The sequence below is a fragment of the Hippoglossus stenolepis genome, chromosome 17 (assembly GCF_022539355.2).
Source record: "Hippoglossus stenolepis isolate QCI-W04-F060 chromosome 17, HSTE1.2, whole genome shotgun sequence".
In the NCBI taxonomy this organism is placed as follows: domain Eukaryota; kingdom Metazoa; phylum Chordata; class Actinopteri; order Pleuronectiformes; family Pleuronectidae; genus Hippoglossus; species Hippoglossus stenolepis.
Window position 1 is genome coordinate 4,153,434 of NC_061499.1, and position 72,089 is coordinate 4,225,522.

At 42.4% G+C, this 72,089-nt stretch overlaps 2 protein-coding genes across 4 annotated transcripts; both read right to left on the reverse strand.

Annotated features, from left to right (window-relative positions):
* Positions 1-5,018: 5,018 nt before the first annotated feature.
* Positions 5,019-37,652, reverse strand: atp9b (ATPase phospholipid transporting 9B). Of its 3 annotated transcripts, none has more exons than XM_035182802.2 (30): positions 37,550-37,652; positions 36,045-36,218; positions 33,152-33,302; positions 31,530-31,643; positions 31,122-31,230; positions 30,468-30,526; positions 29,979-30,030; positions 28,275-28,369; positions 26,906-26,986; positions 25,216-25,291; positions 23,479-23,555; positions 20,532-20,692; positions 19,955-20,097; positions 18,714-18,826; positions 16,887-17,138; positions 13,854-14,015; positions 13,405-13,497; positions 12,103-12,186; positions 11,840-12,010; positions 11,654-11,752; positions 11,447-11,536; positions 10,953-11,097; positions 10,546-10,610; positions 10,102-10,257; positions 9,820-9,884; positions 9,620-9,728; positions 9,475-9,532; positions 7,876-8,079; positions 7,350-7,382; positions 5,019-6,743 (listed from the first exon to the last, which is right to left on the reverse strand). In XM_035182802.2, the coding sequence occupies exons 1-30, from the start codon at positions 37,627-37,629 to the stop codon at positions 6,607-6,609; spliced, it is 3,408 nt and encodes a 1,135-aa protein (XP_035038693.1). In that variant the 5' UTR covers positions 37,630-37,652; the 3' UTR covers positions 5,019-6,606. The 3 variants fall into 3 exon arrangements, with proteins under 3 accessions (XP_035038693.1, XP_035038695.1, XP_035038694.1); XM_035182804.2 differs by lacking the exon at positions 37,550-37,652 and adding an exon at positions 37,088-37,173; XM_035182803.2 differs by lacking the exon at positions 7,350-7,382 and having other exon boundaries at positions 37,550-37,650.
* Positions 37,653-39,234: 1,582 nt separating this feature from the next.
* On the reverse strand, positions 39,235-49,274 carry sall3b (spalt-like transcription factor 3b). Its single transcript, XM_035181952.2, has 4 exons — positions 48,330-49,274; positions 40,930-43,866; positions 40,492-40,829; positions 39,235-40,083 (listed from the first exon to the last, which is right to left on the reverse strand). Exons 1-4 carry the CDS (start codon positions 48,409-48,411, stop codon positions 39,703-39,705), a joined length of 3,738 nt encoding a protein of 1,245 aa, XP_035037843.2. The 5' UTR covers positions 48,412-49,274; the 3' UTR covers positions 39,235-39,702.
* Between the last annotated feature and the right edge of the window lie 22,815 nt (positions 49,275-72,089).

A 72,089-nucleotide genomic window follows, 5' to 3' on the forward strand; every position in this document is an offset into this window, starting at 1 on the left:
CGACCAACTGTCTCAGAGTTGTCACTTTAATCCCACAGGAAAATCTCGTAACTAGGGAAGAAGTGATCAGAGCCTGTGGCACACTTTTACTTTTCGGGCCCAGCAGCATTTATTTAGCTAAAAGATTCAAGATGTCTCACATGTGACATTATGTTTCAATCCCTGAAGTCAGAGTGTGTTTACAGTGAGACTCTCCGCCTTGTGCCAATGTGTGACCTTCGCTGTGAGCTAACGCTGCAGCTTGGTGAGGACAACACAAACACAAAGCAACGCAACGAACACACAACAACGTCGTGGTGCCATCTCTCTGGCCGACGGCAAATTGAATCAGACCGCAGCTCATCGGGAAACATTTACAAACGATTTGACCCCCGCGCCTCAACGAGATCCCCGTTGCCGGGAGCGATGCCCAACTGCGTTTCCCAAAGTTTTGCCTGGTGCATCATCGTTTTCAGTCTGGGAGGGGTACAGTTTCTGGGGTGGGGGTGGGGGGTGACTGCCGCTGTCACAAACCCACACAATCTGTCATCTGCCATGTGGCCACGTAGGGGACGGTGAAATTCTCTGCCCGGTATGACGTGGTTTGGCGGCAGCGAGGTGGAAAAGGCCTCGACTCGCGCTTCTTTCCACAGCTCGAACCCCTCGGAATCCGGAGCCTGGCTTTATTTGTGTCTGAACAAAAACACGACGGAACATTGGAACGCCGGGCGCAAGTTGTTCACACACCGAGAAACAACCGGCACCAACACTCTGGCGCTGCCGCTGCTGAATCACCTGTTTGTTTTGGAAAAATGAACTGGACGAAAAAGTTGACTGCGCTTCGTTGTGTTTCTGGAGCCTCCCTGACATGTGTGCTCTCAGAACTGGTGTTTTATTGGGTGTCTCTCGATACGGAGAAATGGAAGAATTAAAAATAGCCTCAGTGAACCACAAACTGAGTCCAGACCAAACCTGAGCGATCTGCTACCAGCGAGAAAAACCTCCGAAGGGTTTGGCCGAGTTCACAGAAATGAGACACCTGAGAACAGGTGAAATGTGCCGGCGGTGAAATATCATGTCACACGAATGAAGCGTCTTTTGTCCCGATGAGTCACTGCAGGAACAACCCAGTGGTTTATTATTTTGGTCACTTTGAGGTTTTGACGGAGTAAATAGGATTTTTTGTGTGTTGGGGTTTGTTGGTTGTTTTGTGGTTATTCGGCCTGTTGGAGGAGCCCCCCCCCTCCCTACAAGCACACACTGCCACACACTGCCACACCCCACCGCCTTCCCGCCTGCTCTTACAGTCAGACTTCCTGTCTCCCATCAATGTTCTCCTTTTTGCTCCGGTGCTGTGACGGAATCCCCTGCTCTGTTTCCTGTTGTGAGGGCCCGTTGCTTGGCTGCGGCCGGGGGAGGAGTCTCCAGAGCCGGGGGAGCGTTTTTCACACGAGGCCAGGAGGTTCATTTTCTCTCCCAGAGCCGGCGTGGAGCTCCGGCATGACACCGAGCAACAGCTCCCCGGGGGCCCACACAGCGCTGCACTGTCTCGGAGCCGTTGGTCGTGGCTGCACAGGCTCCACGTGCCCAAGGTCGTTTACATAAATCCAGAATGGAGCCAGTGTGAGAGCAGGGAAGTGTGTTCACCGTGGACTGTAGTACACACACAGAGGCACAGCTGGGAAGTGGCCCGGTGACACCGGGAAGTTTTCTGTCCACGTCACTCTAATCTTCAAAAAAAACATCCTCAACACAAAGAGTCATGATTACTTCATCAATCAGGTTGAAAGAACTCGTTTATATTAGTGATAAGAACAAAATAGATGACAAACACTGGGGACGTTGTTATGTATTCCTCCACCACAGAGGTTCTCACAACACTTGGTGGAAGGACGTGGGTTTAGAAAAGAGGCTGGTTAATATTCCTGTGGATCCAATAAATTCTTTATTACTTTCTTTGACATCACAGGATGGGACACTGACTCCACGGGGAATCGTTCAAATCAGGCAAATGTTTTGGGAACCGATATCTAAGAGTGTGTGAAACATGGGGCAGCTTGATTCTGTCTCTTACGCAGATATGAAATTGGAAAGTATTGTAAAGTAAAGTATCCTGAAATGTGAATTGTTTGCATGAGATAAATTTTTTAAAAAACAGCGCAACCTCTAATATGCAGTGAAATCAAACTACAAACTATTCTGCAAACTAACAGCAAACAAATTTATTATAACTATATTTATTAAAGAAATCAGAGAGTGGTTTTGTGGAAACTACTCAAATTAAAGACGAGGATCTACAGGTTCTCTCCTGTGATGCGTTCAAAAAGATCCTCAAGTCCAAATACGTTTTGTGGCATTTATTTAAATACAGAAACACGTCTCTATGAGCTTTAATCCATAGATTGAGTTGTTGTGTATTTTGCGTATGAATAAATAATGAAATGTTGGAAAGATTTTTCCTTGAGGACGGAGGAGCTGTCTCGTCGTCCTTAAGATTTCTAACCTCTCCTCCCTCGTCGAGCCAGTCGGGGAATATCATTACCGGTAACCTAATCTCTGCGGGTCGATGTTTCTTAATTCAAACAGGGTGCTGTGGAATTTTATAACAAGCCCAGTCAGATGGAATATGGCTGCAGAAGCCACTTAGCCGCTTAGTAACAAGATAGCATAATGGCATAATGGTAGGTCTCCCTCCAGAAGACACATATATATATAAAAAAGCCGAAGAAAATGTGAAAAAAATGTACTAATTTGACAAAATGCTCCCTGCATCTGAACATTTCTGCTGCGTAAGTGTTTTGCATCCCACTTACGGCTCCGATCAAATCCAGTTTGGTCGAGAGGTGTTTTGCTTTTATGCTTCAAATTAAGTTACGGACGACGGGAAGAGAAGTTGTTTATTAACCTCTGGACCGGACTCTGCACGGTTAAATCACTGATGGGCTGCATATGTGTGGATTTATCTGAAAACAGAGAATGTGAATGAGATATAAGATCTGTACTTTTCATTGATCTTTGTGTCTGGAGGTCAGAGTTCGTGGGGCTTTAGGCCATGAAATTAAAGGTCCTGGTTCGATCCCCAGCTCCTCTCCAGAGTGCTGAAGTGTCCTCGAGCAAAGACACTGAACCTCTAACTGATCCTGATGCAGCGTCATCAGTGTGAAGACAATATTGTAGATCTGAATAATGTGAAGAATGTGTAAATTGAAACAGAGGCTACATGAAATCATTAAGTTCATCTTATCTCTTAGTTCTGTGGATGTTTGCTATTCAACGCCACTAGATGTCTCACTAGTACTGAGCCAAACAAGTGTAGCCTTCATACTCTTTCTTTAAGTGTCTCCTGAACACACAATCACAAGTACAACTGAATAAAAACACAATCACACACTCAACAACAACCAGCTGCTGTGCAGACTGATACAAATGATCCAGTCTCATCCATTTAATTTATAATAGTTCTTTATAACACTGCAGCTTCTAGATGGACTGGATATTATTATATTATAATTATAATCATTTATGTATTGACATCCTCTAATAAATTTGTTCTGGTTAATATTTATTTATCTTTTAATGTTAGTTAATATTTTTGACCCGTGTGGCAAACTGCTAAATTATAGAATCCGAAGATGTGAAATGTGCTGAACCTGTATTAGATTGTAAGTCCTTTATAAACCATTAAAACTTTTATAAAAGGTTAATTAATCTCTCTTATTTTGTTGAATTCTTACTATTTTAAGTTTCTCCTATTTTAAATTAATCACTTTTGCTTGAAATCCTGGACTGATTAAGTTTAAATAATCAAAACAACATAAATAAATGTTCGAGCTCAACATGAAAAAACAAAAGTTCCGACCAAGACAAAGTTTTCTGTGTTTGCACAATAACTCATCAGTCACGTGAACATGATCCGCTCCATCACTGCTGCTGCTGCGGTCGTGGAAAACACAGCAGATCTTCCACAGACACAGACGCAGTGGAGGAACAGTTAAATACAACCAGTGGTTCATCTCTTCTCCACAGTGAAAAGGAGCAGAGAGAGAGAGAGAGAGAGAGAGAGAGAGAGAGAGAACATCTCTTAACATGTTGGAGCCATCGGACCATCACATTCATCACTGGGTCACAAACGACTTCCTGCTCCGAGGGGAGAGATTGATAACACATTGTGCGTTTGCTTGCGTTAGATTACATAGTAAAAGATGTTGTGTGTTTTTTACAGTATCCTCTGCACTGCTTACATTTGAAGACACAACCTGTAATTACTATCACTATGTGCTTATTTAAAGAAATGATTCTCTGAACTGTGGTTCTCTCTACAAACAGCTGAGGCTTCTTTATAGAATGTGTAACTCAAATAATGAACAGTTTGATTTAAACAGTTAAGAGACAGTTATAAATGTGAACAAGTCATTTTTGTGTGTGTTGTCGGTCTCGTGCAATTTGTCTGTAACACATTGTTAACGTTGTGAATCTTATTCTGGCTCCACGTGCTTGAAAAAGAGATTTCTCATCATATGGCTTAAATAAAAGTATAAAAAATTAATATTAAACTTCTGTTGTTTTACTTTCTCAAATTAACTCTTTACTTGCATCTTTCACATTTCAGTCCACAGCAATGAGAACTTGCCTTCGCCATGTTTGTGTCTGTTTGATTGGTAGTTATTTATTATTATTTTGCAGGATTGTGCAGCAACAACTGGAACGTGGTGGGAGGATGTGGTGTGAGCCGGGGAACTACTGATGTTGAATCTGGGCAGATCCAGGTTGTTTTCCTGTCTTTAACGTTGCTACATCGGGCGTTTTTCAACAATTTCCTTGATTTCTCACAGAATAATTCAGGGATCTTGAGGGGAAAAAACATTTAGAGGCTGATGATGCACAAAGACGCAGTGTACACATGAGGAGACACACGTTTGTTGTACTCTGCAGTAAACTTCATGTTTTCTCATCCACTAAACCCGGAGTATCTGGTCTCTCCCTCCACCTAGTGGCCGTGTGAAGACTTTCAAGAGTGAGGAAACAGGAAGTGAAAACCATTTCAAATCTGTAGCTTCATTTTTTAATTACCCTTTAATCAATAACAACATTATAAATAACAGACACTGTTAGAAATCGGAGTGCGGGACATGAAAAGCAAGTTCACGTGAAAGAAAAGTTTGTACAACGACATACACGCAACAACATGTCGACAAAAACACACAGAGCAGGAGTGAACACGTGGAATTTCTTCTCGTAAAAATCTAAAGTCAAGTTGTATTAAAGTGAGCGACTCATTCTTTAATAACCACGTCCGCTTTTTGTCTTTTGTCTCTTTTGTAGAGCTTCATGTTACAGTGACTATGTTTAGGAATGATCCGCCCGAGTTCAACTCAAATAAGGATTCAGGGAAACAAAAGACAACCTGACTGAACTACAAACAGGAAACACGTCACATTGAAACTCTCTCCCAGCTGGTTTTCCCTGCTGTGCTTCAGAGAACATGGAGTGAATGATAAAACTCATTCCCCCTGAATGTCGACGGCCGAACAAAGTCACACAGACGCCCAGGAGGAGGGGGGGGGGGGCTCGTATTAGCAATAAAGGCCTAAAAATATCCAGCCATCAGTGTTTCAGGCTCCTTCTTGTGACTTTAACTTGACCCTCAGAAGAAACACACGTCAGAGAAGAGCAGCGAGTTCGTTGCTGAATCAGCAGATAAAAACAAACACGGACCAAAAGTCTGATTGTTTGACACCCGGTGCTGTGAAATGTGGCTTCAGCACGTCGACATATAATGAGGCACAGAGCGAGCGGCCGCGTCGGAGTGGTGGCCAGCGACAGACGACATCAAGGCCCGGATACGCAGACGACACAACGCTTAATGTTGCTTTGGAGTGTGCTGGTTGTGTTCTGCAGAGGTGAGAGCCCGACGAGGTCGTTCGGCGTCTTTTTACGACAACAGCAGCGAATGCACAGAAAACGCCGTTTGGCGCCCGGGAGGTTGATACCCGGGACAAACGCTCAGCGGTTTCTCTTAATGATCGTATTTGGTTGGTGAAGATTCAACGCAGCGAGCTTTACATCGACGGCAGTGGTAATCAAAAGCTATTTACAGATACACAGGAAAACCTTTCGTCCCCTTATACAGCAACTCGACATTGTTCAAAGATGCAGGCAAACAACTGCAATCATAGTAAAAAATAATACTTAAAAAAATCCGAACGCCACGTATAAAAAGTCAAACATCCTTGGTAATGCATCCGAAGTGTTTGAAGTGACACTTGAAGCTGATTTTATTTGAAATGCTTTAAAACAAAAGGAAGGCAGGTTGACCCTCTTTGTCCATAACGGGTCGAGTGATTCAGGCCTTTTAAGTGATTCAACATCTCTTCTGTGGCAAAACTCCTTCCTCCTGTCCTCTTTAATCATGTGCTCCAACTTTTCAAGTAGTCCCACGTCTCAGGTAAGAAAGAAAATCCAAAAGAGCAAGTTCCAGTGGTTCCTCGACCACCTCGGGTCACACGTCCCCCACTGAGGATCCGCGAGTGTTAAAACAAAGTGCTGGAGATAGAAAGCTTGGGGAAGCACTGAACTGCAACAGGAACGCAGCTGATCCCAGTTGATCCCAGTTGATCCCAGTTGGCCTCATGAGGAGAGCTTGGAGTAGCTTGGCGGTGAAAACTTGCGCTTCAGGTACTTGATGATGTAGAGAGGAAGACAGCTGACCAGCGTGATGGCAGACACCTTCCACAGGAAAGGCCAAGTGGTGATGAACGACAAGTCTGGAAGAAGAAGAAGAGAGAGAGAGACAGACACGATCGCTCAGTGACACATGTCGCAGGATTGTAGTTTCATCCCTGAAGCTGCTTTCAGACGAAGCACTGGCTGTTTGTGACAGTGACGTCCCCGAAAATATGAGCACGTTTGAGAATACAGCCGGAAAATGTCCAGGAAAATTCCCCTAGAGCGCTTGATGACGTTTCTACGACTCTACAGAAGCGAAACACCAACTTTTCAGGATCAAAAGCCGGTGATTTCTAAAACTGAATTTCTACGCCATCTCCACCCCAACACTCCGGAGCGTTTTTCTGTTGTTCTGGACAATCCTGGAAAATGTCCGGACCCAATTTTTATTTGCCAGAGTTCATGTCTGAAAACAGCTTCGATTACAAGAGATAATAAAAAACACATGAACATTCAGGATGTGTTGAAGTTTGTGTTTTTATCACGGCACAAAAATGAGATGACACAACTAACAGGAGACAACACAGACGAGCAGTGCGTGTGACTTTAAAAACTGAAAAAAAAACTGTGATGACACATGAAGTCAAACCACGACAGACAGATGGATCAGGGGGTGAATTTAATTTACAGGCTTGCGCACCTACCAAGAAAAGCTCCAAAGGAAACCCTGCCTATGCCTGTTAGCGACATACAGAAGCAAGAGAAGTGCAGCAGAAACAGTGAGTGACACATCAGCAGTGAACAGAGGAACACGGGGGCAGAGGAGGAGGAAGGAGAGCAGCAACAGAAGAGCTGGAGGCTGAACTGCTGACATCATCACGTCACAGGTAACAGGAAGCTGAGGGGGGGGGGACTGAGGCGCCAGGAAGTGCTCAGTGCGTTTAATTCTGAACTTAACAAAACGATTTCCTTCCACTGCACAGGAAGATCAGTCGGAAGTAAAATACGAGATTAAGTCTGAAACTATGAAATATGCAATGTTTTCATGATTCGGTCAAATTAAAATAAAAAGTATATTTCATAGTTTCAGCTTCTTTTTCTTTATCACGATAGTAAAACAAATTTCTTTGGGTTTCGGGCGATTGTTTGGTCGAAATAAGCAACGAGAAGAAACACAAACACCGGGAGAAGTACTCAGTACAAACACCGGGAGAAGTACTCAGTACTCACCGAAGTACTCGTTGAGGAAGGCGAGGGACGCGAGGTAACAGCCGAGACTGGAGAACTCGGCCACGACCATGAGCCAGTGCCACGTTCGAATGGTGAGCGCCACCATCAGCAGCTCCGTCAGGATGAGCGCCGTGAAGGAGATGGCGACCACGTGCACGAACTCCGACTCGAACAGCACCAGAGCGCCATACATGAGGATGCCACCTGATGGCGCCAAAGGAAACACATTTAGACAGTGGAAATGTCTGATTTAGATCAATGTTCACAGGTCGTGTTCCAGTATTTTCAGGATCTTTGTCCTGATGGCTGTGCACCAAAGTGTTACCGACGCCAAGGTCGTGATTTCATCCATGTCTGTTTGTTTGTTCCTTTATTTGTCGGCAGGATTAAACAGAATTACTGAACCGATTTGTGCCAAACTCATCGGAGGAGTGGAGCCTGGGCCGGGGAAGAACCCGGAACATTTTGGTTTGGATCCAAGAAATGTTTATTACATTTCCTCAACGTTTCAAAATAAGGCTAATTTTGTTCGTTTTCAGGATATATGGATTTTTAAATGTTTATGATATTGAGATTTATGGGATTATACAACTTGATGCATTTACACATTTATTTTTTAATCCAAGGAACTAGAATTGTGGGGATTGTGCCGCTCTAGTTGGTGTTTTTATCTGTTCAACCCTCATAAATGCAATAAAACCACATTTATATTCACTACATCCAGTTTTTTCTTTGTAAATTACACACTCTTCTTCAAAATACTCTATTCTGACAGTTGAGTTTTGCTGGTTATCGTCCTTGGCCTTCACTCAAGTAGCTTCTGAGAAATCCCACAAACTTCCTTTATACAATTTGGTTCCAATCAGTTCCACTCTGAACATTTGAGTCGGCCTGTTTGACGGAGACACGGAGTGAAGGATTGTGTGTCTGGAGCTCAGGTCTGATATCATCTTCTGTGAGAGGAGAAGCAGCTCAGTGTGTTTCAGTCTTTAAATGTCCAGTCGCTCACTCATCTCTTGGTGCCGACTGTATCTTGGCAGCTTTTCATTTTAACATTAAACTACATAAATTGAGCTTAATGGCCCATAAGTGATCACATAATTACTCTCACACACAGTTTCTCTACAGCGCATTCCAGCGAGTCAAACGCTGTAATAAATTAGGTTGAGATTGGGGCCCTAATATTTCCCTCCTGTGTCTGTTGTCCTCTCATATCGTCCACACAGTTTCCCCCCCCCCCAACAGACCTGGTATTGGCCTTTAATTAAAAACCTCGAGCTGTCAGGAAGTCACGCTCCAGCAGGAACATAGATCTTTCTCACACGCTGCATGGCTTAGCGATTACAGAAATATCGATTTACTGGACGGACAAAAGCCTGCATGTAAAAGTGGATGCTGGGTGGAAACCTAAGATACTGAGAAACGGACTATCTGAGAGTTCTGAGAGGCCCAGGGACCGCGGCATTAGACACAGGAGAAATGATGAGATGGTGGATGAGGAGTTTCTCTGACAGTCGGCCAAGACAGAGTGGCTGTGCCTTAAAGACAGAGTCATGATGTAACCGCATTACAGTGTAATTCAGAGTGTGTGCACCTTACCCTGATAAACGCTGATCAAAACCCAGATGAGGAAAGTCTTGAACGACAACGAACGCCCCTGAAAGAGAGAAACACAAACAACTGTAATTTCACATTTTACTGAGGAAGGAAATGAGGATAAAAGAGTTTGAGAAGGTTATTTTACCTTGGTGAGGTCTTTGTAAAGCTCCGGGTAGAGCAGAGCCATCTCCGGCTTCACATCCTGGTCCAGAACCAGAGAGAACACCGGGAACATGGTGTAAATAGTGGCATACCTGTGGAGAGGGATCCTCACATATCAGGGGTTGTGTCACTGTGACAATACTAGGACACAAGTTTAAGTGATTTTTGGCAAAAGGCACCTACCCAACCATGAGGAAGCCCTGGTACAAGGGCACGGAGGCAAAGAAGAATACTGAGGAGAAAACGGCCTGAGGACAGAAAACATAAAAATAATGTCATAAAGTTTGTGGGTTAGGAAAATTACACAATGTGGAAAAAATGTGTTTAGCGTCACCACATTGCAAAAAGTACAAAAAGACACTTAATCAAGATCAGATATCAAGAACAAAACATCAAACAAGTACGACTTAAGAAGTATTAGAGATAAATCAATAATATAACTCTGTGTGGTGATGCTTCCTGTACCTGCATGGCGGAGATGATCATCCCTCTGTGCATGACAAACTGACCCAGCGCCGCAGAACGCTTGTAGCTGTTCCTGCCGTGAACCATGAGCAGGCGGCCGATGTGCTTGAACTGAGTGATGGAGAAGTCAGCGGCCAGAGACGCTTGTTTTCCTTCCTGTTGGGAGAAACAACAAGTGGAGTGACATGCTGCTTCTGACTGGTTATAACAGCGCCACCTTGTAAAAACAACAGAATAAAAGGTGTAAATTGAGTTTTAAAAGGAAGTGTGGACAGTTTGTGGCTGTTAAATACGGCTTTCTTTGTATTAAGGGTTTATTATGTGTATTTAAAATAGATTAGAGTTGCTCTGACGGGATCAGGTGACAGGTTCTAATCCAGGAAAACATCTGAGGTCAAACTGAAAAGGCTCTTTGGTCATTTGTGTGTTTGGGGAAGTGGTTACCTTTCCCTCAATCCCAATCCCACAGTGTGCAGCCTGGATCATGCTCACATCATTTCCTCCGTCACCTGTTAGGAAACAGAAAAATTCAACATTTAAAAAAAGCTACACATGGTTTTACAACGTATGTTTAATGGCTTTTCATACTGAGCTTTGGCTGCCATCTTGTGGATGAAGAAGGTAATAAAAGTAATATAAGACGTGCAGTACATGTTGTTTTATTATGTGTGTGTCTGTGCATGTGTGTTAAATACACAGCTGGAGTTTTTAGCATCTGACTAAACATTCGTTGATTCATTCATCTGTCCAGTGGACTCTTTAACACAGTGTCTAATGATGTCCTCCCTTGTAGACTGAGCTGTATCCACACACACATATTTCCCAGGACAACAACCATCATCAGCTCTCACCTATGGCGCAGGTCCTGTTGGCCGTGTGCTGCGCGAGGAGCCGGACGATCTGGGCTTTCTGGGTCGGGGAGCAGCGGCAGCAGACGACGGCTGGACACTGACACGCCAGCTCCACAAACTCATGCTCGTAATAACTCAAACACACCTGCAGTGACACAAAACACATTGTTTACATGAAAGAACGAGCTACTGATGCATCTGCATAGTTTCTTACTACATATATTGATCACTTGGACTTGTAAACCATATTCTAGGTAATTAGAAATGAAAAAACTGATCAGTTTCCCTTTAAACACAAACTTAAAACTCCTGTAAACTCCTATAAAAGAAATAATTGTTTCTTAACTTGCTCCTAGAGGCTTTCATTGAACTCTGAAGTATTAGTTTTGGCTGAGAAATGCTTTCTATTCTCTCCTCGCCTATTTGGCTGCATCCTTAGCATCATCTGTTGCACAGAGAAATGTCGCTGTGTGTGCTGTGTTGTGTTGTAGCACCTCTAAGGAGTCCCCAGAGATGACCAGAGCACAGTCATGTTTCCTTCTGAAGGCGTTGAGCTCCAGATGGGCCTCTCCTCTGCTCGAGATCTGCTCGAGGGCCACACAATACAATTAGCCACGAGAATATTAACGGGTCTCCTCGTCTCCTGTATCTCCAGAACCGGCACGAGGGAAAGAGGGAAAGAGAAAAGTAAAGCTGCGTACTGGTCTGAAGACGTGGATGTCTTGGCTCCTGGAGACCAAATGGGAGCTTTTGGCGATGCATGTAGCCGTCTCGAGCTTGTCCCCTGTCAACATCCAGATCTAAGCAGGAAACAAGATCAGTATGCAGGACAGAAGAAGTGGCCTTCCCAGTCTTTCTCCATCATCATTATTATCGTCCTTGCTAACCTTGATGCCAGCGTTTCTGAGCAGCTCCAGCGTGGGCCTGACGTCCGCCTGCAGCTGGTCTTCCACACCCGTCAGACACAGAAGCTCCATCTCCCTCTCCAGGCTCTCCACCACCGCTGCGACCTTCAGACTTCGGTCGTGGATGCTGAGCTTCGCCTGGTTGTAGCGATTCTGCACAAAGAAAAGTGGAGACACAACTAGTGCAAAAGAATCGGTCGGACAATACAGAGAGAACAGGAAGTACATCGGGGTTCCTTCCATACCTCAAAGTCCTGATACTGCTCCTCAGAAAGAGATTTCTTGGCCACCACCAGCGTCCTCAGGCCTTCTCTGGCCATGTTCCCACACTGATGGAGACAAGAGGAGGAAGTTAGACGTTCAACTTCAAGCACTTTTGGAAACACTTGACTGAATCTGAGGATTTGGGTTATTTAAAATAAATGTTTTTGTGTGTTTAATTATGTCCTTTCCCCCCAAGACAAACTTAAATCAAATATAGGGCAAATCATGTATTCCATCAGAGCAGCTGCTGTATAAGTACACCATGTACAGTAAAGTCAATAGCAGCATATTGTTACCAACACCAAAAGAAATCAATATTGAATAACATAGCCCGTGGTGAGATTCAGAGGACACAGTAAAACAAAAGGATGGCGGTTTATTTTTGATATGAAACACCGATGGGGCGAGTCCGTCCTGTTGATTGGTTATTGACAAGCGGAGTCACCGCAGCGCCGGCTGATTTGACAGTGGGATATTACAGCCAACACACATCGTTAGCGCCATTGTTCGAGAATATGACAAACTGTAATTACCTCAACTTTATCTAGGTCACTAATTAAATCAAAAGCCGCCCCCGGTGCTAAATGACTCAATAATGCCAATATAATTATGAACATATGCGCACAAGACCTTCGACCACTAAACTGGTGCAGACTCGGCCTGTTGATCGCCTCGATGGATGTCCTCATTAAAAGAGGTTATTGAATCAAACATCAACGCGGTGGACGTCTATTCACTGATTTATACCTTATCCATGTTATGATACGTTAAATATTTTGTTGTTTTGTTGACAGCTTCCTCCGCAGTGGCTCGTTTTATGTGAGAAAAATGTTGATTCAAAATTACGAATTATGAACAGCAAATACATATTTCCACAACGGCCATTCCCTGTATTTACATTGTGTGATTATGTCTATGTCGTGGTTCTCATAGTTCCACGTGATTCCTCCCGTGGGTATCGATGTGCTCGAGGGATTCCTGTTTCCATTTCTGAATTAATTTTCATAATTTTCTGTTCTCTCCCTCTCCCCCCCCTCGCAGCTGTGAAGTCACTGCTCGTGCAAACCAAACACTTCCTGCTGTTGCTTCACATTAAAAGCATTCATCTGGAAAACAAACACGGTGCCTTTTATTGTGAAGCTATTAAATGAGTTTGTTCTGCTGCGCTGCTTTTCCATCGTGTTTTCTGACGTATTAAATCACACAAAACACGACCAACAATGGATGTCCACAAATCAACCAGTCTTAAAAAAATCGGACTGGTTTCAAAGTGGAGCCGTTACCTCTTCTTCCAACCAGTCGTTATACTGGACGATGCTCGCCATGGCAACATCAGCTCCCTTCATGTAGAACGTGATGTCTCCTGTTGACTCCTCCTAAATCAAATCAGAAATGACAATTTACAACATTTCCTGTCCCATTGATTTAATGATTTAAACAGTCGCACAGATTCGTCTGTGGCCTTTTTGAAAGAGAGTCAATTCTGAGCCACTGGTAATGTGACTTAAAAAAGTATTTTGTAGTTTAAATTATCTTCCACGGCTTCAGGGTTCGATTAAGTCAAAAATAAAATCAACATTAAAACCAGTTAAAACCATTAAAACCTTATTCAAAGGACAAAAGGTTTGGTAAATGAAATTACAATCAGACAATACTGAGGTCTGATCAAAATGGTCACTACGAAGACCACACACAAATCCACACATAATAATATAATACATAATGTCCACACCCTGAGGATGATACCCATCCTTTTACTCTCCGAGGTGAAGGGGAAGATCTGCAGGATGTAGAAGGAGAGGATCTGTCCTGACGGAGTCCTCAGCTGCAGCGAGGCCAGGTCCCTGTTGACCAGGGTCAGGCCGACGCTCTCCGTCCACCGAACCAGCGCCACCTGAAGAACACAGACAGACTAAAGGCTCACGTGACCGGAGACGACCAGAAACTAGGACATGTTGACTCCAGGTTGGACATTTTCAATCATTTTTCTAGGAATGTGGGAAATAAGCTGCAGATTCGAGTGGAAATCTGGATCTAGTGGATTTAAATATGATTCTGATTTCATATTAACAAAAAGGGCTAAAAATCTATAACTACCATCAATGTGTAGCTGATGGATTCAAACGAGACTCAACAGCTTATACACATATTTAATAGTTTTAGAACAACGTCTAAATGCCATTTTAGTCACTTTAGCATTGTAACGACAGAGATTACAGTTCTTGTGGTTTGGTTTTAGAAAATACAAACAAAATAACGTCTAAAAATGAAGTGTACTTCTTAATGAATGATGCAGAAATTAGTCTCCTCCAAATAACAAAAAGATGAATGAAACAGAGAACATGTATTGTGATCTAAGTAGTGATACAATAAACCGATTGAATCAGATTTCACGAGACGCGGGAGTTTCGTTACATCTCCAGAGCTGCTGCGCTCGTCTCATTCAGCTCCAGATAAAGTGTTTTTCTGTTTCTCTTTCCTCCTTCTCTCCTCAGCAGGAACTGCGGCCCCCAAGTGAGCGTTCAGCTGCACACGACTCAATCCTCAATGGGTTCATTTTCAATTTGCTCACTCAAAGGTTGTTATTATACTCTGACCTACAAATTGGAACTTCCTGGTAATACCCTATCATTTCTCCCGCTCCCCCTTTGAGCTCCATAAAGGGCTGCCTATATTTACTTAACACACATCTGCGTGTCATTATCCTGGTGGGTGTGCGTAGGTACGTAGGTACACACACACACACACACAGACACACAGACACACACACACACGGCATGTGCTGAGGATCCTAAACCGAGCTCTTTCATCTACTTTATCAGCTCCACTGAAACTATTTAAAGCCTTGTCAACTTTGATACAAGCTGCACATGAATCACGTGTCACGGCCGTAATAGAAAAGACTGCAGTGGACTACTTTACGACAACGTCCGAGTGGCTTAAACAACACAATCAATCACTTCAACTGTGTTCACAGCGTTCTAGTGTTCATGTAAATCACATCGGCAGCACCGCCTTGAAAAACAGCAGCTAGAGCTCGTCAGAATGGAGCCTTAACAGTTATAATAAAAATCTACACACTCAATAATTGTAGTTAAACATCATTCTACAGTAGATTTTGAAGCGGTAACATTATACCTGATACTATAATCTTTGTATTGCATTGCTGCTTGAAGCTCAGGGATTGATGGTGACATATCTGGAACGGTCTATAGTCCGACGGCTCTGATTGGCACTGAGCAGAGTTCATTCCACCACAGTCCCCTTATGAAACCACATTCAAATTAACTAGAACCATATCTTTATTTGGATCTGCACCAAATTTCACACACTCATAAATATCAGTCCCCTGAATGTGCCTGGTTTTTTCATCAAGATCCATGAATTATTCCCTGGGAAATTGGTGAAAATGTAAAATAAAAAAGCCAAATCAAAAGGAAAATTTCAGGAAAATGTCCAGATTTCAATGCATGAACGCAGCCGGTTCTGTCCAATTGGATTTGATGAAGCACCCGCTCATTAAACGCCACAGTGAAGCGCTCTCGTCTGATATTACGAGGGTCAAAGGTCACAGTAGGACTCTGCTGTCAGATGACCCCTGTTCTGACCTCAGCGGCCGGCCCACTTCATCTCCTTAACGACGGCTCATTACATTAGAGAGGCTGAGGAGAGAGAGCCAGGGCCAAAGCAAACGATCACCGACAGAGGCGCGGTGTCCAAGATCTGATGCAGCAGTCGATTAGACTGAGGAGAGCGAGTGATGAGGAGGGAAATGAGAGGAGAGAGAAACAACAAAGAATATAGTAGAAGGGAAGAGGAGCGCTTCGACAACAATCGCAGACCTCCACCTCTCATTGTCTCGGGGAGAAAATTAAATATTGATCAATCCGAGCAGTGTGAGACAATGGAGAGAGAGAGAGAGGAGAGATGGAGCCGGGCGAGCAGAGATATAAATAAATATATACATCAACCCCAGACAGGCAAAATGGAGAAAAAAAAAAACGCAGATTTATCTTTCAACATCTTTTTATCTTTGGTTTTGACGGCTCCACTTGGCTGGAGTTTGACAAAAAGTCTGCAATTCCCACCGGGGCTTCATGGTGCCTCACACGTAATGGGTGATAAACATGTCAACGCTCTATAGAACTGGGTGTGTATGAGACGCTGGACTCTCCTTCAATATACATTTAACCAATCTTTTAAAAAAAAAAAAAAAAAAACTTTCGCTGATTAAAATCTATCCCTTTGTCCACAGCTTACAATTATAAGCATTCTCCTTGGATTTCTTTATTGATTCTTTAGATCCGTTAGAAACAGAAAGTCTTGGGGACCCTCAGTCATAAAAGACCTTTTGTGCTGAATTCTTCCCCTCAGCCGATGCAGTGAATTAACAAGAGGCAAACACGGACGATTAAATACGTTCACCTCCGCGAGGAATTCATGACCTCTGACATTGTGCCCGTGAAATGAGCATAATGACAAACCAGGGTTATTTAGGATCAACAATAAAAACACCAAGACAGAGAGGAAGCGGCAGCGTCTGCTCCTGATAAACCTCCGTGTTTCTTCTCAAGATTTGATTCGAGGCAAAAGCTAAAATCGTTGGTCAACATTTTACAGCCCACGTGGAAAAATGTGAGCTCCACATAAATCCTGGTCGTTTCTGGTTTGATAAGAACTTTATAGCAAGAAATCGATGGCAAAAAAAGAAGATCTTAGTCCACAAATTCGTCACAAAAATCGAGTCTGTGTCTCATACATCTACCTCATCGGGGCTGGAGGCTTGGTAGGTGCGGTTATCATCACTGAAGTCCTGGTCTGCCTCAGCGGACTCAGGCTCTCCGTTCACGCTGGCGTGCGTCTCGTAGACGGGCGTGACATTGTGGCACAGGGCGATGGCCTTCACAGCCTCGTGGACTCGACTGCTGACGCTCTTGCGGACCTTCGGGCCGGACTGCTGGGTCTTTCTCGAAGGAGTCGAGCCACTGGTGGCACTGGTGGACGTCTGGGAAGTCACCTGAAATATCAAGAGAGTGAGCACTGGGTTCTCTAGATATCGACCTACACCTTGAGTGCAGTGAAAGGAGCGGGATTTGGGACGTATACAATCTACAAGCAGCGAGATTTATTACAGATCTTAACCCAAACTCACTCCGACGCAGCGAGGTGGAAGTTTTGCATCGCCACCTTTATCGTGTCATATCTGGTTCGAGGGCCTTTTCTGTGTTCCGCCGTTTTGACATCAACCATCAATTTGACTGGGTGGTGATCAGCGAGCGGGCAGACTGCCCACTGTGCCAGCTGCATTTGACCGGGGCGATGCGCTCTACTGGTGCATTTTATTTTGGCTTATGATTAACCTTCAGATCCTGCCAGGCAGAGAAGGAACGGCGATGTAGAACGCAGCGAGGACACAAGATGACAACCTTCACGGAGAGCGATTTATAGAGAGATCGTCAAGTTATTTTTGGGAGAGAAATTTAGTTCATACCCACGAGGAGAGGAAGGTAAAATTATACAAAAAGAGGGTCTTACAGGGACAGGAGCTAAAAAACACGTGTTTCAGACAGTGGCTGAAAAGAGGAGCTGCAGCAATATGAGGAAAGTGAACATTTTCAACTAAAACATGAATTTAGTAATCATCTTTAAATCAAATATAAATATCTAAATAAATCCTCAAGGTTCGCTCCAATATCCAACTTCTAATCTTACATTTCCCCGTGACGGTACAATTCAGAAAAAACCTGCGTATGTCTGTGCAGTATTAAAAGGGACTAGTCATTTTTAATTTGCTGAGCTCACACATCAGGGTGTGAGGCAGATGGTTTCGGTGTCGACCAGCTGTTCCGGAGCTGGCCGAGAGCGAACAATATCATTCTGTCAAGACTCCAACCAGATCTGAGCCACCCAGTCAGGAAAACACTCACAGTACAGGCAGCCGCTCGGGGACGCTGCGTGATGAATGAACAATATGGTTCTTTTCCTGGAAAACTCGTCCTTAGCTAAATATAAAAATTGATTTAACTGATCTACGGGGAGAGACGGGAACAAACAGGGGAAACAGGGGAGTGATGGATCATGCATGTTTTCATTTCAACAGATCCGCTCCTGCGTAGAATCCAGTTTTATGTGCTGGATGATCAACATTTTGAACTATTAATGCGGATTTATTTAAGTTTGTATTATTAAAGGATTGAAAAAATGCATTTTCGCGTTTTTAATCCTGTGTCCCTGCTTTCGTTATGTGATTATTCTTTGCTATGTGTCAAATATATGTCAAAAAACTATATTATAGTATTTTCATTTCTCAATCCATGTCCTTCCTTTTTCCCGTTTTCCCATTTTAACTGTTTGATGACTCCTGCTGCACTCAGGGGCGTTCAGTTTAGTAGTTTAATTTTGTGTCTTAACAATAATGTTTAATTTCCCTCCCTGTGACTGTAAATCCTGCCAGTTACCGACTGGTGCACAGGAACCTGATCTGTCATATTCATCAGTTAATTCCCCCCGTGGAGGTGAAAGTGGTGGCAGGAGGGCTTCAACCACAGAAAGCAGCCTGTCACTTGTTATACTGGATCATGAGACAACTCACCAGTGCATACGACTGGACTATCAGGCTCTGTATCTCATCCATGGTGTCCGTGCCGTAGGAAACTGTTCCCAGGTGCAGCCGCTTGAAGATCATTTCATTCTGTGTCAGAGTTCCTGCAATCAGAAAAAAAACTATTTATCCTTTAGAAACCAAAATCAAAAAGTGAAGAAAAGGCAACACCTGTATTCTACTGTTGGAATATTTACAGCTTTATATTTAAAACCCATCAAAAGTAAAGCCTCGGTAAATACTGGCTGGTAAAATTGAGAAAATTACTATTTCAGTTCCTCTTAAAGACTCTTTGAATAAATCGACTGTTTAATATTGTTCACATCCGATTTGTTTTCAAAATACTGCTACTACTTCATAGTAAAAGATTAAAAAAAAATACTCATTTATCTCTGGCAGCACACCCGGGCACATATGCACACACAGAAAGCCCAGCATTTGTCCCCAGAGGACTGGCCACAATGCATCATGGGACCTGCAGGGTGGTGCGACTGCCTTCTCACTGACCTAATCTCATTACCAGTATGGACTGCGTGTCCCCTGTAATTAACAGACAAGACACAACATCGCATCCATAAAGGCTGAGTGAATGTTTAGACACTATGAAAAAAGAACACGTTGAAAATTAGGGCAATGGCTTTTGTTTAATGGATGCCAGTTGCCAGAATGTGTGCTGATAGAGCGTAAAGCTGATTAGAGGGCATCTAACTTCCAAAAACATCAGAGCCACGGGGTTAAACCAATTCTAATGGATTGATTGTTTGTTCTTCTTTCCATGTGCTTTAACTATCAACCTGGATGAATTGGCTGTATGGCTAATCTATTCCTACCTCAGATCAGTGAAGTAAGACAAAGAAGCATGTCGGGGCCACCACAGGAGTTTATCACGCTGACACACCGGCGAGCATTAGTGAAGAGCAGCTATTTGTTATTGGAGAATCAGGCCCTGATAGTGAAGTGATATTTAAAGAGGCCTAAATAGAACCTGGAGAATGAAGTCCTTTGTTTGTTTGTTTTTTTCAGAATTATGCTTATTATGCATCTAAATGTGAGATAATAATGTGTCTTTATATAAAACTTTGTACAGAGTAACATGTTGTGAATGAATGCTCAACAAAAGGGCAACATCTGATGGAGCATTGAAGTGGTTTTGTCATTTGTATAAATTATACAGTTTATTTAAGAACCAACAATATTGCGTGAATGTTTCTTCACTGTGTTTGGACTCTTACCCGTCTTGTCCGTCAGCAGATAGACCAGTCGGCCCAGTTCTTCAGGGATGGTGCTGGTCCTCACGACGGTGCCGGGGATGTTTTCGTCTTTCATGATCATCCAGCCGTAGGCCGACTTTCCCATGTCCAGATTCACACGCAAGCTGCGAACGAGGGGAGAGAAAAAAGCTTTAACACTTAACAGAAAACACATTTCTATTTTTTTTAAATGCTATGTTGAGCATTTAAGTCTGAAATCATGTCGTCATTAACGCAAACCAACTTGAACCTTTGCATTTTTCTTCTCTTTTATGTGTTTTATAGGAGGTAGGCCCCCACAATGGCTCTTGAAATGGGCCCCCAGATGCTTAAGGCTGCCTCTGACAATATGTTCACATAAAAGAGCTCATTGTACAATTTAATAGACTGAAAACAAAGACAGCCGACTTTTATCCCAAAGCTGGAATAGTAGATTTTCAAATGAATTTGTTGCATTTAATCATTTCCAATAACATTACAGCCTAGCCTAACTTTTTGTTTGTGTTCACAGAAAAACAGAAGAAAATCCAGCTCCATCTCAAAGAAAGAGAACTTGTACCTGATGGGGATGATGTAAGAGAAAAGCACGATGAATCGGAAGAGGTTGCGGAACCAAGGACCCACAAACCCCTGCAGCGCGATCATGACCACTGACAGAACCACCTGGGCCAGGAACAGGGCCTTGGTGAGGCGGTTCAGCTCCAGGTCCAGCAGGCCGACCTTTGGGGACGAGAGGTCAGAGGTCACAGCAAGAAGATATTACAGAGTAAAAGTCCTACAAACTGTTTAGAGATTTTAGATTCATTCTTTAATTGTAAGTAACAAAATCTGAGGGGGGCGTTTATTATAAGTGAGACACTCTGTAGCTCACATACAACTGTCTTCATGTAAAACCACTTCAACAATAAATAAACTTAACAAATTAAGTCCAGACTGGAGAGCAAGTGCAAACATTTAATTTCTCTTTTGACAACCTTTTCTAGTCTTTTTGTAACTTTCCCATCTGCTCCAAAAACCTTGCCACATGCTACACAGGGAGAAAAACACAAAGCCAATGAAAGACATTCTTAGCTGCAGGCTCTTATCATGCAAACTGTGTGTGTTCAGCATAAAAGAAGTGTATTTGTTGCACTATTGTGTGGAAAACTACAAACATGTCAGGCTGAAGTATTATTCTTGAATGCAACAGACAGTCAAAGGGCCTCAGAAATAGAGAAAGTTCCCATATTGAGCTGTTCTCTGGAAAAGCAAAAAAGGGGTCAGAGTTGTCTTATTTTTTCGAGTGTATCTTCCAGCCAATGGAGCATGTGGGAAAAAGATGTCAAATAAAGAAGCGCCCTTCCCCTTTCTGGCAGCGCTCACAGCAAAGCCCTGTACACAGAGGGCTTTCATCTGACGCACCACGCTTACAAAAACAGCAGAACATAACATCTCTCCTCCCTCAAATAAAGGAACCTCGCTGAAAAGGAGGGGAGGGGAAAAGCACATATAAAAAAAAGCAGCAAAATTCCTCCACTGCCTAAACCCCCACCAAGCCCATTCCCCTGAGGACTGGGAGAGCTGGGAGCCCAGTGTGACTGATTTATCAGTTGCTGTTAATGTCCCAGTAGCGGAGTGCGGAAAAAGGGAAGGGTGAGGAGAAGGAGAGGGTGGTATCTCCCCGCCCCAGTGCCTCACTACATGGTTCATGGTTGAGCAATTGAGAAAAATAGGGGGTCTGGGTGGATTAAAACCAAGAAAAATTAAGACAGTGCATGCCTGAAAAGCAAGAGATCCCCTTCTGCTTGAACAATGGCTAGTCTAAATTTTCCAGGCTTTGCCCGGGATCAGATGAAGTCATTACTCATTCAGTCAAGGAGGGGTGGGGGTGGGGGGGGGGAGGACTCAATTACCTCAACCTAAAGATGCTATCAATGAATAAAAAGTGCATATTTTACTCCATTCATCTCTTGAAAGGAATGATTCAATCTGCCTGTGTGGCTTGTATTTTATCAAGTGTGTGAAATCTGATGAAGAGTTGCAGTGAACATGAATAATCATGAGTAAAAACCTAAAGAGAATATCAGGCAGCAGTCCGGCAGCAGTTTGTTGTTCAGAGCTTGTGACGCTGGCAAATGGAGGAAGTCAAGAAAATAAACTGAAATTGATTTTGGTCGTAAACAGCTTTAAGTTTCCACGTTTTCCCCGAGAAGGACAGTTTGAGAGAGAGATGTGAAGTGGAGCGGAGCGCCGGGACTCGGATACGCACAAACAAAACAATCTTTTTGAAGAGCAGCCGCTTGTCCGACGCCGTCGTTCCGTCTCTTTACTCCGAGAGAGATCTGTCAAACGACACTGAGACAAAGAGTGAGTCTGTCCCGTGTCCTGTCAGATTGATCAAGTACAGGCATTGTCCTGGCCGGTGTCACAACAGATTATATGAGGCCAAAACGTTCTTGGGACTTCAGCCGCACTGTATCGACTTTCTCCCGCAATCTCCAGTCTCCATATTGGCACTTCTGACATCATCTCCTTGAAATATTGAATTCCTCTCAGCTGGCGAGCTTACACAAAACAGAGGCCCCTGCGGTTCGACCGGCCACATCAGCGTTCCTTATAGAAGACGCTGGTGTCAAAACAGCGCTGCAGCAGGAAGGGCTGTGTGTTGTTGTGCCAGGAGCGATGTAGGTGTTAACTTTGTGTGTTAAAGTCATGCACTGCCTCCGAGATGCTTCAAAACCCGCTTCTTTTAACTGAGCTGCGTCTATTCCGGGCAAAATCTTATATTCAGAGTCAAATTTTCATCAATCTCCTCAATCTGGAGGACAAAAACACTCGATGGGGATTCAGTGGGATTAACTTCCTGCTGCAAAATGTCATTTAAATCCTCGGTTAGTTAATTTGCCTTTTGGTTAATTAGCAACCGGCTCTGACCTTTAGCACTGACAGGTCCAACTTTATCTGGAAAGTCAAGGTTAAAAAAGCACCTTGCCACAGTGATTGATTAGTGATTAGAGGCGGGGGAACGAAGATGGCATGAGGGGAACTTGGAGCAGATGTTACTTTGTGTGTTCAATGACTCGCTGCAGCTTTGACAAAACATTTGTGTTCACGCTGGCCTCACCTCACAGGGCTTTAGTACTTTTATCATTTGTTAGAACTTTAAGTAACACATGAAAATGGTTTTAATTTCCCAGGTTTGTCTAGGATGTGTAAGCAAGATATCCCACTAAAGTTGTTAAGGACTGTTATCCCCAAAATCAAGGAAAATCTTTCAAAGTGCTGTCACCACAGGCTGGCAGGGAAAACTCTGGTCTCAGTTGTTTTGGTCCTTTCTGCAATTTAATGATATTTTATAAACCAAACTATTTAATAAAGCAGATAAACTCGAAATGAAAATAATCATAGCATATAATCACATTATCCTCATAATGCCATTATTTTTTAAGACATCAGCAATTTAAAAACCTCTCAAGCAAATCTTAGAACTTGCTGGTTTTTCCTGCCGAGATCTTAGTGGTGTTCACCTTGTTCTTGGCAAAGGATGTGTTCAGAACGCTTCTGGTCTCTTTGCCGGTGTAGATCACCACCCCTATCACCGTGCCTGCCAAGAGGAGAGAGACAAAGAAAGTAATGCTGCTCATTAACTGAACCTCACCCCCACCATCTCGCTCTCACACACACACACACAAACATACATGCACACACTCATCTTGGTCAAGTAAGATGAACTGCATGAGAGGAAACACAATAAGGCTGAGCTGAGGCAGTTTTGTCTCATTGCCAATCAAGCCAACAGACAGGAGTTTAATACGTTTAGACTCTCGAGGCCTTCAGCCGCCCTATATGGAAGCTCATAAAACCTGATCAATATGCTTCCATCTTTATTTGCCAATTCATTACAGTGGCTTTATTACAAAGGATTAATGGATCATTAATATTAAATGAGCTTAATGGGAGAGCAAAGGCGCTAATAAACCTAAATACTAGCCCGGAAATCCCCGAACTATAATAAATGGGAAGAAAGTAAAAATGAGCAGAAGACAAGAAAGGGAAAGTGAAGTGTAAAGACAACGAGAGGAAGAGAAAAGCAACCAGTGGTTTGAGAGAAAGCTGATGAATTGCGCTCAGATATTAAGCGAGGTGACAAATGGTGAGTGGCTCAGCGTGCGTCCTGGGCTTCAATTTGAATATGCGAGCAACTAATTCCCTCATCACAGCTGGACTGGGGCCTGTGAGAGTGTGAATACAAGGCAGTCTGGGCCAGTTCAAGTGCTCAGAACGCCACTGCAGAGGCAATGGAAGTGTCTGTCAAGGAGACGCTTGTGAGGAACAATGACATTCCCAAGCAGAGATGATGTAAGTCAGGCTTTTTGTGTCTCTGTGTGTGTCTGTGTGTGTGTGTGTCTGTGTGTGTGTGTGTGTGTGTGTGTGTGTGTCTTCTTCCGGTCAAGGTCAGGCCAGAGGAGAGAGCAGCACCGCAAATCAATGGCGTGGCCATCAGCGAGAGCGTCAGAAACACTCTCAACTGACACAACTGTTTCTGTGGGGGATCGCTTTGTTGAGGCGAGGCAGGATTACCTCCACTGTGGGTTCTCTCAGAGTTATTCAAACAAGCGCCTAGCGGAGTAAAACGCCTTCTAAGTTTCATGCCGTGCATCCTTTGTGCAAACTACAAGACCCGGCTACAGCCATACTAACACGTCTGCATTTTAAAACCGCGCTTGGAGACAAAGATTAATAAGAGTCCTAACAGCTTGGTTTTTGTCTGTCCTTAGTACAAAGCAGCCACAGAGTTTTTAAACTACAACAGGGCTGGTATTTTAAAACTAAAATGTATTGGTACAGATGTAGCCCAATTAGAATCACTTAAATTATAAAACACAATGATTTGCATATAAGCGACTGGATTTGTTCCTATTTAAAAAATGTTAAGTCTGAAAATCACAACAAATTAAAATGTGTGACTGTGTGTTTCCACCAACGACCGTGTTTACTCGTCTGTGTGTCACTGGATGAGGGTGATATTCAACCAGGGCCCCGGTCTGGACTTGAATCAGGTTCATTGATACTTCTAGTAACTCCACTCTTCTTAATTAGCATTCACTCTTTTTTTTGGTGAAGTGGTGGCATTGAAGAATTGAACACAGTCGGTGATTCTGCCGTGTGATTGGAAACGTTCTAAATGTGGCTTCAAGGCGTCTTCTGAAAAAAATGTAATATCTTATTTCAAGATTTACTTGATTTGACACATGTTCACTTACCAGATGCGACAACTGTACTCGCCCAGAGAGTGTTTTCAATACTCAGACTTTCGTGGATCTGAGGGTCGGCGTCTTCCTACAACAAAAAAAAATGAAAAACATAAAAAACAAATAAAACTTGTGACCAGTTGATTTGAGCTTTTCAGTAAACCACAGTTTTTAAGCTTTGTTTTAAACCTTATTTTTACATGATAAACTCTCTAACACTACAGAGTCACTGAACACTACCCAGCGGCGAAGGAGAGATAACCTCAACGAGGTGAATTTATTTCTGCAATTAGCCAGCTGCTAATTGGCATTGCTCAGTGAAGCCCTGGAGCAGATAAGGAAAACAAAACCGAGACCAGCAGGTCATGAATTTTGCTTTTAGACTTAATAAGACAAGTGATGCGCTAAAGCAATAAATTCTCTTAAAAAAGACATTTGCAGCTGAAATCAACTTTGGTTTTCACTTTATTAAACTCACGTCTTCAGCTGAGATGATTGTTTTGGTGGTTTTAAAGATTTTTTTTTTAACTTTCATAATAAAATGTAAAATCTACACAGTGGAATAAAATCTTTTGCCATTGTATTTAATGTTTTTTGGCAAAAGTTTTAATACAAAATAAATGCTGTAGCTGAGTATGACTGAGTTGAGTCAAGCAGATTGGCTGGGATCCGCTGTGCCGTTAATCTTCACAAGCACCTGACACGGTTGTGCAGACTGTAGTGATACAGTAGTCCCTTTATCAATACGTTGACTAGATTTGGCATGGTGATAGAGGCTCCTTTTAAAAAACAGTATAGAGAGAGTGCATGTAGATGAGATTTCAGTGATAAATATGCCCCCGGAGAGCCTCCTGTTTCACCCTCCCCGTTTCGCCCCTCTCACTTAAATAAAGACAAATGCTGAAAATGGCATGAGTCAGGAGTGCAGAGTCCAGGCTCCAGTTTCGGCTCGAATGGCTCTCCTGATATGATAATTATGATACCTAAGCACCCACATCCTGTCAGTCCACTCACACACGGGGGAAGAGACGCATGAAAAATAAATGGCAGTTGGCAGCACGCTTGACCGCTCTGACATTGGCATCATACGACGGTGTTCATAACTGCCGAGGGTCTCAACGGAGAGAGACCACAAGAAACAAAGCCACAATATCCGCCTTAAGGAGAGAGAAAAAAAAAAAAGAAACCCTCATAAATAGGTAAGTTCATTTGCTGCGGATCTGTGGGAACCCATTTTTTTTCCCATCCTGCTCGGACTAAAAGCACACGCTATGCAAAGGAAGGCCGCGGAGGATGAATGAGCGGAGGAAGTGCTCGCTCACTAAGCCTGGTGTGTGGCCAAGAGTGAAGACGGGCCACAAAGCCTCCCTTTGTACCGGAGCTCTCCTCTCTGTGGGGGCTGCACTAATCTCCTATTAATAAAAAAAAGAAAGGAGAGTAAAAAAAAAAAAAAAGAATCACTGAGCAACAAGCAAGACGGGATGGATGGAGCTGGAGCCGCGAGAACCTGCCTGTGATGTAAGAGGCATGCCTGCTGGAGATAACAACGGGCCCACATGGACACACAGGCGCTCATTGTTGCCACTTGTCAACATATTGCCGAGATACACATCTTCTACGTCAGCCCGGTCTCTATAGGAAAATCTGCATGTGTTTGAGATTTGTTTTACAGCTCATAAATACGTCAACGGGGCTACTGTACCCGTGTGAAGTTCCCCTCGAAGCTGTGGATGTCCAGCTGTGGCTTCTGGGCGTAGACGAAGGCGCGGATGGAGAAGAGGTCCTGAGACAAGGAGACACGACAGAAACACGGGAGATTTAAGGCCCGACTATTGTAAAGACTCAAGCAAAGTCTTTAAGTTGTAAAACATGTCGCAGAGATTTAGGGTCTTTAAATGTAACTAAACTACACCAGTCAGTTACTAGTTCTGTTAGCCCTTCTTCTATTCATTCAGCTCCGGCAATAATTTTAAACCACTTTACATAAAGCTAAGACCTTGTAAATTGTAGTATAAAGAAATGACATTTAATACTGTCTCAAGAGCAAATGGGGTTTGTCCAGTTATCACTAAGAAAAATGACAGAATAAAACCTAATAAGTGGAGTTCAGATGTTTTCTTCTCAAAAGATATAAATCTATATTAAAATAAATGTCTTTAAGTTTTCATAAAATCTGATTTCAAGCAGGTCTATGTGCAGTCTTGTTTCAAAATGACACACTGGAATTATGATAAATAAAAGAGGAGAAATTACACAAAAATGTTGAAACTGTTTGAATTAATCTGTAAAAAAAAAAAAAGACCCTGCACCTCAAAAAAAAACACGACACATTAACCCACAACAAGTCTTCAGTCATATGTTCCTCTCAGTCATCGAGTAAACAAGTAAGTCTGCCGCCTTTGACCCGTCAAGAACTCAACACCAGCCTTTTCTCCCATAGTGGAACAAAATTGATTGTAAACATTAAATTATTCAGACAGGCAGTTGTGCCTCTGCAGTGACCGCTCAGCCCTCGGTCGTGCTCAGATAGTGTTCTCCTGATGGGAGCGCTGGGCAGAGCGGTTAAAGAGGAGCAGGGAAGATTGTTTTACTGACGCCCCAGTGGAGAGTCATGTTGATCGAGCATTTTTACAGGCAAAGGCTCAAAGAGACGCTGAGGAAAACATGGCTGGAGAACTTAAACAACCACGATCCGAGAAAACACACTGGTCTCACAGTAAAGTGCTGCTGGGATTCAAACAAAGGGTTTTTTTAGTAGTGGAGAGTAGAGGCTCTTTCGCGAATGACTTGTTGAAACTTTAATTCTCTGATCACATTAAGTGGCGACAAAAAAAAAAGAAAAAGAAAGAGAAACCCCATCAACTCAACCTAAATCTTGAGTATCGCCTCCAGTTTAAAAGGAAGCTGCTGTCAGGTGCAGACTGTTCCTGCTGTCTGTCATCGGTGATTAGGTTTCCATCACAGCACAGACGTCTTCATTTAATGAGCAATGCTTTTAGTGATCACACAACACTCGTTCACAGTCAGTTTGTCCGTTACCAGAGATTCACTGCATTGTAATGTATCCATACCCCCACTGCAGGCAGTCGCTGTGTGCAGCCGACAGCGACTTTCAGTTTCCAGTCCGTTTCTCCGTCCAGCTGATCGGTTCGGATGAAACACGAACCTGAAGAAAAACGGATTGGAAATGTTGTTTAGATTGTTTTGTGTGTTATGGTTTGTGCTGCTCACGATGATTCTTAAAGGTGTATCCAAGAGAAGCATCTTCAAACGCATGTCCCTTCCCTTAAATTAATAAATATGACCATGTTTAAAACTGATTTCCAACACTTCAGGACAAAATAATCATGTCCTTGCATTGTTTATCTATTTGACTGAGACTTGCTAAAAGGATTTTTGTAATTCAATGTTTCATTTGTAGGAGGAACATTATGTTATTTATTCTGTCAAAGATTAATTGCTTTTATCACCATTTCACACAAACAATTAGTGATTGTGCATGATTTCATAATTTTAAATAAAATTCAATGATAAATATGAGCAATTTTTGAAAACCCTGTAACAACTGGTATTTAGCAGGAGTATGTGTGGCTGAATAGATTAGATATAATATTTTTAAAACCTCTTTGTGCCACACTGTATACTATTATGTAAAAGTAATGTTAATTTAAAGAACTGACATATGTTTATGTGCATCACCGACCGTGCGGTACATTAACACGGAGCCTGTTGCGGACTCCACGAGGTCCGATAAACGTTGAGCGGTGGTGACCTGCATTGATCTGAGGTAATATTACATATGAAACTGATGGATGGGAGCAGCTATTTGACAGAGAGGGTAAAGGGCAGCTATAAACCATCCATGGAGGGTTAACTACGATGGAAAACATTAACACAAGGAGGATGATTCATGCTCTCCTTCTGCTGCAGTGGCAGTTCAGCTACTCACATAACACTACTGCAGTGTGTGTGTGTGTGAATGTGAAAGACAAAGTACATGAGACTGTGGCTGTTTGTGAGTGTGTTAGAGGCATAAAGACATCAACAACTCCCCGTCAGGCTTATTGACACATCGAAGATTGATGGAAATGATGTCCTCAGAACATTTCCTCCCGATGCCCCTCAGAAAAGAGCCAGGATCTCACACAGCTCATTGATTAATTGGAATTTGCATCATCAGTCACTCGAAACAATGCAAAATACAGCATATGAATCACATGCGGCCTTGATCGGATGATGTCAAAGGACAGGACGTGTGGGGAAAAGTCACATTTCTCACACAGATGATCTTGACACAGTGTTAAAGGACCACAGGGCAAACAAAGTTCAGCAGTGCAGCTCTACAGGGAAGGTCGAGACCTTAACAATTATAAAGTCCTGTGAGATAATGTATATTATGATTTGGTGCTATACAAATACAATTGAATTACCATTTCATCTGACTATAAATTGAGTCTGTATATTTGATATGCTCAAGAGAGAAAGAGATCGTCCAGGGCGAGGAGTGGGACTGAGAGAGGAAACATTTAACTGTGCGTTACTTTGTTTAATGGAAATTTTACCCCTTAGATTCAGTAATGTTTAATCTACTGAGACACTTCACCTCTGTATCCATGAGCACTGTTCTGAGGGCGTGGGAATCAAATAGCAGAACTTAAAGGGTAATTTTGCAACCTACTAGCAGGCTCATTATGAAAGGATGCTACTGCAGATTTTTAATTTTCTTCAGTTCCATCCACCTCACTTTAAATTACACAAACTCTTCCCCTGCTCACCATTTTTCTCAGATGTTCTCAGGAATATCATGTCTGCAGGAATCCTTTGGTTCTACAAAAAGACAGGAAAAGAAAAAAACAAGAAGGGTGTAAATGGCAGCGTGTTATTGAGCACTGTGGCAAAAGCCCTAAGAATCTCACTGAATAATTAAACAAGGTCAATACCTTGACCAGAGAGTGAAGGAGAATCAGTTTTTTAAAAGTCTGGCTAACGTACTAATGGAAATTTAACTTGTCCACTTTCCAGCAGCAGCTAGATTTCATGTCGGCTGAGCTGAAACCCAAGATCACAAGCTGAACAGGTCGAGTGTTGTTGTCTCACAAGTGCATTATCAGTTTCACAGTCACAGCTCTGGCATAACTGTAATCAACACTGCGGACTGACATTTTAAATATAGTTATATTCATTCTGCCTTTAGCACCCAGTCGTTTTATTCTAATTCCTTATACTGATCCCTTTAAGATCCTCGAAAAAATAAAAGGTTTTACCTTCTCAACAATGACTAGGTCTCCAACTTGTATGTCTGAACTCTTCACTTGGATTTTACCTGAGGAAAAACAAAGGTTGCATCAAGAAAACTGTTTAAATCCATAAAACTAGACTTCTCCTCTTTAAATAGCAATGAAATATTATGATGACATTGATTTCTGACCTTAGACAAATCACACCAACTTTTAAAACCACCACCATATTATTGCTCTGACTCTTCTTTTTCTCTCACCCTCTAACGGATTGATGACCCTCAGCGTGATAGAGTAAAACCCTCCTGTTTCATCTCTGGTCTGAGGTACAGACTAAAACAATGGAACATGGACTGAATATCTGCTGCGACCCTCCTATTCTTCTTCTGCTGCTCATGCACACTTCGGCCCACGGTCACAAATACCACACATGGGGATTTCACCACACATTCAACAAAAGGGACAGATCTTGGATCATATGCTCTGGAGGAATTGAGAGAGAAAAATCAATGCAATTACAGCGAGACAGATGACTTCAGTTACAAGTGTAGATCCAGTGGGGTGCTGTCTCTAAATTGCACAGGGGGGCAGCTTGACCATGCACTGGAAATATCCATTATCATAATGTCAGCAAACAGTTGCTGGCACGAGGAGGCGAGTGGATTGATATCCGTCACTGACCTCTCACTGTGAGCTTGCTGTACAGTTGGGAGTTCATCTCTTTGTCGCGCTGGTAGCGTCGCACCTCGTCCACGGCCTCTCGCACCATCGTGACAGCTAACACGAAAGCCTGAGAGACAAAAGAGCAATTTTTAAAACTCGTGTATCACACCTGAGCGTTTAGAAAGGTTCGTTAATACCAGACAAACGTAAGAAGAAGAGGTTTTTTTTAGAGTTTAATCTCGAGACACTCAAAGCTGAAATGAAAATACTTTGTTGTAGAAATAATTTTCTGACAATCAACTAATTTAACATTAAACATCTTTAATTAAACAATTACAACATCTATGAATACACATGAGTAACATTTGTGGCATAATCCAGGGCCAACAGCCTTTGAGAAAATGTGTAATATTTGTGTGCATTTACCAGAGGTGCCCAGTACGTGTACAAGTATCCGATCTTCAGCGATGGCACGAATTGGGAACAGGCCACCACCAGAAAGTAGAGGTTGAGAAAGAACTTGAACTGCTGGTAGAGAACCTGAGAGGAGAGCGAGGAGACGAGGATTCAGCGAGTTGAGGGAACATGTCAGCGAGGTGAGTCAAACACGATGACAGCCGGGACAACCAAGCAGGCGGGATGGGTTACTGCACGTGTTCGGTACTGGAACTAGATACATGTTAATGCTCTTAACTTTACATTAACCTAATGGAAACTCGGTTTAACAAACTTTTGTTTCAAAATGGCTTTCAGGGTACGGATTTCATGACACGGGTACAATGTCGGTTGGTGTCTAGTAAAATATCGTACGGGACAAACAGGACAGGTCACCACAATAATCGAAATGGCACTCAGACCAAACTCTGCAAATCTGTCATGTTCATTTGGACATATAGTTCTTAAATTATTAAAGATACATATAAACTGTTGGTTATCTTATTGATCCCCATTATCTCAGCTACCCATTGGTGCTAGTTACAGGTTTCTAGACATTTTTGTTAACGTGTAGCAGCAGAAAAGTACTACACCCCAATGAAGCCACATTTAAATCCCACTAGATCTAGATTTCGATTCCATATCAGTCCCTTAATTATGATTGATTTGTTTCATCAAGATGCATTATTCTCTGGGAAATAGAGGAAAGTGTAATAACAAAAATCCTCATAATGGTGCAGAACAAACAAATTCCTGGATCCACCCAAAACCTTTAAGGGTTCTTTCTTGGCCAATGTCCCATCCTTCCACCAAGTGTCATGCAAATCCTTTTAGTAGTTTTGGTGTAATCCTGTTCACAAACAAACCAACGGGATGAAAAACACACAACCTCCTTGGTGGAGGTAATGATTGAAGAAGAAGAAGAAGAACCAGACGAACCCTCTTAATTCACTTATAGCAAAGTGCCACCTGTAACGTATTGAGGTCTCTTTGCTAATGGGCCATCCATCAGCAGGCAGTCCTCAGTGTTCTATCCATCTAAGGTCAAATTTTGAATAATGTTTGCAATAATGAGAGTGTAGCGCATCACCCATTGATCACATTGTCTCTGATAATCTGTGACTAGACACTACAGTTAATGGACCCCCTGACCTTTAGGGGGGAAATGCCCACTGCTAAACTCAATTTGTGTGTATTTAATAATTCAAAGTGGAAGCAGAGAAACCGAGCTGTTTCGTTCACCATCGATGAGAATACCTATGTCTCTAATAGACAGTTGACATTTTATAGCCCAGGCCAGAGGTGGCCCGCTTAATCATGGAACCATTTGCTTTTTAATAAGTAACTGATAGATCCCTAATGTCCCCTACAGTGTGCAGCCTTCACTTAATGACAGAGGAGTTAACAATTAGATCCAGTGTGGGCTACTGTGCTTTATATACTGTTAATATGTGAAACCATCAGCGGATTTTCCTCGAAAGGATGCTGTAAAAGTTAATAAGAGTGGGAACAAAAGCCATAACTGGAGCAAAGATCAGACCCTAAATTGTGAGTGTTATTACATAAGACAAAACAAGCTACTTGTCCATGTTGTTCTCTGAGAGCGGACTCACCCCAGGCACGAAGGTGAAGATGTTGTACTTCTGGTTTTTGATGCCATTCTTGGGATACTTCTCCTCACATTTCTCCGGGCAGCCGAGCCAAACGGTCCTGGCCTTCAGCGTCTTCTTCCTCCAAAACACGTGAACCAGGCAGTTGTAGCAGCTGAGAGAAGAAAGACATTGATATGGTTTTGTATATATTTATTGCATCGACTGAATGGTGTCTCAGTATGTAGCTTTGAATAGTTTGGTTGCCTTCAACAATGGAATAAAGGGTTAAGGGATGATTAACCAGGCAGGAACCTGATAAATCTGAAATTTCCTCTAACCTTTGACATTTGTGTGGTTAAATTCTGCATAACTGTACGATTCCTGGACTCCCAACTCAATAAATAAATAAATAAATAAATAAATAAACACAGTTGCTATGCTTTAAGTGGGGTTTGGCAACTATAGACTACACCTTGTACTAGTGAATTATCCAATACACTTTAGTACTCTCACAAAGAATAGATTACAAATAATGAAACGGCTTAAATTGATATGGTAGTAAAACATAATAGATCAATATTATCTAAAGTTAATTTCATTGAAAAACACCTTTAAACAAATAAAATAAAATAGCAATTTGGTTGAAGTTGGTTTTCACAGTAATCTGTTGTGAAATTGGGACGATGGCTCAGAACATGCATCTGGTTCAAGACAGTTAAAAGAAAGAAACTTAGGGAACTAGAAGGGAACTAGAAGGGAACTCAGAGAGAGAACATCTCCCAATGTTGAATAAAGAGAAAAATAATTATCTAATCCACTCTGAAAGTTTTTCCCTGGCCCATAGCTCACCTTTCCACCAAGTTACAATTAATTTAATTCATTTGTTTGTCAGTGAAAACACAACCTCCTTGTCAGAGGTAATAAGGACAACTGAGGGTTGAGAGGAATGAGAACAACTATATTTCATATTTGCATTAGACATATCTTCGAAGTGTTTTTCATCCCATTTGTAACATTTATGCCGATACATAAATATCGAGCTCTTACTACAGGCCATGTTCTTAACAAATATCAGGACCTCACAATGCAACAGCCTCATTCCTCATTCATTTTCTCAGCCGTTGGATCAATTTGTGGCGACTGAGCACCGCGGCTGTGCCCGGCTACATCCTCCAGTACTGATGTTATTTATATCTCTACTCTTGTCAGGGTTAATTAGATCTTCAAGGCCTATTTAGGTACAATCCTTCAAGGATGTTATTTGCTTCTAGCACATTGAATGATCTGAAAACTCTAGAATCAGAGTCGAATAACACGGTAACCCTGAAGAACCAGGTATTCAATGTGTATGCAGGCAAACATACCATGTTCCTTTATTAGTTTCGCCTCATGCTGAGCAATGTCCGTATCGTTTAAACAATATTACTGATGCGATATTATCAAAACTCCAAGAAGAGATTAGTGAAGTGGCAGAGTGTACATTGACATTTACTTTTTGAAAAAGTATTTGACTTTCTATCAACCTGCTAATGACTACATTGGAGCTTATCTAGCATATCTGATATCAAAAGCAAACAGCGGTGTAGCGTGGGGGTAAATTACAATGAGAGCCGCTCGATGTGAGCACGACCTGAACTGGCACCTGGGGGGGAAAGAGGGACGCGTGTCAGTGTATACCGTCATGCTGAGCGACTTGGCTTTTCCACTTTTTAAGCAAGTTGGCAAAACATGAAACTAAATAAATCAACTTTGGTAAAAAGTCTTGTTTGTATTGGCCTCGACGTTCCCCCGTCTCTGTGCACTCCGAGTCCAGATTCATAAGAGCGATTATTTGAGCAAATGAATGCTATCCAAATAATATGCCATTTGAACAGTCGGGGCTTATTCACTGTGAATTATTTGTGTTTTATAATCCCACACTAAGCACACATAAAATTACTGGAAAGCATCAAACTGGTCAGCTGTGAAAAATCCGATTTGTTCATTAGTGGGGGGATGGGGAGGGGGGGATCAATATGGGGCTTCAGCTGGAGATGCATCACTAACAACAAAAACCACACCGGGAAAAAAAATAAATAAAAAAAGAATATTCTATGAAATTCCACCAACGGTAAATGTGACTTTCAGGGCAGTGAAGTGCTGCGCAAACATTTGTTTATGACTGTGACACTTTATTGTTCTGGCAAAAACAAACACTTGTCTCTTGGCCAGAAAGCAGCTTCTTTAGAGGACAAAAGCTGTCAAATGAATCATTAGCCGGATAAACCGCCCCGTTCTGCTCTGTGACCTGAGAATCTTTTTGGGGCTGATGGTGCGCATCAAGGAACTCGACCAAAAATATGCCCTTATCCTCTTGTTTTCACTTCACGCACAGCCGCCAGTGCGTTTGAAATCCAAACTGATCGTCACAGGCAACATTATACACTACACATACATTTACTGGGAGATAACACACACACTACTTTCTGGAGTGGTTAAAGAGCAATGACTGACGTTAAAGTACAGCAGAGTCCTTTACTTCAGGTTGAAAGCAGCACACGTCTGAACTTTTCTCATACAATACCTGACCTCTAAACCAATCTTGTGCTCTCGTCCCCTTTGTGTGTAGAAATCTTGTATATTTTATATAAGTAGCTTAATGAGACTAAGAACATTGTGCTAAATTGTACATTCAAAACACTCAAGGACCTTTCTCTCTTTTACGTACGACAGCAGGAGATGATCAGGTTCAGATGAGTTTATAAGAACGAGAAAATGTCAGGGAACCTAACTTCTGCTGCATTTTTGACACCACATCGACACCAGCGTTGGCACGAATGAGACCTGTACCTCATTTCTTTGTCATCATCATACACAGAGCTCTGCACCAACATATTGTAAGTCATTAAATCGTTAATAAAAACAACAGAACTACCTTCCGCAGAGGACCCTCCACCCGCCGCAGAGGAACCAGCCGAGGCCTCTCTGCCTCTTACTGACTCGGGCCCGGGGCAGTGTCTGGTAGTCGCTCTCATCGTTCTCAAAGCCCTCCTCCGACATCATCAGAGGCATCTCATCCAGGTTAGAGGGCTCATCCTCTAGGGAGTATCTGTGAGAGTCACACATTAACAACCTCAGATTGAAAATGTCCTGTCTTGTGCTAAGAAGAACACACTACTTTGGAAATAGAACACTACTTAGGGTGAGATACAGAAACGCTTTCTGTCTTGTATAAGATGTGACATTATCCCCTTGTGGTATCCGTAGCATTGCAATAGAAATATAGAAACACAATAGAACAGTCTTCATTCACTTTTCATCCGTGATGTTGATCAGGAAATATACATTTTGTGTCATTATTTTCATATAGAAATAAAACTTTACGATGCTTCCAAGTTAACTTAATAAATTCTAAGAAGGTTTCAGTCAGACTGAACTTTAAAAGGAAACATATTCTGCTCATATTCCAGTTCAGAATTACTTGAAAAGGTTTATTTGCTCTTAGGGTCTGAAAACATCACTTTCCTCATACTGTCCATTTCTGCTTTCAATACGTCTCGTTTAAACTTTCACTTTCATTTTTCTAAAACTGAAACAGAAAACCTGCACTCTCTCACTCAGACCCTCATCAAGACCAAGTAACTGAAACTCATTTCCAGCAGAAATGGAATAAAGACTAAAGAAAGCCACAGAAACAAAACCCAGTTGATTATCAGAGCAATACAGTTTAAATGGTTTATCAATAAGTTAAGGACGAGAAGGATAAATGACAAATGCAAGAACGTGGAAAATGTTGAAACACGATTCTGTTTTCATCTCATAACTATTTTAATGGAATTACTTTCACATTAATCCACTCAAATTCAACTTTATTCGTATTGCGCCAAATCATAACAGACATTATCTCGAGGCACTTTGAGGTCGAGACTTTAAACATTATAGAGAAACACAACAGTTTGTGTGAATCTGAACTCTCACCTTGAATCATCTCGACCTCTGTGTGTGTCTGTTTGTGTGTTTGTGTGTGTTTGAAAAGCGACTCACCTGTTGAGCAATGACCACAACAACACTGACATGTGACAGGGGGAGTCATGTGACTTTAAATTAAATGTCACCACAGACGCGTTGCTAACCAAAGCTAACAAACACACACAAACACACACAAACACACACAGAGCGTGTAGATCTGTTTACACGACACCAGTGAATCTGGATTAACTTCAACACGTGTTAGCATCTCGGTGTCGTGATAAGGAAGAAGCTGTCAAACGAGAGAACGCGCCTCCAGCTGTTAGCTAGCAACACAAAGCTAACAGCTAACCGGACACAGTTTAACGCAGCGGAGGAACAAACGAGGCGGCCGGGGGGGAACAGTTCCCCCGAGCGGCCGCTCCCCACAGCCCGCGGCCGCACACGGAGCCCCGCGGGGCCGCCACGTACCTGGAGAGTCTGGCCGAGTTGTAATACGTGATTAACTTCGAGCTCTTCCGCACCGGATTTAACGGGAAGCTGTCGGCCATCTTGGCTGGGCAGCGCGCGTGATGACGTCACTTTGGGAAAAAAAAAAAAAATCACGTACGCTCAGGGTGCTGTGGTGCGTTCAGGAGCCGAGCGGAAATATCGTAAATGTGAAACTCGTGATAAAAGAAGATGCACAGTGCTACAAGAGGTTTAATAAAGAGGGTTTTATTATACTGCTTTCTACCAGGAGCTTGTTTGTTTTATTGTGTTGCATTGTCGTTCATCATAGTGTCTAAATTCGTAATTGCATCGCATGAATCTTGTGTTTTTACGTCTGCAGCCGTTTAACATGTTTTTTGAAAAAAGCTGTATAAGCAAAGTTTGTTAAAATTATTATCATAATTATTTAGAAATAACATCCAGAAATTGTGTCACAACACATTAATAGACAGAAATTAATAAATAGTTATACTAATCTTAGCTCTGCAATTGTTGCACTTTTACCCTCAACACCAAACTGCATCCATTCCATCGGCTTGTCTGATTTTCATGTTGTACTGGTGAGCTGAAGGGAAATTTCCACATGTGGTGGACGATGAAGTTCCTTTCACTAATTAATTAATTCAATCATTCTTTCTTTAAAGCAAAAGTAGGCCTTATTCAGTTTGAGATATAAAATGTGTGCTTTCCCGGAGTCTTTGAAGGCAGCAAACAATATTGGTTACCCGCTAAGTGGTTAAATAAAATGTATATTTCTGATCAAACCGGAGGATGAAGTTTTGTACAGAGAGTTAACCAGACAGAACGTTGTGCTGAATATACACTGATGTGCATATGAATCAAATGAGAAACTAGACCGGCTTTTAATAGAGTTCATACCTTCACAGTTCCCTTATGAAACCACATTTAAATTCACCAGATCCTGATTGTGATTTAGATCTGCACCCAACACTCATAAGTATCGTTCTACTAACTACGCCTGACGACCGCCTCGGTGGACGTGACAAGCAACTGTCCTCACTTGGTTGAAAATAAGCTTTAAGTGGATAGAGGCTATGAGATCTGGTTGAAAGCTTCTAAGTAATGCAACCTTTGACCTTTGACACAGTTTCCACTTGTTTTCTTGATAGTCGTCTTCCTTAAACACACACGTTCTCTCATCAGCAAGTCGTCAGCTGGACACTGTGACTTTACTTCTTTTCCATTTAGTGGCCGATAATACTCCAGATATGTGGACTGTGTTTATTTTGAACATTTTCCACTTTCTGATATGCTCCCTCCTGATGATGGAAATCATTTGCCTGTTTGAACATGACTCATCCTCCCAGTAGAGATGGAGAGTGGGTCAAAAAGTCATTAAGTTTGGAAAAAGATAATCACTAAACTGAACTATGTAAACTTCCTGATAGTGAAAGAAAAATGCTTCAGCTTGAGAGGAGTTGTTTTACTGCAGCCTACAACACAGACAAAGCATTTTAGTGAAAGCATTTCATTTCAGTGCTCATTAGTCCGAGCTTGTTTTAAATTATATAGGAAATAAATGCACGTTTGCAAAAGTATTTCTGCAGAAGAAGAACAAAAGACAAGTAGTTCTCAAGTGGAATAGGATTAAAGCAACATATGAAATTACATCATCTATTGTGAGGAACTGAACACACACTCGGTTTGTTCTATTTCTTTATTCGGTCCAACTGTTTGTTTAAGAATCTCTCACCATAACATTGACGACAGACCATCGCAGTGTGGGATTGTGGGTACTCATGAGCATACTTTGTGCTTTGCACCAGCTAGCAGCATTGGGCAGCTGTCCGGAGGAGAGAGAGAGAGAGAGAGAGCAGACTCTTTGCATCATTGATCTGAACACACGTTCCCTTCTTTTGAGCAACCGCTCGTCCAAGCACCGAAGGAATTCTCAGGTACGAGTTAAACAGCGTCTTAATGTATAGAAAAAAACATCCACAAAATGACTGCAAAGTAAATTTGCAAAATGTGAATATCCTACTATTTCTCTGTCAATTGATAAAAGTTCTTTTTTTTAAGTCTATATATAATACATAAGAACAAAGAAGATGTTTTACAAATATCTCAACGTCCTTAACAGTTTGCATATTTCATCACCACTCAGCTTTAAATCAATTTATTCCAATTTCTTTGCTGTCATCAATCAGCATAGAGAAATGTCTGTCCATGCTCGTCTTGGTGAGACTGGTTATGGGGCTTCCTGCGGCGCTCACTCTGTCCATGCCTGCACTCAGAGGGTGAAGCTGAGAGAGGCCTCTGTTCTGGATCACCGAGATCTCGTTGTTCTTCATGGCCAGGCTGTTGGTGATCGCTGTGGCGTAGCGGTTCCAAAATCCGGAGTCTACGTTCATGGCCCGAGCTGCCAGGTCCTTCTGGAACATCTCGCCGAACTTCAGGGCCTCCCCGCCCAGCAGGGCCATGGGGTTCTCCACCGACAGCCGCCTGCCTCTCCGGGCTGGTGCGTTGTTCCACATGTGAGTTCCCATGTGAACCTTGAAATGACATCAAATTAATTAAGATGTTCTCATTCTAAAATACAAACAAACATATTTGGCACAGATTGAATATATACAGGTGTGATACTCAAACAGTTGGTAATGTTTTTTACCCCTGTCAATTTAGTGGAAGGATGTGGTGTTTGGTAAATAATAAATAAATCAAAATGATTTGATTAAGTAATTTCTTAAGCAAAGATTTTGTAATGTAGAATTTGTACCACTTCTTTATTATGAGGGAATTCCTGGGTTTTAAAACAGATTTTATTTTATGATTATACTTAAAATACAATATCACACAACACAAAATGTGTACCCACTGCACTTATAGTCAAAAGTTACTATTAAAATATGACAAAGCAGTTTGAACCCTCACAACAGAGGAGAAAAGAATCTGTTCTCTACCTTCAGATTGCCTTTAGTGGTGAACGCTCTGCCGCAGATGGAGCAGACGAACGGTTTCTCTCCGGTGTGCGTGCGCTCGTGAATCTGCAGAGCGCTGGCTGACGAGAAGTTCTTCCCACAGGCGTTGCAGTTGTGCTGCTTCGGCGGCCGTCGAGGCGGCGCGGGGCCGAGCAGGGACGTCATCGCTGGGCTGCCGACGGACGGATAAGCCGGGGGGATGTGGACGCTGAACGGCGGGTGCTGACCTTCGGGCGTGTTGTTCCGGTGACTGTGACCGTTCACCTCGGTTTTTATGGCGGCTGATGATGTGCTGGTGACCAGGCTGGGGAGGGTCTGACCTGCAGCAGGAATCAAAGTGCACAAGTGTGAAGGTTTCTTGAAAATGCAACAATCAAGGTTTAGGAAAGATAAGCATGAAAACGGTTACGTCAACTGTACCTCTGTCTCTGCTCAGCTGGAAAGACAAACTGTACGGAGTCTCTTCTTTCACACACAGTTTTCCAGCTTGTGTTCCTCTCCGCCCCTGAGCCGCTGCAGAGGTGGGAGACTCAGACTCCTCTCTCTTCACCGACGCTGCCAACGGCTCCTGGGATTCTGGCCTGTGGCTTTTCACTGCAGGAGATTTGATCGTCATTCCCTCTGAGTTGCTTCGAATGGGAGACTCGGGTGCACGAGGCGAGCAGGAGGATTCTGACACGTTCGGGCTGGAGTTTCCCAACCTTTTCTCCGATAAAGTACATTTAATGTTCAGTTGGCTGCCGTCGTTAAAACCATTTGTCAGGGGTTTCATACTGAAGCAGTGGTTTAGGTTTACAGTCGAGTCAATCATCCTCATTTGGTTCTCCAGAGCTGCTAAACTTGAAACGATGGCAAACGACCTGGGAGGAGAGTTGCAATCAGAGATCAACGGTCGAGAGGGACTCCCGTCTTCCCTCATATTTTCCACCTCTTCCTCCTCAATATCATCCTCCATTGAAATGTCATCAATAAAGTCATTGCTGTTGCTGCTGAGGCTGTCAAAGTTCTTCCCGTTGATGGAGGTGTCGCTGTCCATCTCCTGCAGCCCGTCCACGAGGGTCGAGTCTGGAATCTGCCCGACCATGTGCATGCGGATATGCTGCTGAAGAACAACGGCGTTGGTGAACTTCTTCTGGCAAATGGGACACGAGTGTTGCACCAGGACCGGAGGATTTTCTCTGTGAACGCCGATGTGCGTCTTCAGGTTACCTTTGGTGGTGAAAGCCCTGCCGCACACTTTGCATTTAAAGGGCCTCTCCCCGGTGTGAATGCGATAGTGCATCTTCAGCGCACTCTGACAGCTGAGGACACGGTGACAGAGCACGCACTGGTTGGGGTCCGTGATCTTTTTGTCGATACTCTCCACCAGCTGCTGAAGCTTTGAGGTTTCAGAGGTTTGCATAGAATCAAAGAGACCCAGTGAAGGGAATTTAGTTTCCTCAGAGTTGAGCGACAGTGGCGGGGAATTGGGGTCGGGCGACGCTGGGGTGACGGGTTCGGGTGTAGTGGCCACAGATGGGATTGTGGAGCTGGTTGTTTCTGTCACTGGGGTGGCTCTCAGCCTCAGGGTGCAGCTCTGAGGCAGGTGTACTCCCTCTGTTTTCGGTATATTAGATGCTTCCTTCTCCAGGTTAGACAGTGGAGACTCTGAAACAGGAGAGAAATGAGCCTCGCTGCCTCTGTGGTTAGGTGACAAAGACACACATTCACCAGGAGATGGCTGGTAGGGAGACCTAACGGATGGTGTTACACTTACAGGGTCATTTGAGCCTCCGATACTGGTAATAGTGGAGGACAGCGGAAGACCCATGGTGGCCGGCAGAGTTGCTACAACAGGTTTGCTATCAAGCCATGAGGTGACGGGTTTTTCTGGAGGGAGGGACATTCCATAGGGAATCCCAGAACTTGTTGGCACGTTGTCTAGATACTCTGGCACCGGGTAGGGGTTCATCTGCACATGAGGATACTTCTCTTTATGCCTCTGGAAGTGCACCTTTAAGTTCCCTTTAGTGGAAAAGCGATTGCCGCAGATGTTGCATTTGAAGGGCCGCTCTCCTGTATGCGAGCGCAGGTGGATCTGCAGAGCGCTGTCGCTGCCAAACACTTTGGCACAGAACCTGCATTTATGCTTGAAGAAGGGTTCCTCCGGGCTGGGCTTCGTTTCAAACAAGGAGACGCTAGACAGTTTCCCTTTCCTGTGCTTCATCAGGGCTGCAAGGGGGTCAAGTGCATTAGCTGTGGCAGCGATGCTCGCCAACGGATTGGGGAAGATTACACTGCTGGGGGGGCTCTGAGGTAGAAATGGCAGGTTGGAGGATGAGCTGAGGAGGCTGCTCTGCCCCAGGGACAGTGGACTGGAAGAGCTCAGTGTCTGAGTGCAGCTGAGGCTGCTGGTGTGTGAGCCTGTGTAAGGAGGCAGTAACGTGGGGATGCTGCTGCTGCTGCTGGACAGAGATGGAGTTTCTGAGGAGGCTGAGGTACATGTAACGTCTCTGAAGGTGGACTTCCCACACACAGTTAGTGGGGGGATATTTTGTGACTTTTCAAGCATGGATGACAAAGAAACCGCCGCCCGTCCATTAACGGAGGAGGGAGTTGATCCTGACAGAGCCAGGATGGGAGGAGGGTTGATGCCTTGAGAGGAGAAGGGTTTCTGTGTCAGAGACCGGGACCTGGAGCCTGGGTTTAACGCAGCTTGTGTTGGTTGTCTGTTCATGACGGCCACCTGGCTGCAGATCTGCTCAATAAGCTGCAGCTGATGGACCTGTTGTTGCTGCAGAGCCAGCAGGTGCTCCAGGATCACCGGGATGGCCGCCGAGGCTGCCTTCCCTCCCACACCGCTGCCGTTGATCCCCTGGGAGAACTGGGCTACGGCCACTCGGGTGCTGTGAAGGATCTCCAGCGTCACATTCGTGCCGGGCATGCTGTAGCTGTCGGCGGCCGACACCTGGGCAGACGAGGGCTCGACTGAGTCTGGAGGCTGAGGGCTGCAGGTGAATTTGTCCTGTGGGCAAAGCTCGAGCTCCATGGCTTCATCCTGCTCCCTGCTTTCCTCTAAATGATCCAGACTGTCGTCGTTCACCAGCTCAAAGCCTGCGTCGCTGGACTCTCCTGGGGACGAGCCACTGGACGAAAGGCTCGGAACCGGAGAGGGTCCCGCAGGAGATTCCTCAGGAGCAGGCGTCCCTTCACTGTCCTTAACTATCAGCACCAGCGGATCCTCAGTGCAGACTTTCTGATGGTCGCTCAGTTCCGTCCAAGAGAAGAACTCAGCACAGCATTTGTCACAGATGTGCGTGTCCTCTCTGCTGTGGCAGCCTCCATTCGTCTCCTCTCTCTCCATGCCTCCCGTGATGCCTGGAAGGAAATACAACAAGATTAAGAATACTAACTTGATTATTTATTGTCCTGATATTTCAACAATGGGACGTTTGTTTTCCTTTATCACATTGGAATTAATCCCCCACACACACACACACACACACACACACACACACACACACACACACACACACACACACACACACACACACACCTTCTAGTGAGTCCCATCTCTCCAAACAACAAATGTCGTGTGGACCGGCTCAAACCCACTGAACTTCAAATTCCACGAGAACTCCCAAAGTGTCCAAAGATAACAAACATGTCGAGTTGAATTATAAGATGGTTTGTATAAATTGACGCAAAACACATCTGGAAACATTTCATTCAAAGTAAAATAAAGTTTCTTAGATTTCTGCATTTCACAGAATAAACCAAACACCGGCATACAATGCGGAAACTATTTATTTATCATAACCGAATGGTAATCTCAGTTTAAAAATAACTACCCACTTTATCTCCATCTGTTTATATCTGAAGTTTCATGATAGAAAGGTTTTCTCCAATATTTAACTGTTAACAGATGTTAAGAGTGTAAGTGCAGATTAAAACATGAACTTCAACAGGTCCCGTAAAACATGGAGAAAGTTTTTTTTTTTTTACTTACACCCCCCTCTATCCAGATATTAACAATCTTTCAGAGAAATCAATAAAGTTCCGTGAAGTTATCTGACCTCTGTAATCGTGCACTCACACAGATAATGAAATTCCATACAGCCTATTGATTTTCTGTGCATTCGAACATTTCAGTAACGCGTCTCCTCTTTCAAAAACAATTGTGGGTTTATTGGTCGAAAAACTACGATATTTTGTTTCCATTTGAATTCGAGGTTCGCTGCATCGGGGCAATTTAAAAAAAATGGTGAATTACAGCTGAAAGATCCCTGATTTCATTCTCTAACATTTTCCTGTGTGTGAGATTCAAGTTTTATTTGGAGCAGTAAATCGCAGCCATCTGAAGTCGGTTATAAATTATTGTGCTCAGACTCTGATCAATTTAATTTTCAACAACATCAGGCCATCAACAGTGTATAAGTCTTAATGTGTAGACTCACATCTCTAATGCCACAGCTTCAATATGCAGCACAGAACTACCGAGTGATGAGAGCAAAGTTTTACATGTGACCGAGCTCTAAATTCACAGGGAAATAAAAGTAGGAAAAAATAAATAAATGACTCAGAATATCCAGATGTGATTTTATAACTTTTGTAATGTCAGTCCACTTTCACTTTTTTAAATCTAATTATTTTATAACTAAAACACCATTAACATAAAATAAAAGCATGGACACTCAGGATGTATCCATGAATTAACACGTACACATTTTATCTTTAGCTTGACATGAAGCTAGAGGTGTTCCCAGGTCGCATGTTCATTTCCCCCAGTATATTAATTCTACCCCAATATGTGTCCATATGAGGAAATCTTTTATAAATGATCTGCAAATCCCTGCATACGACACACGTCAGTAAATGTATTTGTCTTAAATCTCGACTCTGATCTTTAGACTCAGAGAATCTGCCACGAGATTTTTAGGCTCTTGGAGTCAGAGCTGCATCTGCTCAGGCTTTGGCCCATTAGGAAACAGACAGTAAGAGCAGATGGAAAGATCAGTGGTACATTATTGTTGTTACACAGGCACCAATTTAAGAATAATATTTTTTATAAACATTTAGAAAGACGGATATTATGAGGTTTAGAATATGTAAGAATATGGAATTTAAATTTTTGTTTTTTTATTAAATAATTAAAGGAAATATTTTAGTTTTTAATTTGGTAATTATCCATGAAAAAATAACTTTCTGCCACATAATCATGATTAAAGGAAACCAAAGTGTGTGTGGTCCACATACATGCTGCACTTTCTTCTTAAACACACTAAATGTGGACATTTAGCAATTTAAACATGTGTGTGTGTTTGTGCCGACTATAATATGAATGTGTGTGTGGTTTAAGAGTGCATGTGTGTGTGTGTCTTTGTGTTTGCATTTCCCAGTGTTTACAATTATCCGTGTGTTTCACCTCCTAAATGAATTAGTCCCACCTTGTCGAGCTACACAAAGAGCGAGACATCTGCTATATTTACATGAATAAACTCAACAAATCCTAACACAAACACACAGTGTCTGTGTTACTGATGATATGAGTCAATCAACACGTGACACGCTTTATTCCTAAACTACACAACATCTGACATGATTTTAACGTGTTTCAGCTCAGGAAAGCAAAGCAAAGCAAGAAGAGTTGGGATCTGAAAGTCAAACTCATCACAAGTAAATAATCAGAGTCCCTGGCTCAGCGAGTGGGTGGTCCGAGGATCACCAGGGCGATTCGGCAAACACAGGAGCGAAAACACGTTCAGCCGCTGTAGCTCAGGATTGTGTTTTCGCTCCGTAAAGATTCACGTCCAATGAAAACAAAGCTCAGGAGAGATCAGAGTTGATTCAAAGAGTCAAAACTCCGAATGTGTTTCCAACTACAATAACACGGGGAGAAATTTATTTTAAAATGTCACCCTCGCTCAATCTGTGATGTCAGGAGCAGAAAACAGATTTATGTCCGTTTCTTGTTGTGTGGTTTTGGCGAAGAGACGAGAAGAGAGGAGAGAGAGAGAGAGAGAGAGAAAACCCACGAGGCTGCAGCTGAAGAGCAAACAGACATGTCAGCCCAGCGTTAGTGGCTCCTCGCCCGTCTGTGCGTGACCCCCAGGGCTGCAGAGGTCACTGGTTCACATGTACTAATTGTATTATGATCCAGACACGGAGCACTTGCCCCTCGCAGGGTGAGGCTGCACAAAGGTTAAGTCAGCAGGCTCAATCAAAGCCCAGCTCAGGGTGGCGGAGCCCCCCGCCTGCAGGCTGCAGGGGCCAGGCCGTGGGAGGGCCCCGAGTGAGGAGGGCCTCTTCTGCACTCATCACCTTTTCACAGCCCCTAATAATCATATATTAACACGACACTGGATTTAAAAAACATGAAACAAGGGCCGTGATGGGGAAGTGACTTAAACTGACTTGAGCTTTTAAACGATTTTTTTGCATTGAATAACAATAGCACCATGAATTTAATAAAGTTCATATTAATATAAATACAGTAAATTTGAAATTTACAAGAATAATTTAGATTTATTGGGATTTATAGACAATTGAGTAGCATCGAGGTAGTTGTTTCTACGATTTTGCACAAAATCTAGAGAATTCAGACCGAATTCAATTCAAAACTCAACCATTTCTGGATTAACATTTTATTTAATATGATCCATTAGTTCACTGGTTAATTTGAGTTTAAAATATTAGTCCTTCTACTGAGTTAGTGCTCAGATGATTAAAAGGTTCAAAAAGCTTCCAGGCTGCATAAGAAGAACCTTGTTTAATTAAATATTAAAATATTGAAAAGTAGTGAGGCTTCTAGTTTTGGAGATTAATTATAATAATCAATAATTACCATATATATATATTTACTCCTTGAAGAATTGTATAGAAAATGATGGACGTGTACACAGGCAAGTTAAATCTTCACTGTGCATTTCTCGTTTTTCCTTTTATTATTTATGAAATTATTATCTTATAAAATCATTCAAGTGAAATACAGAAGTTCCCCTTCATGCATGTTAATACACAAATTATTACAAACAGCCCACTTTCGTTCAGGCCACATTTCATTTCACATTATTGTCTCCTGGCTCATGATCAGAGTTTCTCATTAGAATTAAGCTGAAATAATTATCAAAAAAGGCCTCAAACCAAAACACAGAGTAACTTCCCTCATAATAGAAAGAAATAAATCCTTAATATGGAAGATGTGTCACCATTTGCATGAGTTTATTCGGTGTTGTGGTGAAGTTTGTCGGCACAACAGTTCTCAACAGGCCCCGTTTCCACCCATCGCCCCTGAAGCTGTTTAAAAGATATGAAAGTAAATTATAATGATTGTTTTAATTAAGTTAATTCATAAAAAAAAGCCACTGATTTAGCTGTATTGTTTTCCATTCGTGTTCCACAGCTTGTTTCTTAAGTTGTTTAATCTAAGTTTTTATAATAAAGTGAAAACTTGTTTATTTTTAACTAATTTCGTCTCCTGATGAGAAACTTTTAAACCGGATTTTAAAGTGTTTTTTTAGACCGAAAAGTTTAATTTATCAGATTTTAGGCTTGTTGGGTTTTTTTTAAAAACAAGGATGTTAAAATGAAAAAGTTGCATAAATAATTAGGAAACATGCAGGAAGAAGAAGAAAGAAAGAATAAAAACCTCAATGTTTGTCTGTTAAATTTGGGGAAATAGAATTAAACAGCCATTCTTTTATATATTTTAAACCTAAATCCAGCATCAGCATTAGATTTAGTCTTAATCTCTCTGCAGCAACATCCTGTAAACAGATCTGCTCTCAAAGTATATTTCCCCACCGATCCACTGGAGGTGAAAGTGGTTTAAATCCACCTACCATCGCTGCAGACGCGTCCGGAGCGTGTCGCCTCCTCGTCGGACCCGAGGTGCTGGGGCTTGGCCTGTTTGCGCCGGGACATGTTGATCTCTCTGTGCGACTCGCCGCTGCCTTCCGCCGGGGCATCTACGAGCAGCGACTGGGACCCTCCGGGGGGAGCGGGGTCGGTGAAATAGGCGAGCGGCGGCTGGTGCTGATGCCCGAGTGCAGATTGCGCATGTCAGTGTAATTATGATGGAGGAAGAGGATGATGCTTTTACGACTCTCGCTGCCCTTCGCCGGGTGATTGGCTGCGCTCCAGCCACCTCGCACCAGATATGGAAATGAGGGATGAGGTTTTAATAACAATTACTTCACTTCCTGTCCGAGCGGCTGCTTTTTACGCACGACTCCACAGCAGCTCCGCCGTGGTTCAGTCCGACCTCCACTCCCGCGAGCGTCTCACGCGCTTCGCAGCGGTGTTTGGGTTCAACTTCGTCACCAATCCCCGCATCTCGGTGAGGTCCTGCAGGCGTAAAATCGACCTGCTTCTGCCCTGAGCCCCTGGATGAGTTTGTGCCAAAAAAAGACGCCCCTGGTTTCACCTGCGTGTCCCGGCTGTGTGTGGAAGGTCGCCTTGGCTCAGTCTCTCCCCACACACACTGAACACCAGCACGAACACTCATCCACTCTCCCCTGTTGTCCCGTGGAGAGGTTGAACGTGGTTGTAAAACTGCGTAAAGTCCCGAATCGACGTTTTTCCAAAACGCAGTTCTTGCGTAAAAAGGCTGAGAAAACAGACCTCCCACGGATGAGATTCCGTCGGGTTTAGAAACGTGCGTAAAGTGAAAGTTGAGGCGTAAAAAGAAAACCGCCGCTCAGGTCTCAGTTAGGTCCGATCTCGGAAGGGAGACTCCTTGGTCTGCGTAAGGAACCGGCGCTCTCCTTGTAGCCTCCGCCTCCGGTGCATCATTAGCTGCCCTTCAGCCGGCTGCGATAGGCTACTGCCAGGAGACCACAGGAGGTGTTGGAGCCTTTGCTTCATTGGTTAACGACCTCCCACTATTTGGCGCCAGAATACACTGAAAAGTGTCTCATATGTTGAGGAAGAAGAAGAAGAAGAATTCCTCAGAGGGAGGAAGAGGAGAATCCATCCAAATAAACTGCTAATGCATAGATTTCGAATGTAAAACAACTCGGCTTGGATATTTTCTGTAAGTGTTGGTGTTTGGCTCATGGAGGAATCACCCAGTACAGGTCATGGCTCCACTTTAAAGTCTTATCCCCCCCCCCACCCCCAGCTGCACCATAATGGCGAAAGAATACCAGAAGAATCGTGTTGTCTGCCTCCACAGTAACAGTTTCAAAGCTGAGGGGAGAATGAAGAATACTTCACCAGAGCTGTAATCCCTCTTCAGGCTTTGTTCCAGAACTTGTGATTATGTGGTATTAAAAGATGCAGCTGGGGGGGGGAGGACAGAATCAGCTGTTGATAATTGCAAGTACTACACAACAGCCTGGTATTGATCGGTATGTCTCTGATTCTCCTGCTATAGAGAGATAAGGAGACCCCACTCCTGCTGGAATATAATTTCTTCTGACCTATCAGGTTTCCACAGACTTATGATGAATAGCCAGAGTGGCCCAGAGTGCTTATCTGGAAACTCAACCCCCCCCCACACCCTTGATTCGATATTGATTCTTTGTTACCAGCACAAAATCAAAAGAGCAACTACTTGACCATGATCTCTTCCAGATTCTAACTTGGCCGACACCAGCACAGACTCCGCTCGCGGCCTCGAGCACCACTCACCACTCGTGATTATTCTGGATACATCTGGACCAGTTTGTGTTTGATGATAATCAATGGAGCTGTATCCAAACGAGGCAAATTTAAGTTTAATAAATCACGTTCAATGATAAATTATTATAAATCAAAATGTTCAGTTTGTCAGCGTTGCAGGAAGTAAACAGAGACATGGAAATTACACCAAAGTCAACAAAGCACTTTCAGAATAAAGTCAAGTTTATTTCTATAGCAGATTTAAAAACAACCACAGTTGATCACAGAAGAACTTATAATAAATATGACAAATATATTGTTGATTTCGAGGGAGCACTTCATCTGTTGCATAACCAAAATCATCAAAATGCCGAAGACATAAATAATAATAATAAATAAATGCTGAAAGTGGCTTTCATTGATTAAAAAATGTTTTTAAGTACCTAAATATCTAATTTCTATACGAATGTAAACATTAAAGTGAAGAACATTTACTTATATATCAAATAATGTTGATTTTACTACATTTATTAATTGTATGAACTTTTTATTTGAAACCCAAACACCAAAGATTAATAAAATAGGCAACACATTGTAAATATGAGGCCATATACACCACAGGATTAAAAATGAAAATACAGCAGGAATTTATATATTCAGTGAACAATATAATATCCTGCAAATTATCTCGATACCTGGATTCAATTTAAAACCGAAATCTAAACATTTGGTTTTGAATTGTCCAAACCTGCCAAAACACACACATCATGACACACACACAGTAACATCTGTATTGGCTGTAATATTGAATATAAGGCTCAATATGTGTCTTTTCAATCCAGTTGTTTTCTGTTATTTTGCATTGACCAGTATTTGGACAAATCAAAACATCTGAACTTAAAGCTGCATAGAATAACAGTAGAAAACAAGTTGGAAGTGCAGGCTCCACCAAACTTAGAATTGATATGAAATATGAACCAGTTCAATATCAGATGTAACGTTTAGGTTCCACTTTCTCACACGTGAGCGAGTTACCTCCGCGTCCATAAAACAGAAAATTAAGTCTGCGGAACTAAGGACGACTCCCACTTCCTGTCCATATGAAGATTACAGTGCGCCCTGTGATTTACTGGCAGCTGAGTGGAGGAGCAGCTCCAGCAGCGTCCTGTCGGCCGGTGCCAGCTGAGGAATGTGAGCGTGAGGCCTCGGACGGAGATGTGACAAGCTAATGGCCCCCGACCTGCTGCCCTGACAGGGATCAGCCGGGAGGGGAAAATGCAAAGCTCTGCAGAGATGTGTCAGGAATAAAGACGCGAGTGGTGTTTACTGCGGAAGAGGAAAAACTTCATGTCGTGTAAAATACTGTATGTGTCAGGTTCATTTTGTGATAATGCGTGTAAATGATAAACATCTGGAGTTTTCACTGAACATTGATACAGGACGTGACGCCGTCGTGGAATATGATGATTTTTCACTTATAAAAGAAGCGTAAGAACAAATAAAAGTGGAAAACTGGGTTGAAAAACTTCCTTTTGGATCCGTCTTTGCAGATTTTTATCCAAAATTGGTCACAACAAGTTACTAAACCAATAAAGATGTAAAAAAAAAAAAACATCCATCATTGTTTGTCCTTGAACATGACATCATGCAACAAACATTATTCCGCAGTGCGGTCATTGTATTTGTCGGAAAACCTCTCACGCGTTTGAAATTAAGGATTTTTAAAGATTTCTCTGGCTCTTTTTTCAGAAGATGGGAAAACGTGTTGATTTATTCAAATGTAGATGAAAAGTGGTGTCGCCTTGATGAGTTTAGCTGTGTTTGGTGAAGTGGTGCATCTGTCTCTGGTTTACTGGGCAACCAGAGCTTTCCCCTCCATCAAACGAACTTTTTAAAAAATACAATCACAACCATCTTGTATGAATCTTCACATGGATTTAGAGCTTTTCTAGTCTCCACCACTCAAAGTGCTTTGTCAAGCCACATTCACCCATTTGCAAACAATGCTCTTTATACTGTCCTCACACGTCCCGTCGCATTCACACACAACTGTCAACAGAGCTGGGGATCAAACCTTCTGACCCTCCAATCAGGAGACAACCCACTCTTCCACCTGAGCCACAACTTACCCCTGAAAGAGTTGATGAACATTATGGTAATAAAATGGGTTTTTGGAATTCGGGTGAGGTGACAGATAAAGTTTAAAGTCTCAGAACCGACTCAACTTATCAAATCAAGTGCAATAAGGACTTTGTTTGGGGATAAAATGATTAAAACCTGACCGGGCCTAACTAGAGAGGGTCGTCCACTAACTAGAAGGTCAGCGGTTCAATTCCCTGCTTGTCCAGGCTGCATTTTAAAGTGTCCTTGGGCAAGATACTGAACCGGAACTGGTTGGGATAGAAAAAGTTAATGTAAAGTACTTTGAGTAGTCAATAGGATTTGAAAAGCGCTATAAGAAAACAGTATATTTTCCATTAAGTACAATTATATTTGGGGTTTTAGTCAAAACCTAGGAGAGAATATTTATTTTCTACATAGATTTGATGAATGTAAGAGAAAGAAGACAAAGAGCCACATGCTGCTGCCTTTTCTGTTTATTAGATTTACTTTTCAATTAAACCGTCTGGATCATAACTATTTCTTCAGTTGGACATGTCTTTCCTCTGAGGGGTTTCTGGGTGGCCGTCTGTTCCGGCCTCCACCACCACCACGCTGTGGAATAGATCTAAAAGAATTACACTCACTCAGCCTGTGTTTCCTCATATAATCACACAAAAGGATTTTTCTGGAAAATAACAATAAATCACAGACCGGATCAATACAGCCTGGCCGAGGCTGCACCGGCCTGATAACACAATCAATACAGGGTATTTGGATTTTAATTAATACATGACAGCGCCTCAGCCCTGAAACAGTGAAATATGACCTCAGCCCCTTTTGAAATACGCCCTGCAGAGCGTCACAGGCCCCGATATCTGCGACAGATCATCAGATGTCAACGTGATCTGGTACCTGAGGAGCCGAGGGGACGGAGCGCTGAGAGACCGAGGGGAAGGAAAAACACATGGTGGACACATATTTATACCAGGAGCAGGTAGAACAAGACAAAGATCCATGGTGTTATGATTTTAAACTGATTAGACTCGTAACTTTTGATTCTCTAGTGTCAACATTGAGCAACAAATGTCCCACACTCGTCGATATCAGTTCCCTAAATATGGATGATTCTTTTCACCAAGATCCATGTGAATTATTCCCTGGGAAATGAATATAACTGTGAAAATGTCCAATTCTAAAAAGGTAAAGAAAGTGAAAAACAAGAAGTCTGGATCAGCTGGAAACTTAAATGAGTTGTTTCTTGGCTCAGGTCCCATCCTTCCACCGAATTTCATGGGAATCCATTGTGCAGTTTTTGCGTAATCCTGCAAATAAATAAACAAACAAATGTAATGCGGCGAAAAACCTCCTTCTTAGCGGAGGAGTTAAAATTAATAAAGAGAAGAATAGAATAAGATGGAAGCCCCTGTTGAAAATGCATTATTATTTTTGTTTGCTTGCTTTTTTAAAGAATGGGGACGAGCCGCTCTGGAAAACTGGTCTCGTCTTCTCCTCGCTCCACTTTCAGACCTGCACTGATTTCTGTATATTCTCCTGAAATCATCCAGAGGGGCTGCAGAGTTCCTCATGCCGGCCCCCTGGAGAATGTCCGGGCTCAGCCCACGTGAGAACATGGCAGAATTAACGGGGATCACGGCCGACATGGTGCTCATCCTCTGGGGACCATGAACATCTGCACAAAATATCACCTGATTGATTTTTATTTCAGGCCTGGATCAATCAGCACAAAGACCAACATTACTATCACTGGAGCCTGGTGAGCGTAGTTTGGCTAAAGACAAGAGACCGATCGCTCCGGTCCATCCTCACGTCCGTCCAGAGGGGGACCAGCACTCGTCAGGGTTGATACGGAGGCTCGGACTCCGACAGCCTCCCTGGCAATATCCAAAACCTTCACTCAGCAGTTATTGCAGCTGATTGGGAGCAGCTCCTTCATCCCAAAACACAAAGCGCACGGAGAATAGAGCGAGAAGAAATCAAAAGCCAACAAAGGAGCAGAGGGTGGAGAGTGATGGACAGCAGCGAGACAGGGCTGCCGTGGGTTATGTAGACCGAGGGCTGAGTGGTCGGGAAATTTCTGATCGCTTTAATTCACTGCAGAACCAACTTGGCTCGGCTCGCTCCCCCTCCACTGCTTTTATCTAACACTGTGTTTCTGTATTGATTTTTTTCTTTTTGCTTTATCTTCCAGGCTGGATAAGAGGACAGAGAACCGCGGGAGCGAGAGTGAATGGAGAACTTTTCCTGAAGATTGCTGCTATTCTCTGGCTTATTGCCTCCTGTCCTTCACGGTCTCACATGACGTCCCGGGTGTCAGGTTCGCCTTCACGCTGTAAATGAGGAAGCTGATGGTCCGGGATCAAAAAAAAAGAGGAGGGAATTGGCTGCAGGAGGAAAGAATTGGACACAAAAATTAAATACTTTTTTTTTTTTTTAAGTAAAAGAAGATGGGTGTAAATATTTTCCGCATTGGGGCAAGGGAGAGAAAATATTTCCTTGAGGGAAGTTTTTAGAAATCTGGGGAAGGTGTGATAATCTCAGCGTTTAGAGCAGCAGGGGCCGGAGATTATAACACCTCCTCAGATGTTGTTTTTCCGACACGTAAAAAGATTCATTATGATGTGTTTGGGACTTTGTTGACGTGCGAGCTCCCACGAAAACCACATAACGGTTTTTAAAAATGCAGATTTCAGGACCTAAAGCGAATCATTCCTTCTGATAAAGTTCCATTCCGATGATAGATGCAATAAAAAGAGAAGTTAATTACAACCTTTGAGCACGTAGCATCCGAGGCTGGTGAAGGAAACCTCACAGGGCTTTAGAAACCAGTTCCCCTCTGTGGTAACTTACTGGAGTGTTTCCATTCAAAAAGAGAAAGAGTCAACTTTTCAGGATTTTTCTTAAAACAAAGCAGAGATAGAGTCTTGAATGTGGCAGCTGGAGACCTTTTCTTACCCCAGAAACAATTAGACAGGACAACAGATTCGAATAAGAATGGATTCATCCGGATCAAAGTGAAAGTAAGAAGTCTTTTCAGAAGTGACTAACAAAGCAGGCGACCCGCAGGTAGCCTTTTGTTTCAGCATCGACAGAAACAGCATTTTCATGGCAGCTCTGACAAATGACCTGCCTGGGAAACTCCTAATCTGGAAACATGTCTTTATGTTTCAGGGGTTAAAACACAAGCAGAGAGAAAATCCTGGATTCAAACCTGTGGAGTTTTTTAAGAGACTTTAACTCCAGTGACGTGACAAACAGAAACAGTCATGTTGTGTTTAGGGAACAGAATGAAACTCCTTCCTGTTTCCAATCTTAATAATAATAATAATAATAATAATAATAAATAAATATAAATAAAGTTTCCTATCTGTGAAACAATCGTGATTCAGTGTAAATACTAACAAGAAATCATCAGCTCAATTGTACTAACTCTTAATTATTTACGTTATCAAACTGAAACTAAAACAAGTTAGAGAAAGAAAATTGAAATATTGGACATTAATAAATGTAAGTAAAATTACATTTATTTACAAAGAAGTATCCACTTTTCTTTTTCAAAGTATTTATTAATCTCGTATCCATTGGTTTGTCTTTTGTCGGATTTTAAACTTGTTTTTTTTAAATATAAATTTGCAGTGTTTTTCAGAAGTATCACGTCTAATCTCGTTGTTCTTCTTTCTCTTGTAAAATGTAAATAAAGTTGTGCTGTTGTATTGTTTTGAATATTGAGAAAAAGCTCCAAGAATCATTAACTAACACCAAAAGACACTATTGTTATGTAATACTTCAATTTTCCGCGTCTTTTTGCTCCTGTACTTTACTTCAGGGGGAACAAATTTACTTTATCAACTTTTGCAAAGAAGGTCTTAAAATTAAAATTATGGTGAATTCAAGATAATGATGCATCTGCCACACAGAGTAAATTCATTTAGCAGTGACACTAAACAACACTGATTACTTTCATATACAAACATAAATATCTCAATCTTTCATTTTGCTGCTCTACATTTAGAATGCAGGACTTTAACAGATCTGCGTGGAACCATCACAGGCACAAATAAACCCCACCGAAGCAGCGAGAGGAGCCTGAAGGCATCTTTGACACTTGAAAGCAACACGTGAAGACGTGAGCCTCCTCTTCTCAGTAGGAGACGCACAGGCAGAGGATAATGATTAGAAAACTCATCCTGAAGTCCAGCAGGAAAAACCCAAACAGCATCACTACCACAGACTGTGTCTCCCTCCGAGTCGTGTGAGAACATGAGCGATGAGCTCAGACTTACTCACGTCTGTGTGAAGTTGCAGATCCTTGTGAAGTTCTAAGTTAACGCTCACAAAGATCCCGCGAACAAATAAAGGTGTCGACCTCGGCCCAGTAAAAAAACAGCTCTGCCACCTTCTGCACACAATGAAAAGGAGACGAGAGAAAAGAAACAGAGAAAAAGGGCCCAGACTGATTTTTTTATGTGAACGTTGGGTAAGAATGGTCTCCATCTGTGTAAACCCACTCAAACAGGGACTTCCTGTGAGTCACAGTCTGAAGCCTGGAGCAGATCACTGATATTTATCATGCAGGATGGCACACATTCCCAGGGCTACAGTCCGACTGCTGCTGCTGCTCTCTGACTCAGGCCTGACAAGAGAGAGAGAGAGAGGCCACGTTTGAATTGTTCAAACCCAGAAACACCAGGAGTTTTAGGTAAGATGGATTTACTGTTTTTGTCAAAGCAGTTTGAGATATTCTAGAGTTTACTCACTATAAAAACTCTGTGTGGTTTGATCTGCAATGTTTTAGCTTCTGTTTGTCCTGTTCAGACGTAAAAATGAAGGTAATTATTCACCTGTATTGCAGATTGAAGCTTACATTTGCCATAATAACTTAATTTGTATCGGTTTAAGAGTCAAAATTAACATTAATTGATCATTTCTGGAGCCTCCGGATCCTCAACGTTCTGCTGACTGTGTCAAGAACACGGATAAAGAGAATTGAAATCGTCTGTGTAAGATAACATTGTCGTTTATCAGGTTTCATTTCCTTGGAATGAAAAGTATAATGATAATAAAGTCCTAAATTAATGCATTTGATAAGAATCTATCTGTTGATATAAAATCATTGATGTTGTCGATAAAATAGAATATAAAGTGATAATATAAAACATATAAATTCTGTGTAAACAGCATTTGAGTTTCTGCTGCAGCTGTTTGCATCCGAACGCACTCAGGACGAGGAACTTCCTCTGACATCAACATCTCTCCTAAATGTTACAGTATCCTCGTCCTCATCACAAGTTGAAGAAACTCAAACTTTCTGTCTACTCCTCCAGGATCAGAGTCTTAATTGGAGTGGAGTCGGTTTGTAAACTCGTCATTTGTCGGCACCGTGTGGGTTTGAGATGTGTTTTCTTTTAAAGGATCAGACCTTTTGTTGCATTTTTAGGATGTTTCCACTGAACGTAGAAGGAAGTAAACACACCAAACTCTTTAAAGTCACAGTCCGCCCGACTTCCCACGTATTAATGATGCAATAAAAGTCTGTACAGGAGGAGCAAGTTACGGATAATTGCAAAGTCATGCTCCACGAGGCCTGGCAGGGTTTATTTGATTAACCCCTAGTGACAGGTCAGATGTTGGGAATATGTTTTTCCTCCAGATGATCATGGGTCGTTTATGACCTCCCGCTGATGGATAATCAATAGCTGGATGACAACTCCTGTCGTCGGGGTGATGTTTGTATTATGTCTGGTCCTGAGGCGAAGGAGCTGGCAGATACCATGATACTGACACTTTTTACTGGGCTGGTGTTTACAGAGAAATGAAGAAAGGAGGAAAAGAAAGAAAAGGACGTCTTGTCACGGACAACGACCTCGTTTGAAACCCTGTAAACGATTCTTGTTCTACCTGCCACGCACCTTTGTTCTCTCGCAGTCGTGATACAGCGAACCAGGCCACAAAATGGCAGCATGTGCGTCAAACAGCCCATTGAAAGAGGGAGACGAGGGGAGGGCACAAGAGGGGGACAGGGTGGGGAGAAAAACAAGTGTCATGCGATGCAAACAGTAAAAAAAAGGCCCAATCTGCTTTACAACAGTTTTACAGCACATCCTGGGCAGAGCCTCAGCAGCTGCCTGCAGACGGACCCTCTCTCACATCCGCTCCGGCTCTCTGCCATCCTCACTGGCTGCCGCACTTTTAAAACCGCCACCCGCTTCCAGCTCCTCGTGGCTGTAAACAAATGCACTTTTGCATTTCCTGTAGTCTAGACACAACTGAGGGAAGGCGTCTCAGCTGCGATCGCTGGGCGTCTGCGGAGGAAAAGAAAAGCTGAGAAGAAAAACTGAGAAGATTTTATGTAAATACAAGTGTTATCGTATGATATCTGTGTTTGTAAAACATTAAATCTCATTGATTTTTATTATTATACTGATATTGGTCTCATAGGAGAAGGCAAAGGTTTAAGAAAAGGACGTTAAAGGTTTATCAAAAAAGTAAAAATCCATCAAAAGTTGATCTCTAACAATTAGAAATCCCTCAAAACCTAAAATGAAATCCAATCACCCTGGATAAAAATCCTTTAAATCATAGAAACATTTTAAGTACAATCACACAACAAATCCTGAAAATTACTCAAAACCTCTCGTGTTTTTTGTTAAATATATAAATAATTACACAATCAAACAAACAAAAATTAAGAGGAAACATTAAATTCCCTAAATTCCTAAAGATCTTAAGAAAACACACATAGATATGATTTAAAAGTGAAAAAGGAAAACCTTGAAAACATATTAATGATGGAGGCTGTGAAATGCTCAGAAACATCTTTTAAATGAACTAAATATTTTCTCACCAATATATAAACTATCTCCCAGGCTAAAAAACCCTCAATGTGCATTTTATTTCTCAAACACCATCTTTCTTCCACAGTCCCCTGAACCCACTTGTCCCTTGAAGACATAATGCGTCTGTCCTCGGTGCAGTGGGACAGTGAAAGCATCAGGACTTTGAAGTACAAACCTGTGTAATTTGCGCTGCAGAGACGGTCGGGTCCGTTCAGCTGCGCAGCCAAACGAGAGCGAATCAAAGAGCCCGCGGAGACGCCATCATTGATTTAATCACATCATCAACTGCCGCCACTTCAGGGCCCAAAGCAGCCAATCCATAAGCAAGCCAAGCAGATTCACGCCAGCGCCTGCGATCATAGCTAAACGGGGATCAGGAGGGGGTGTCAGGCAGGAGATCAGCTTCTATCACACAGCGAGCGGGTTATGAAGTGTCTCAGTATCGATCAGGGGAGAACAGCCGCATGTGCATCGACCACGTGAGACATAACTGCATCGACAAGAGCGTTAGAGGGATAATGGTTCCTCTGTCATTTAACATCTAACTCTGTCTGTGTGTGTCTGTGTGTCTGTGTGTGTCTGTGTGTCTCTGTGTGTGTGTGTTGTGTGTGTGTGTGTGTGTGTGTGTGTGTGTCTGTGTGTGTGTGTGTGTGTGTGTGTCTGTGTGTGTGTGTGTGTCAAGTCAAGAAACCACCTAAACTGAACAGTCACTACTGTATATCCACATATTCCCGGATTTTAACATTTACACCATTCATCAATGTGTATTACGTTGATAGATTGTTGATATAGACAAATCCAGAGGGATTTTACTACTTTAGCTTCTTTACATGGGTAGTTTTGTGGAGTGTCTCCTGGCCGACGGGTCAGACAGCGCCCTCTAAGGGTCACGAGATAAATCTGTGGGATCGTAAATTGCTTCATAGAGGAGCAAAGAAGAAACAACACAATACAGATGTACATAATTTGCTTTTCTTGGATAATTTAATCTCTGTACGGCAGAAGATGGGAAGTTAAGACGAGGAAATTACAACGAGTGACTTGAAACTTGAGCCCATCATTTTTAAATCTATATCAGGTTGTGTTGGCTCCAGCTCTCCCTGCATAGTGGTGATGGACGGATTACGTTGTTTTCTTGTGAACTTGTATTTAACGTTTGTGCACCAACCAGGAGGAGCAGTTCAAATTTAGTTAATTACAATGACAATAAAGCTTTTCTATTTAACTCACAAGGTAAAACACATTGGAGATCACTGGTTCAATACGTGTTTTATTGTGTTTTTTTAAGGATTTCTGCTTCTGAAAGTGTAGTTTTGTAATCCTCAGATAAAGTACAAATACCTTAAAATAGTGCCGAGTGTACTTTTCACCTCTGCGAGAGTCGTAAGATTATTTCTTAAGCTAAATGGAGATAATTTGAAATCAACACATTTTCCCGCGTTGCCTCCCAGGATCTAAAGTGCTAAATATTATTTCTCCCAAAGTCTCATTAGTTTCTCAGGGTGTTTTTTATCATTTGTTTTGTCCTTAAATCACGAGCAAAGAATGAAGAGAAGAACTTTTGGCAGGTTCCTTCCTCGTTTTTTATTAAATATATGGATCCTCTCCTGGGTAAAAAAATACAGCCCTGGGAAAAGCGTCGGGGTTATTATTGGATGTGTGCTCTCTGAAAGTATTTCAAAACAATCCGATGTTGTGCTCCGGCAGAAGTGCATGAATGCTTCTCAGGGGCAGAGGACAAAGCTACAGCGAGGCCGTACATCTGTGAGTTTAGAAACAAAGCTTTGTTTGTGAGCCTCAATCACTTGTGCTCATGAAAGCAGACACTTACTTGAAAAACTTTCTTTTTGCTTTCAGGAGGGGGTGGTGGGGGGGTGTGGGTGGTGGGGGCGACACTCTAAACCTACATCCTGGTATAAATTTGCAAAACGCAATACAGGCCTGATTGTGTGTGGAGCAGACGCAGGATGCATACAAATAGAATCCCCTCTGAAATGTCCCCTCGCCTGCATGGCTCAGTGGCTAATGTACAATAAATCAACAAAAGGGGGCTTTAATACCAGCGGCTGCAGCTCCGGGATGCTGTTATTTTATCTTTTTACAGTATTTAATTGGAAGTTTTCCCCCTGAAACGTTACACCCGCACTTTCAAATGACTTTCCCCCCAAATCTAAGAGGAGATTGATAAGAATTTCAACCCCCCCCCACCCTCACCCCACCTTCTCTTCTCTTAAAGTTCCTCTTTTTTCTCCTCCTCCTCCTCCTCCTCCTGCCCCCTTCGCCTTTTCAGGAGAGAGCAAGTTTTTGCCGAAGGGAGACTAAAGTTACAAGTGTGCGGCGTTTCGTGGAGGGGGAATGAAATCGGAGGCTCGGAGGGATGGATAAGGACAGGCTGGGAAAAAGGGAAGTTGGCAGTGGTAGCGGGTCAACAGCGGAGCCGCGGAGCCTTACCCACTGCACCAGGTGTCCACTTAATTCAAATGATACTATTATTCATAGAGAGAGGAAGAGTATTGAAACGACCACCGCCTCCCCCCCTCCTCCTCCTCCTCCTCCTCCTCCTCCTCCTCCCAAATCATTTGCAACTGAATACAGATATAATCCTGGAAATATAAGTCTCCATTAAGGCTATCCCATTTAGCAAACAAGGCCCCCATTGTGCAACATGTTGTGTGTATAAATCACAGTCTGAGAGAGAGGGAGAGAGGAAAGGAGAAAAAAAAAAAAAAGACGAAGAAGAAGGAGAAAGTAAAACATTCAGCCCAGAGAGGAGATTTGAGAATGTCACCTATTCACACATGACAGTTAGGAGCGTGTTTAACTTCGCTGGGTTTAAGGCGGCATTTGTCGACTCTTTGCTTTTATTTCGGTCGTACTAATCATTTTCAGGGAATAAGATTAAAAAATACCAAATGGACAAGTTGATTTTGTTTTTATTAAAGGTGTTTAGGAATAATTTCATTAAAAAAGAGCAAAAATGTATGTGTATTTGGAAAGTGATTCAAGATTAATAAGTTGATTCAGGTTCAATAGACGAGAAGTAAATACACAAAAACTTAAAGTGCTAAAAATAATGTTTTGTTCAAATAAATAAAACATATATGATACAAACCTATGTTAAAATAATTAAAAGCAACATTGAAATAAATACAATCTCAATGTGCAAAAATATATGAATTGGACACTAGAATCTAAAGGGCGACTAAACTGCAGAAAAATTCATAGATATCAGTCGATATAAGATCCATTAATTATTATCTGATAAATCAGTGGAAATATAAATAAAAATCTCAGAATTTTAAAAAAGGTGACAAAGGATTCCTTCATCCGTCAGAGAGACAGATTAACAACAAAAAAAAAAATCATCCCCACATCCAGAATCGATTCCCAGTTTCCTGAAAAAACAGAAACCAGTTTCATTTCAGCTTAAATAGAAAAAGGAGAAGAACAGCTTTGAGACCCCCTCCTGGTGTTGTGGCTCAGTACAGTACAGACACCTGCAGAACTCCATCTCACTCACCGGATCAATCTAATCCTGCAGACAAACGTGTGATGCACCGGTTCAATCACACCCCAACAAAGGCCGTACGGACATCTACTCCCTTCACCTGGGAGCTGGAAGGTGAAAGGAGCAGTTACTTTTATGAAAGCAGACAATGTCCGGGGCCCCTGATAACCTTCATCTCCGACTTCACCACAGAATGAAGAGTTTCACCGGGGGCCGATTACACCTTTCAATCCCCGACTCGCTCGTCTAAATATCCCGTGAACACGTCTTATTGTGACAGACGCTGGAGGAACGAAGCGGTTTTTCAGTATAAAGCACGTGAGATACACGATTGGGCCTTTTTGGAAAAACGTGTGTTTCTAACCACAGCTTGAATCAGTCGAGTCTGTTTTAAATTTCAATTAAAACCTGCTTTTTTAGCTCATTCCTATATCTTGTAATAACAATAATCATCAGAGAGTCGATGCACAGCTGCTCAACCAAAAACACTGGAAATAAGAAAGTCCTGCACGGTGACAACAAGCTATATGGAAATGCAGAACAAGAAAAGAAGAAGCAGCTTCATTTCTAACGCTGACAAAGAGGGGATGACTTCATCGTCTGTTTGTTTTTTAGATAACAGGATTACACAAAACTTCTCAAGTGATTTAGACAAAAAAGTCGAAGGAAGAGCGTCGGCCTTGGCGGAGAAATGTGATTCTATTCATCTGATGTTACCGCAGAGACGCTTGTTATTCTCACAGTCGGCATCAGTCGTCTTAGTCTTTAATTACCACTTAGTCAGTCAGCTTTAATGTATTTTATTTTGTGTGGAACAAAAGTGTTTTGACATCAACTTTTAAGTTAAGTTTCGTTTGTCACTGTCTCGCCTCCATATGCAAGTTACTTCAAATAAAACACTGAGGATCCATTTTTCTTTTTTTATATTTACACCATAAGGAAGATCGGCCGGCGGTTTGTGTTCTGCTCAGTGACATTCTAGTTATTTTCTGTAACTAGTCATGTGAAGTTAGTGCTGACTAATTAAAGTTTTTAATGGGTTTACTCGCAGCTCAGGTGTCAACGTCTCCTGTTATCCCCTGTTTTTTTGTTTTTTTTATTGTGAAATTATGGCTGCTTCTCATTAACATAAAAATGCTCGTCGTTCGGCTACAATATCTTTACAGCATCTGCGTTAAAAACCCTTATGAATTCCTCGTTCATTATCAGTTTTTCTAGACACCTCGGCCTGCGTCTCGGGCCGCTCTGTCTCCGAGCACAAGTTCCCATGACCCGTCACAATACAGTGATGATGTATTCAAGCAGTGATGTATGAAATTTGGGCAAATAAAAACCTTTGTCCCTCCACACTGGCTAATTATATGACAGATTGGAGCCCCGTTGTGTGTGGATTCTGTGGAGGAGCCCTCCGTCGCCCATCCCCCACCCAATAAAGAGGCCACTTGCTAAAAAAAAAAAAAATTCCTCTATAGCCTCCCTTTTCTATTCTTTGTTAGAAGATTACATTTTTTCACCACATTTTGGAATGACAAAATGGGGGAGAACTGTGGGTTTTGTGTGGGGGGGGTGGGGGGGGACCCTGTGTGCCCGGGCAGTGACAGAGGGGGCCGGGACAGCAGTCAGTGGCGCTTTAAAAAGATTTTCTCAAGCAGAAATATTTAATCTTCTCGGGGAAAATAAAGAAAAAAAAACAGAGGACAAAAAGAAGCTAATCATCCACAGGTCCACCCCCACCCCCCCCCCCACCCAGTCCCCCACCTCCACCTCCGTCGCCTCCGCCACCTCCTCCCTCCCTGGAGTTATCTGTAAAAAAAACTAAAACACAAGAGAGACAAAGATTATGTAAGTTTGATGGAATAAATCTGCATGTATAATTGTGACGGTGTGGGGGGGTGGGGTTCCCACATTTATGTGAGACAGCTTTTCTGACTGTTAATTATTTATCAGTGTTACACTCAGACAGACTCGAGAGACAAAGGAAACATACGTTCGAACTGAAAACGAATTTAAGCGTTCAACTTTATAATTAAAATGAAAAAAGTGACAGAAAACAATAGGGAACAATGAAATTAAAATTCTTGTATCTGATATTTTAGTTTCACTTTTCATTTCTCCAATCAGGACTGAGTAAACTCGTTTTCTGGGCAGACAAGCGGCTCATTAGCGAAGCTGGAGGCCTCCACTTACTTTTAAAGTGAATTGTTTGTTGTGTTTGTTTGTGTCGTGGGAACAAAAATCCAACGCACACGTCACATGCAGGTGCAAAGCTGCTGGAGAACAACACTGAGGGGAAGACTAACACCAACACCGACTCTAAACTGTGACATTTGAATATTAAAGAGACGTTTCGAGGCAGGTCACAGATCAGGCCAGGGTCACTGCAGGCTGCTCCGACCTTAACCACACCTGAACCTCCATCAGGCTGTGTAAATAAATGTGTGGTTTGTTATCTATTATCAATATTAATTAAGAAGTAGTAGACCTACTTAAAGCATTTTGATTGAAGTTGCTAAAAGTCAACTTTAATGTCCTATTTAATGTATTTTTTTAATTGTGCCACTTTTCCACATAACAAATTGTATTATATCAATTACATTCAGACACCTTATTTATTTTTTATTAACCCTCCATCTATTTATTTTGAGAACAAATGGTTTCTTCCATCCCCGAGATACGATGCCTCCAATGGCTCCTTCCTGGCCCAACATGTCCCAGGATTCATTGCACTTCACTGCTTCACGCTATCGCTCTATCTGTGACGCTTCAACTCAACCGAACAGCTAACGGTAACACATGTAACTTAAAAAAAACAAGCGACGTTAAAACTTTCTCGTTGTTCCCCAACTGCAGCTCGGTTGCCCAGGCGACAGCAACAAGGGAGCGGGACGAGCTGGTGACGCAGAACACAGAAATCCTCTGTGGACCAGACCGTCTCCTTTCACTTTGATCTACGTGACCTTACGGAGAACGCCACCTTCGGGTGGACCGTGTCCTCCGAAGGACGCAGCCTCCGAACTGAAGAGACAAAGTGCAACGTAAAAACAGCAGAATTTTAGAGTTGTTCCCTTGATCGGTCGATAATGGCAAAGAAAAAAACTGGAGCATAACTGAAAGGTCACTGATGACATAATTATTTCTGCAGGTTTATTAAATGAAACGTGATGTTTTACTTTGTAACTTTATAACTCTATAATGTAGGACAATGCTTTAGTTTTTACAGAGAATTCTTCTTGGCGAGTAAAAGTTGAGCACATTTCAGCACCATCTTCATCTCAAGTTCTTCCAACTGTATTTTAAACTTAATTCTGTCTTTTGTTGTGTCTTGTGCTGCGGCTGAGCCTGAACCCCGGCGTCATACATCACACCCTCTCGCTGACGGATATCACCGGCTCCAGTTTTGGACACAACCTTGATGTTGTGGTCCTGGAGCGATCGGAGTTTATCCTCTCGGCATCTGGCTGTGATGCTGGAGAGGATGAGGCAAAGCATCTGTGGGTCCCGCACCCCCCGCGCTCGTGGAGCCGAGGCTGAGGAAGACTTGGCAGCGGCCCAGTGAAGAGGTGGCTGGAGTATTAGCTGCACAACTTCCCCCCACGACGAAGGTTAAAACCCTTTCACAGTCTCCTCCCTCCCACAGCAGCGCAGAGCATATGCTCTTAAAAACATATGCTCAGCAACAAATCTCCAGAAACACTGGAAACAATGAAACACTCGCTTTGAACCAAAGGAGCTAAATGTGTTGATAGCTTTAGAATTAAATAGTTTCAGAATTAAAGCAGATTAGAGGATTCAGTGCCAGACGAGGTGATTTATCTCGCACATATTGTCCCAATTAGCACGATTATGGCGACGGCTCAGGCGGCTTGACCTTCGACTACCATCCTCATTTGTATCGTGTCAACGCAAAAACAGCTCCTCAATCACGGCCTCGCACTCCCAGGTCGAATTAGCCCACGCCCTAAATGTGAGATCCCAGAGACACCGAGAGGAGACGTGACTCAGAGAGAATCTCATCCTGCTGAGTTCCAGAACTTTTATCTGGAGCAGCAAAGAAGAAAAGATTAAATATGATCTCAGCGTGAATCGTGTACAATTTAAAATTAAGACCTTCCCATAAAATAAAGGGCTTTCATAGAGACATTGAATCATTTTAGATTTTAATGAGTAATAACTCAAATAATTATGTTCAATAATTATAAATAATAATCAGTAATGAATAAAAGTAGCATAATATAAAAGTAATATTGGCAAAATTAAATTATTTGTTAGGCAACACTGAACAGAAAGGAAAGGAAAAGAGTCCGTACACACATGCACACACACAAAATAAAATATTTGGATCTGTATTTTACCCATTTCAACACATTTATAAAGTACATGTATACACAAAGTAGATGAAAAGTATGTATTGGAATTTGAAGCAGTAAGTAGCATTTTGTATTTAGGTAACTTAAAATACACACTTTTAAAAAGATGCTAAAAAGCTGAGTTAAATATACACGTAGTGGAAAGTAGCTGCCAACTACAGTAGATAAAAAGTTTACACAAAGAATGTAGAAGACATTTTTTTGTACATTAGCACTCGTGTGATGTGGTCTCTCCCGACGAGAGGCTGATGTGAAGAGCCCGACCTGCGGTGGGAACAGTCCCAGAGTGCAGTGTGTGTGTCGGCTGCAGGCTGCAGGGAGATCAGCGGGGACGGTGACGCTCCTCCGCCCCTGGATTGAAATGAATCTCTGGATGTTTTGTTTTGGCTAATGGCTGACGTGTCCGCTCGTATGTCTGTGTCACACTACTGGCCAAGGCAGCCTCCCGAGTGTGTGAGTGTTGTGTGTGTGTGTGTGTGTGTGTGTGTGTGGGAGAGAGATTTTGGAGTAGGGCGATTCTGGGTGGCTGGGGTTTTTTTTCGGAGAGGAAGGGGCTTGAAGAGAGCACAGGGAATGGGACCCATTCATCCCTCCACCCATAGTCCCCCGTCCCCCGATTGGCATATGGCATGGCATTGTCCTTGGCCACTGAGCCAGAAGTGATGCAATTTGTTGGCATGTCCTGTCATTTCACAAACTACCCATCCCATTGAGGCCTCCAGAAAACTACAACAGAAGACATGGAAGGGCAGCCAAGAGCTCGGCTCCTGCCAAACTCACTCTGCAGGGGAACGAGGAGCAGGATTCAAACGTTTAACCGTATTCACTCTGGGTTTAAATCGGAATGATAACGTGGAAATATGCTCAGAAATTTAGTTTGAAAATTCTCAGGTCGTAAGAAGTAACATTTGTTGAAGTTCTGAAAAAGTTGTGTAGTTGAAGATGTAGTTACAACATCTTCATATTCAAGTTGATATTCTTAATTTGGGTTAAAAGGTTTACATTTATGATTGTTCAGAAAACTTTCCTATTATATTGTTGCATTGCTGCAGCTCCTCTGTTCAGCCTCTGACGCCACGGGACAAAGGTGACAGCAGGTGGCTGGTTTCAGATAGATGATTGATAGATAGATAGATAGACAGATAGATAGATAGATAGATAGATAGATAGATAGATAGATAGATAGATAGATAGATAGATAGATAGATAGATAGATAGATAGATAGATAGATAGACAGATAACAGTCAAACATAACAGCATAAGAATAATAAAAGGGCAAAATAGGTAAAGAATAAGTTCACTGCAGTGAGATGAAAGTCTCGCCACCGGAACAACTAAAAAATCAGGTGATTGAAAGACAGATTTAAAGGTAAGATGTTCTTCACAAAGAAATAGTCGACAACAATAGCTGAAGCTGTACAAAGTTGTGCATTAGACATGATGGCGTGATAATGATGGTTTTTAAGGAGCTCTTGACCTCAAGTCATCCAATGTTTAATTTAAATCTCGCAGACTCGACGGAGGGAGGAGGCGAAGGAAATCTTCAAAGAGCATGTCCTCTGCTTTGTGAGGCATCAAATCCAGCTCCAGATCCCATTGTGCAGAGTTGGCTCATACTTGACCTCACCTTCTGTTGGGATATCCTGTTGAAAGGGGCGACCCGGCTCGGACCGCCCGGACAAAGAGGATTTCCCTCCAGGGAAAGTCTGAGCTGTCAGTGGGAGATGCTGCTGCTGCTGAGGGAGGATGCTGCTGCTGCTGAGGCTGCTGCTGTCCAGTTTCTGATCCGAGGCTTATAAAGAGCCGGAGCCTGAAAAGGATCGAGGACGGAGCCGTGTTGTTGTTGTTTTGTGTTCGACTGATAATCTGTCACATCTGCTGAAAAACATCCTTTAGTTTAACACACAAACTTCAACACACAAACATTTCACAGACTCTGCAACTGTGCGTTTGGATGTGGTGAGAGAAACCGTGCAGATGAATTATGAGCAGGCGTTTTTTTTCTTCTCGTGACTCTACCGTGCTGCCTCTGGTGGCGATGAGTCAGTCCAGGTTCGATGCCGCTGCGTGCTGATTGCGTAACGGCCGCTTGTCTCGGTTTCCTGCAGGATCGTCTCACATGTAGAGTAAATTCTTGTCTCATGATGTGATGTCTGAGCAGATATCAGCAGGCAGATATTCGGTGGTCACACTCAGGTGTCAGCCGTACATTACTCATTACTTTCTCACTGTCGCTAACAAAACTGCCACCGTCTTACTGTGAAAAGTTACTGTGTGATTCTTAAACAAGGGAGAACTTCTTTTTCTTTAATTTCCCTTCTTTCCATTTCTTTTCTACTTATTTTTCTCGCTTCTATGTCTTAGATTTTTCATCCTCTATATGTTGCTAAATTGTGTTATAGTGTGTTCTTTCATTTTTCCTCTTGTTTTCTTTCCTTCTCTCGTTTCCAATCTTTGCTTCTGCTCCCCATGCATCCTCCTCTCCTCTCCTCTCCTCTCCTCTCCTCTCCTCTCCTCTCCTCTCCTCTCCTCTCCTCCCCTGTGAGACAGCCCGTCATATTCCTCGTGCAGCACTGTAATCTGTACAATCTTCACCCTCCGCAGGTCGTCTCGCTTCATCAATTAGAAAATGTGTTGGCATCGCGGGCAAAGAGCTGAGTAATGCTGATGATGTCATCGACGCCACCCGCCGCTTACAAATCACAACAAAGCCATAAATCATGTGGCAGATGTCTCCCTCATTCGATTAACACAGTGTCCATATGGTTCACAGTTGTATATCAATCAGCGGAATAAGCCGGCCGCTCACCGGACCTCCCCTCCGCTCAGACAGGCCTTAATGGAGAACACGCAGTAATACATAAACTCCTCAGGTTTTACACTTGGAAAACGTCGCGTAGCCAGAGCTGTTATTTTCATTACCGCACACTGTCATCTTTTATTTGTTTATCGCGTTGACGCGTCGGCAGTTTTTCTGACACTTCCTATGTTTTATTTTTATTTTACGAGAATCCAATTTGCAGAGGCAGCCATTTGCATTTCCTGTAAAGTGCGGCTCTTAGCGACTGCTCCGAGCCTGATCTTCCGGGACTCTGAAGGTAGCGGGAGGTTATGATAATTTCACACACAATGAGGTGAGCCTCACAACGCGAGCAGGCCTCAATGCTCCCGCTCTGCATATCAAAAACACAGGCGTCTAACACGCCGCACAAAACCGCGCTCATCATCTGAAGACTCGTCCGACCATTATGGCTCTGAAACAGATCTCAGAAATCATGCAAAATATAATGAAGGGAGTTCACGCTGCAGATATGAGCCCCGTACGTGCACTAATTATTTCACTGCTGCAAATGTATTCCGTCGTGTTTCAAGTTCGCTCTATTGATTTCAGTGTTGTTCCCTCTTAATAACGTTTCTTTTATGTCTGTCAGACCTCATGCATAAGTCTCATTTACATTCAGGTCTACAGCTGATAAAACCTTTGAAGTAGGTGAATATGATTTATTCATTTTACTTCAGCTTTTTTTTTTTTTTTTTGAATTCAAGAACACATCTTTTTCCAGAAAGAGAAATCTGGTCAAAACAGCAGCTCAGCATAAAGACTCATCATGTTACCGTGGTGAGACTCTTTTAATCTAATGAGTTGTTGAAACAGCAAAACACGTTGCAATGAGTGATAGAGGGGAAAGAAAAATACAAAATGAAATTAAATAGATAAATAATTTACAAAACAAGGATAATCACTGTAGACAAGAGGATTCAAGAGTCAGAAATGCTTCAAATAAATGTTTTAATACTGAGGCTAAACTACCTGTTAGGTAGTACACCTACACTTCTCCTTGGGAGAATGTCCTCTTTGTCATTTTGTATTATTATTTGTTATTTATCATCATTGTACTGGGTCTTTATTCAATGTTATGTCGGCCATTGTTTTCTTGCTGGAGGCTGAATACTTCGCCCTGAAGGAGCAGATTGCCACCAACAACCTCACCTGAGAAAGAAGATGGTGGAGCAGAGGGAGTCTTCTGCCTCACTTCTGTTGAGGTGCAGTGGGGACTTGATCACCTTGACTCAACTTGTGGAGTCTGCAAAGTCCAGAGAGAAGGAGCTGGAGCAGGAGCTCAGAGAGATGAAGATGAGGATCCAAGTAAAGGAGGAAGAGTTGGTTGAGACAGAGGAAATCCGAATTGAGTGGAATGAGAAGCAGGAGAAGAAGGAGAAACAGGAAAGAAAGAAGATGGAGAAGATGGAGAGGAAAGAGAGAGAAGTAACGAGGAGGGGGAAGTTCTATACACTGAAAAAAAAAGTCTGTTGGATTTACATGAAAAAAATGTGTACATTGGTTGCACATATTAAAATCATGTTCACTCAAAACTATTTAATTATGTTAAATATACAGAATTATTTCTTGTCAAAAAAACATGATATTCAATTAGTACCTGTTAAAGCAACAGGAGTTATTTATTTAACCTACATGCATTGTTGTTCTGTTAAATCTCTGTTAAATCTACCTGCTCAAGTAAGTCTTACATTATTAAGTTATAAAGCATATGCATAATTTGCACATCCATTACACATAAGATTATTTCTCTGATGACTGCATATTTCTATGCAGTCCTCAAAGTTTCAACTCTCCTCTCCCTCTGACCTGTCAATCATCACCTCCCTTACCCCTGAACCCCCCCCTTTCTTTACCTCCACTCCAGACTGACTTTTCTTACAAAATAAAATCTTGAATAAATAACAAAGACTTTTCATTGAGATGAGAGTTTGCTCTTTTATTACAGATGATGGTTGGTAAACAAACTAAATGATGAAAACTCAACATTTATATATAAAAAAAACTCAATACCTGTATATTATTTATACATATATTTATAATTTCAACTGAGAAACACTCGTTCTCCACAGCTGCACTTTCCTCAGATTTAATTCTATTATTTTAGGAGAAACTGACAGATCATATATTTACTGAACTCAGGTATATTTACTTTGTTTTCCTGCTCGTGGATCTGCATCAAAATACACATTTCAATTCACAGTAATTGGATCATTTGTGTAATAGTGGATTGTTTTAAACAACAGCTTTACTTCCTGTCGGGTATTTTCAGGGTTTGTGAAAATCAGTTGTGCAGAATTTCCCGCCAGACTCTTTGACCTTTATC

Excerpts from the sequence above, each read along its gene's own strand:
- sall3b (XM_035181952.2), bottom strand. The coding sequence starts at position 48,411 with ATGTCCCGGCGCAAACAGGCCAAGCCCCAGCACCTCGGGTCCGACGAG. Across the intron at positions 43,867-48,329 it reads CGGACGCGTCTGCAGCGATG|GCATCACGGGAGGCATGGAG; the intron begins GTAGGTGGATTT and ends ATTTCCTTCCAG. Across the intron at positions 40,830-40,929 it reads CCAGCTGAGCAGAGACAGAG|GTCAGACCCTCCCCAGCCTG; the intron begins GTACAGTTGACG and ends TTCCTGCTGCAG.
- atp9b (XM_035182802.2), bottom strand. The coding sequence starts at position 37,629 with ATGGCCGACAGCTTCCCGTTAAATCCGGTGCGGAAGAGCTCGAAGTTA. Across the intron at positions 31,644-33,151 it reads TCTTCACCTTCGTGCCTGGG|GTTCTCTACCAGCAGTTCAA; the intron begins GTGAGTCCGCTC and ends CTCTCCTCTCAG. Across the intron at positions 11,753-11,839 it reads TCAGAAACGCTGGCATCAAG|ATCTGGATGTTGACAGGGGA; the intron begins GTTAGCAAGGAC and ends TTTCCTGCTTAG.